This window comes from Polypterus senegalus, chromosome 3 (assembly GCF_016835505.1).
Source record: "Polypterus senegalus isolate Bchr_013 chromosome 3, ASM1683550v1, whole genome shotgun sequence".
NCBI lineage: Eukaryota > Metazoa > Chordata > Cladistia > Polypteriformes > Polypteridae > Polypterus > Polypterus senegalus.
In genome coordinates, this window is record NC_053156.1 from 73432084 (window position 1) to 73493031 (window position 60948).

A 60948-nucleotide genomic window follows, 5' to 3' on the forward strand; every position below is an offset into this window, starting at 1 on the left:
CTGCTCGAACCAACACTGACTTACTATACTCAGCCATCCAGCGGCGTCACTGTAGCATTCAAACATTCTTAGCCAATCATGCAATACTGCGTCCGTGTTTGCCACGTTATGTTCTAACTACAGAGGCAGAGTCCCATTGCATGGTTCTAACTTGTATTGTCGAGATATTGATGCGAACACCATACCATTTTTTTTACAAATTCATTGAAAATTAAAAAAACTGAAATATCACATTGACATATGAAATTCAAGCAAAGCGACTTTGGCAGTGATTGCATGCTAGAGTCGTCTTTGGTATGAAGCAAACCTGAGCCTAGAGATTTTCTGATATTCTTCTTTGCAGATACTCAGGTTGGATGGCAACTGCTGATGTGTAGGTATTTTCAGTTACGTCCAGAGATGTTTGATTAAGCTCACGTCTGAGCACTGGCTTGGCAACTCAATGACATCTCTAGAGTTGTCCCCAAGGCACTCCTGTGTTATCTTTGCTTTGTAGTTAGAGTTATTGTCCTATTGGAAGGTGAGTTGTTTCCATTGTTTTTACTTTTCTGGTCATAAACATCATGTAACTTACCTGCAATAATATCAGAAAGCAGGAGAAGCAAGCTGCTGTCAATAAGGTTCTTCCAAGTGGCTTGGTATCAACAGAAGCTGCTTCTATAGGCAGTATATCAAGTAGAAGCAGTTGCAGAGCACATGACTGCAGGTGTTTCTCTATTTTCTTCGAAAGAATAGGTATCAAATTAGTAAAAGACAAAAATATACAAGTTGAAGCAAACTGTCTTGAGGGAAATTTGAAACAGTAAACTAATCTGTTACTGAAGTTACACAGAATATTTCTTGATGTTAAGACAGAGTTTGAAAACTGGCTAATGCTTTTCAGTGAGTTTGTTAAATTTCAAAACTTTGTACAGTGCAATGTGCTGGAAATATTACAACCAAATTAAATTTTTCTACATTTCTTTGAAGAAAACCTATGCCAAATTTCATCAGAATTGTTCCAGTGGGAGACATTTTTTTAAATAAGAACTGTCAGACAGACATGCCAATAACAGAAGGTGCCTGTCACCTGGCTCTGTAAGTAGCCAAGCCTTACTAAAATAAGGCCCTTCCACCCCACCAACCTATGCAATAATCAATGTGAAAACTAGTTCCACAGCCAGGAACTTATTTTGGTGGTGATAACTCCATGAATCATAATTATGTCTTTAATTAATAAGTTGGAACTGTTATAAAATATATTACAGGGGAATATTCAAACACAAAATATAGATGCAACCACTCAAAATGAGCAAGAAATTACCATGTTGTGTTTTGGTGCTCTGTCTGCAGCACACTACAGGCAGTTGTACTATATTAACACTAGAATTACCAACACCTACGAAAAAACTCGTAAACCCGGCCCACCTTAAATCCCTTCACACCTCTCCGTCAGCATCTTTTATCTTGTAAATGTGCCAATCAAGACAAGCAGCAAGCAGCCTACTATTCTATCCCCCCACCGCTACAGAACAGGCACACAGAATATTCATATTTTAGTAATAAATGACAAAATGTAGACAAACTGTATAATGTGTGAAGCCTGAAGTCCAAAGATCAAATAAGCACAAAAGGTACAAGTATGATACAACAGCTCTCCGTGGCACAGTGGTAAGGACTGCTGACTTGTAATCAAGAGTTCCTTGTAATCAAGAGTCCTCCCGGTCCGATCCTGAATTTGATTTGCGTGTAAATTTATAGTACTTGTAAAAGTTAGGGGATTTTTTTTCACTTTTATTCTCTTGGTCATGATCATGATACAACCCCTCCCCCCACCAGAGATCTGACATTGTTAGTTTTAATTTGAAACTGGGAATAGTCCATGATGTCAAAGCCTCACTGACAAAAAACAGAGACATAGGTATATATGATATTTGGAATAATTCATTTTATGACCTGTATGGTACATTTCAGAAAACATTTTTGCATGGATGCAACATTATTCATATTATTCATTCGCATACCATCTTGGGGTTATAATCAGTGACCACATTTTTTTTTGTCCATGATCTTACCCAGTCTCCACATTTTGGTGCATGGTGGTATTTCTTTTGTATTCCAGGACATGCAGAGGAAATAATAGTACAGTGAGGTCAGTTCCACACTAAATACAATTATTAGATTCAAATGTTAATAGTTCCCACACCCCCAAGAACTGTCCTTCCTACATTTATGACGTGTACCTGTTGTAATGTACATACTTCTCTCTATGCTGTGGTTCCTATTACATTGAAAGGGCACCTGACACTGACTGAGTTTGCTTTCCTGGGTGAAGCGGCGGTCTTTGAACAGAAGCTTGTCGATGTTGCATCCTCCTTTTCTTTTTTCATCACCTTTTCTCTTAAGAAGCGATGACACAGTTCCTCTGCATGGAAAGCAAAGAACACTCTTCTTTTCTCAGTGGACCTGTGCATGCCTTGCACAGTACATGTGTGTTTATCTCCGCCAGGTCAAGCATGTTGTAGCATAAGCAACTGGCCACTCACATGCTCCTACTCGCACTGAATAAGCTCACACCTTCTGGTCCATGATGTCAACGCAGGACAAAGTAAAAAAGAAAGTCAAATATATGTGATATATTTGATGTCACATATGTGATGTATATTTTCTGAAGAAATAATTTTATGACCGGAATAATACCAATTAGAAAACATCATTGCTGTAATGCAGTATTATTTAAAAACAAACAGCTTCAGGTCGGGTGTAAATTTAAGGTGCTTGTAAAAGTTAGATTTTTTTCCAGTTTTATTCTGTCTCTTTATTCACGTTCTATCATCCCCCCACTATCCTGACCTTAACTCAGCGTCAGCATAAATTTAAGGAGTCTGACGGAAGTATGCTAGTTTTTATTTAAAAGCAGTGTGGCTGAGGGCAGTGTGGGTGCAGGAACAGCTGAGGAGATGGGCTGCCTCAGGATGTTCAAAGTGGATGTTCCACGGATTGTACTTAAGGAGCAATACCTACAGAAATATAAAAAACAGCCTGAAGTGATTGATACAAAAGAACTGTGGTGAAAAACAAAGGTATGAAAAAGAGCAAAGGCAGACTCAGGAGTATGAGCCAACATGGTGGTGAGGAGGCAGACAGTCAGTTGCACCATAAGGAAGTGAGAGGAACAGTGCTCCAGGGTGGATTATCTCCCGCTGAGCAGTCTGGGACTTTGCTGACTACTGGAAATTCCTTAGGCACCAGGGTGGATGTAGTGATCTGATGTCTTTAAGAAAGGTAGGAGACCCATGCTGAATCTGTACAGGAAGGTACTGAAGCAGAAGGTCTGGATTACGCTGTTACACTTTTGTAAATTATGTGTTACTAAGAAGTAATAAAATAATAAGTATCATAAGAAGAGATACGTTCAGAATATTTTCATCAGCATTTCAATAATCTAGCAACTACAGACTGACTGTGACACTGTTCACTTTGTTCTCATCTGTCAAGAGATGCAAAACAAATTTTCCAGGATGCATGTGCAGTTTTTCAGTCAAAATTATGTGACACAAATGTTTACTATTGCCTACTTGTTCTGCAACTTCAAAGACAGTTAGACAACAATTTTTACGAATCAAAGAACAAACTTACTCAACAAGATCACTGCCCAGTTTTGTGTATCTATTCTCAATTTGAATTAAATCATCTGAAACGTGAGTACCATTCATAACACTGTGTGTGGCTTAAACAGTCCCCTACATAAGCTTGCTGCAATATCTAAAAAACCTCAGTAAATGTTTTTGCCAATTTAACACAGAATTTCATTGAAACATGTTGCTTTTCAAGACCCTTCATATTTCATCTTACAAAAAAATCACAAAAGACACAGAAGACAAGTTCACTCTATTGCGTGTACTCCATGACTAATTGACAAGAGCAAGTATGGATATTAAAGGTCAAAGTCACCACTACATACCACCACTATCATGTGTCTGCTGTGTTGGATCATTGGTGCCCTATTTAAGAAGTTTGGTTTCTTTTTCAGCAGACCTTGTATTGATCAAGGTACCAAGTAGTGCATCACAAATGATACTTTCAATTCTGCACACAAAATTGTTTTGTAAACATTAGATAAACATAAAAAGTATTTTTTGTCTGAGCAGCCAGATAAGAAAAAGTTGTTTTTTATAACAAAATGCTGTTAGAATTGTAGCACAATATAAACAATCAACTTTAATTTCAAACATATGGTAATGCTTTATATTATATTATGTTTCTTGATGTTATTCAAGTTACAAATATTATACAGAAGTTACTTTAAAAAATAATCTGTACACCTAATGCACGATACTTTTTAATGCATTACCCCCAACGCCATGTGCCAAATGCACATACTTTAATTGAATAATTTCTAGGAAAAAAAGAAATTATAAATGATATAACATTCCAGTGCTTCCTACCTCTGCATCACTTATGTTTTTGATTGGGTTAGTGACTATAACTCTTACCTTTTCTAAAAGAAAAATACATGAAATTCTACAGTGAAAAATCACTGAATTAATTTTAAAAATAGGTAGCCCAATAACTATGATTAGACATTGTTAATGGTTATATAATGACATTTTCATGCTGAAACTTATTAAAAGAGCCAAACAGACAAACAATTCTGTTGGTGCTATAGAATTTAATATATATACAAAACAAGTTTGTGATTGGAAGAAAAGTAAAACAAATTTAGAAGATATGCCAAAATCAAAGAAAGCATTTTACTATGGAGTGTCTTTCTTCCCAGCCAGCTCTAGAAAATGAGCAGGGGCCTCATGTATAAACAGTGTGTATGCACAAAAATGTTGTCACATCGTGATGTATAAAAACTAAACTTGCCGTAAATCCACGCACATTTTCACGCTAGCTCAATCCCTGGCGTACGCAAGTTCTCCACCAGTTTTGCAAACTGGCAGCACCAAGCGTCAAAGCAGTGCTACTGTTCCCGTGTAGTTTCCCTTTCTTTTTTAGACCCACATAACTGATGCAGCTTTATCAGATACACCGAAATTAACTGCATGTCATTTAAGGCACCTGATTGTAATCAACCTGTAAATATAATTTATAATGGTGGACGGAATGGCCAAACTATTTCAAATACCATCACTGCTTTAGCGTTGTAACTCTCAGTGCACTGCTCACAGTATTTATCCCACTGTATCTGAGTGTGAATTCACAGCTCTACAGCAGCTGATCAGAAAGAGGATTATCGGTATACAGCATCAAGCACATGCTGCCTCACCCATGCGCACTGTCTATAGAACTGCTCTCATACGACAAATGCTTCAGAGCCTTTCCTGTATGGACATCGCTGTTCAGAAACAGTTTCATCCCAAGAACTCTAAACGCACTCAATCAGTCCATCAAGTGCTTCTAGTAGAACTGTTTGTAATTATAAGTACAATTAACCAAATTGTAAACTTACACTACAGTTATAATATTGCACAAACTGAGCCACGTTATAAAGCACATATTTACATATGATGATGACTGGCTTCTAAGTCGATTTAGATTTCCAAAGTATGTTTATTACATTATACAGATACAATTTTAACATCACTTAATGAATCTATATTATAAATAATTAAACATGTAAGGAGACGGTGTTGCAGCGCTAGCGTTGAGCTGGTACCCCATTCAGAGATTGTTCCTGCCTCGCGCTGTATGCTTGCTTGGATTGGTGCAGCCCTGGATGGACAGATGGATGGAATAATTAAACATGTACTACAAAGAAATTTCGGCATTCTAAGCTTACAGATGGCTTGACATCTATTACAGAGCTGATTGTGTGGCTATTAGTTACTTGGAGAAAGAAAAGTAAGGACAGGAATCGGGGTTAGTATGTTTGAGAGAGACAGTACTGCTGCAATAAATTATTTCATTGAAGGTCGCACAAGGTGCAGCAAGCATTTTGCGGGAGGCAGGAACAATCTCTGGACGGGGCGCCAGCTCGTCACTATCACTGCTCCATTGTGTCCCTATGTTCAATACACACTTTAACACTAGAATTACCAGAGCCTACGAAAAAACTCATAAATCCGTCCCACCTCCACCAGCGTCCTTTGTCATCTAAATGTGCTGATAATATCAGGCTGCAAGCAGCCGGCTATTCCATCCCCCCACCGACTTAGAATGTGCACAAACTTCTCCCAGCTCATGCCTTGATTGATTTTCTGGGAGTGAAGTGGAGTTTTAGAGTGGAAATAATAGATCGTTGTTTGGAACACATGCATTTCATGTCTGTTCCGTTTCTACAGTTCTCTGTGTAAACACATTGTTAAAACAGAAACTTTTTTATATTCTAGTAGTAGATGACAAAATGTAGGCATAAACTATATAATGTATGAAGCCTGAAGTCCAAATATCAAATAAATACTTTCACAAAAGGTACAAATCCAACACAACAATTGCGCTTTTATTCAAAAATATAACTGCAGAAACAAAAAGCCGCCTTAACATGCGACATTGACACCCATTTATTACGACTACCTCCGTGGCGCAATAGAATCAGCTGCCCACTGTTGAATCAAAAGGTTGCGAGTTCGATCCTGCACCACTCCGTTTTCAGAAGCAAACTGCTCTTAGTCTTACTATTTTAGAATAAAAACATACATTTGATTTCAGTCTGTAACAGCCGGTGTAATTTATGATACTTGTAAAGGTTAGCTTTGTTTTTTTTTTTTTCAGTCAGTTTTATCTCAGCCGCGTTCACGAGCCCAAACACACCCCACCCCCGCATCTGACACTGCTGTTTTCACATAGATGCGCTATAACAGAGGTAAACTCAGCTCCCTTCTACGTCGGAGCAAGAATGCACATACCATTGCTTGCATACTAAAGTGTCAGCAGACACTTTTCATGGCATTACACACATTTTTGAGCATGCCCTCTGCACACTACTTGTGACTTTAGGCTTTAGGAAGTAAGTAAATAAATAAAGGTAAATTGTGTCATAAAATGTTTCTGTTTTAACAATGTGTTTACACAGAGAACTGTAGAAACGGAACAGACATGAAATGCATGTGTTCCAAACAACGATCTATTATTTCCACTCTAAAACTCCACTTCACTCCCAGAAAATCAATCAAGGCATGAGCTGGGAGAAGTTTGTGCATGTTCTAAGTCAGTGGGGGGATGGAATAGCCGGCTGCTTGCAGCCTGATTTTATCAGCACATTTAGATGACAAAAGATGCTGGTGGAGAGCTGTGAACGATTTTAAGAAGCGATTTAAGGTGGGACGGATTTACAAGTTTTTTTGTAGGCTCTGGTAATTCTAGTGTTAATTCCTATCATTATGAAAATTATATCAAGTATACATCTTAGTATTTAAATTATTCAGGGAGCTGTAATATGACGAATGTCATGGATTCTGTGTCCTGTCAGAGGAAGAGAAAGCCTGTTTAAGAAACACATAGTGATTCACGCACATAGAGCACATAGAATAACACATACAAAACAAAGCATCTAACACGCTACTTTAGTTATGATGGGATTTGGGAAAGTAGTACATTAAACAATTGTAAGATTACGTTTATAATGTTCTACTTTAATGACAAAATAAACTATGTGATTAAAGTTGAAGTTTCGAGATTAAAGTTGATATTTCGAGCTTTTGTTCCCACTGTATCCCTATTTTTTTCTTTTCTCTGTACCCTAATAAGCTTCCATATGACACTCAGATGGTGGGCTACAGCACTTTGATATCTGACTATTTCTTTTTTTTCGCGCACTGTGTGACTTTGTGAGCTTGAACTTTCGAGTTTCTCCGCCACCGTCACTCGATCAACTTCTTTGTGTTGTTTATATCACTGTTTAAACCAACAAATAGAACGTTTTTCATTGCCTCCACTTGGTATTCGCTGAAATTATTCTATTTTCCCACATGCTTTTGCCAGTCTTTTCACAGAATGCTGAGCTTAAGGGCTATTTATATTGATTTGCATATTCAAAGAGGCATAATTCTGGGAGGAGAAGGGGTGGGACAGCAGGCGTGTGCACGAGTGTTACATTTAACGCCGGATTCACCGGGATTTATGTAGCAGTTGGCAGTTGGCATACATACAGATTTATACATCTGGATTTTTTTGTGCGTATGCACATTTCCGCTTTTGTCCTATTTTAGTATAGTGTGAATTCTACGCATGGAGTTATGCATGAGACCCCTGTACTTTTTGGTAATGGAATGTAATGGAGTGTCTTCACCAGGTCTACATTTGTCTGTGCACACTTCAGATGGCTAAGTCTGAAAAATACAGGGCTGAAGCCACAGCAAAATTTCATTCCTCTGCTGGCTGGTGTACCAGATTTATTGATAGATTTAGACTTTGCTTGAGACAGCAAACTAAAACTTCTTAAGTGCTGCCCAAAAACTTAAAGTTTGTATTATTTAACAACATAAACTGTATAGGTACAGATTTGGTGATATAGAAAATATAGATAAAACTCAGATGACATTTGATACGCTGTGCAATCAAAGTATGGTTTTCGCGAAGTCAAGGGGAAATTCACTGTGGTTCTTTCGCATTTAGTGAACAGAACTAAGTTATCCTCACATGAGAAAAGAACACATAGTAGGAAGTGTATATTGCGTTCACTCTAACAACAGATAATGCTAGTATTTGTGTTTGCTCTTCTCAGAATGGATCTGAGGCATTAGATCAAACATCAGATGTCTTCAGAAACATCAAGAAGCTAAAGGGTGGGACTGACAGACTCCCCCCGCCTAACACAGGAGACTCTATGAAATAATAATAACAAAAGAGTTTTTACTACAGAAATATTATAATAGGTGGGGCCCCAAGCTATGAAGTGTTACTCATGTAATAATGAAGGGATAGAAATGAAATAAATGCAGTGCATTCCTTAATACATTTGCAAATGATCCAATCACATTTGGTGTTGGAAATATTCCCCTTCTTCCTGCAAAGGAATCTGCAAGCATTCAAGGTGTGATGGCAGCAATTTCCTGTTCAATGTTTCACTGTAATTGTTCCACTGTACAAAGTTTGTTCTTGTACATTTTTCCTTTCAGTGCTCCCCAAATAAAGAAATCTGGAGGTGACAGGTCTGGGGAATGAGGTGGCCATAGCCCTTTTAAAATAACCCTATTGCCAAAAAATGATTCCGTTTGTGCCATGCTGTGAACTGAAGTGTCACAGGTTGCCCTATCTTGGTAGAAATAACCTTCACTGACCTCACAGTCATCCAGCTCATTCACAAATAAGTCGTGCCATGCCTCACTCGTTCATACATTTATCCAGGAATACTGTGATCTTTATTGCATTTGGATTGCTTCATTATTAAGTCACTAATACCTTAGAATCACCCTGTATTTACAAGACACTTCTATCTTTTTGATAGAATAAAAAGTGCAAAGCATTAGCACAGGCAGTTTGGAGAGCCTTCAGCATGACTTCAAAAAACAGAACGAGGCACTGGCTTCAATCCTGACACACCACTTTGAATTTTCTGCCTTTAAAAGGCCTATGTACAGTATTTTTTCTGATTTTCGACTACAATATTTGTTTTGACAAAATAAATGTCTCTGACTGTGCACTTTCTTCTTTGATATCACGGAGGCACTGTGGTGTACTGGTTGGCACTGCTATCACACAGTTCAGGTCACCTTTTTGGCCACAATAATCAGTCCAGTATAGTTGGTAGATGTTTCCCTACCTCTCAGGGACACTTTAAAGATGACTGAACCATTACAATCCTGTCAGATCTAGTTCAGTCTTCTCAATTGACTTCAATACATTTCAACCAGTTAGGCGAGATTTGCATAAACATGCAAACACTAACGTGATTTCTCCAAACTCGAGGTGAACCGAACACCTTGGAGTTCGCTCATCAATAGTTAGGAGAAAGTTGTTTTAACAAAACATTTTTTTTAAGAAAAGAGGCAAGAAAAATCTTAAAATGATAACATGATAATTCTGTATACAAATATACAGACAGAGAGACAGTGAGTAAGAGAGAGATTATCTTCACTCTTCACTTTAATTAAATAGGAGGTTTAGCTCTTAGAGATTTTATTTTGTTACATTTATCTATACTCATTTCTTTAAACAATACATTATTTTTTTGCATAGTATTGGCTTTTTGTTAATTTTTGTTCAAAGAAATATAGGATTTGTGGGCTCATTATTGTTGAAAATTATGCCAGCCTATTTTATTATTTCCCTCAAGGCATCTCAAGACAGTTTGAAATACTACTGAGAGACTCTGACTTAATGATTGTGATTAACCTTTGTTTACCACTGGGGCATGAGTGTACCCTAAGGTAAACCAGAAAAACAAGCTTTTACTGTCCTAAACTCTATTGGAGATCTGTTTTGTAAAACTTTAACAGGATCAATTTTTGCAGGCAATCACTGTAGCATATAAAGGAATAAAGTCATGACAAAAAACAGAAGCAGAGCTCAAGATAAGGTATGTGCTTATGATTTATTGTTATCATGCTGATTAATTTAAAATAACATCTTTCAACCTTTACTTTGAATATTGATTTATTATCTAAACTCTAAATTAGTAAAATACCAGCTTTATTTCAAGAGAATTGCTATGTAAATAACATAATTATACATTAAAAAGTCATTTTTAGCACTTTGAGCATGGGCAAGGTACTATATAAATACAAATTATTATTATTATTATCACCACATCTTAAAAATCATAAATATTTTAATTTTGACATACTTTCTACTATATTCCCATAACAAAACAGTTGCAGCTTTGTTCCGGACATAAATGCTCTTTATAAACAGTCTACCTCAAATAATAAGTTAAAGAAAACAGACCAAAATATTAAAACATTACTACATTTAGGTGTGCTAAAGCAGTGAAATCAATACAAATTTATATATAATGTAGATAGTTTAATAAAATAATGCAATTTTTAAGGCAATTTGCAAATGAGCTTTGCTTAATATATAAGTTCTTAGAACAGTATAATATATTTTGGGGCTGTATGAACAGCTGTCTTTTTTTGCAGAAATGATGAAATAATTTTAAATTATTCATAAGATCGTTCAATTTAAACCATCCCCCAGCATGTTCATTATAATTCATTGATTTAGATAAACAGAAAAAAGAAGATGGAAATAAGACAAGAAATTAATGGGACAAAAATTTGAAGGTGTAGTCCATGGTCATTACAGTTATAAAGTATATTGTACTTATTTTTGAATCTGCAACCTAAACTTGAAAAACAGTAAAATCTTTAAATTAGACTCGGTCACACTTTTTGCAATTCTTGATTCTAATGTACTTTGCCATCAGTAAGTTAGATCTAAATGACATGATGCATCTAAATGAAGAATGTATTGACTGTATCCTTTCCTCAGTTGTGTGAATGAAACTACTAATGTCCCGTGGGTTATATTATATAATGCATAACTCATCATATCTTCCGAAACAGTTTTCCTGGTGTTGGTCAGGGTTAATGTATATAATATGAAAATTAAATTGAAGTGAATGTATCTGTTTGCCTCATTATAACAATATTGCTTTCTGCTTAATTATTTCCTTGTCACTTATGTAAAAAACAAAACTTTATATTGAATGTTAAATGATTGTAAGTATATAGTGTAAGATAGCAACAGTTTTGAAATTTCACAGTAAGTTAAAGAGAATATTTAAAGCTAAAACAATTATTTGAAATATCCATTTTTATAAAAACAGCACCATAATGACCCATGGTTGTGTGGTGTTTTACGTTTTTTGTTTTGCTCTGTAAACAGCTTTTTCTTTATATTTTCCTAGACAAAGAATTTACAGCGCCAAGGCTTAAATAAAATGAATGTAAGTGGAATCCCACAAACAGTTCATTTTTGCTATCCATCTGTCAACAACTCATGCCTCAAGCAAGTTCTTCCTCTGCAAAACCACGTTGTACTGTACACAGTGCTGTGGACTACAGTGGCTGTTACTGTTTTTGGAAACCTTCTTGTCATCATCTCTATTGCCCATTTCAGACAACTTCATACGCCGACAAATTGTCTGGTCCTTTCCTTGGCTGTCACTGATTTTCTTCTTGGAGGAATTGTAATGCCACCCATTTCTGTTCAGCTAGTTGAAACGTGCTGGTATTTAGGGGACATTTACTGCAAAGTGTACCTTGGTGCAGTAATCATGCTCTGCACAGCTTCAGTTTCTCATTTATCTTTCATATCAATTGATCGCTATTTTGCAGTCTGCCATCCTTTAACATATAAAACTAATATTACTGTGCCTGTTACATTAAATCTGATCTTGTTTTGCTGGACTCTATCTGCTGTTGTTGGGTTTGGAATTATTTTTCTTGAACTAAATTTAAAGGGCATAGAAGACGTTTATCAAAAAGTTAAGTGTGCTGGAAGCTGTATTTTAATGCAAAATGAAGCATCAGGCTTGGTTTCTTCACTTTTTTCATTTTATATACCTGGTTTTGTTATGGTGTGCATTTATTTGAAAATATTTGCTGTAGCAAGGAGGCAGGCCAGGTCTATTAGAGATATAGGACATCAAAATCAGTCAGCCGAGGAAAAGAAAAAGTTAGCATCAAGGAAAAGAGAAACAAAAGCTGCAAAGACCCTTGCTATCGTTTTGGGAGTCTTTCTTATTTGCTGGACCCCATTTTTCTTATGCAATGTTATTAATCCTTTAACAAACCACAGCGCCCCACAATTTGTAATAGAAACTCTGGCATTTATTGGTTACATGAACTCAACATTTAACCCACTTGTCTATGGGTTCTTTTATAGCTGGTTCAGAAAAGCTCTTAAATTAATAGCAAATGGCAAAATCTTCCAAAATGATTCTTCAAGAACAAAATTATTCTCAGACTAAGTAATTATAATTTTATTTGTGTTTAATAGTGTCATGATATCTATTTACTATTCTGAACAAGTTTTATTGATACAAGGTATTTACTTTTTATGTGGTAGTGTAATGAAAACAAAAATATTTTGTTTGAATTTTTTAACTTTGCACCAAAATAGTTGTCAATAAACATATTAATCATCTGGCATACAACATATGTTTCAAATATGGTGTGAGTATGTGGTGCTGTTAATGAACTATTTATAGGAAATACAGGTGGAAATAAGTATATATTTCACAGTATTCTGTTAATTTCATTTCTCTCACAGGAACATTTTGTAAATGTTACAGAATACTACAGATTAATTTTGTAAAGTGTGAAACTTGTTTTTTTATAATTAAATATACTAAACAAACAGAAGTATTTTCAGTAGATTCTTATATAATGAGGAAATTACTTACTGATTTTTTAATTCACCTACTTATGGCACAGCTTGATCACGTTTCCACAGCTGGTGATTGTACATCCTCTATATATCTACACGTGTTTTTCTTCAGGTAAGCTATTTATCTCTTGCATTCCAAACATGTGGGTGTCAGGTTAATTTGATGATTAAAAATTGACCCCATCTGGTTGAATGAATATGAATGAATGAATATCTTTATTGTCATTTTAGTACCACGAAATTAGATGCTGTTCAAAGCAGCAAGAAATTATAAAATTTACAGAAACATATACATATGAAGATTTATAGAAGGGATTCTAAAAGTGGAAAAGCGAAACAAACATCATATTACACAATGAGGCAATTTTCACATTCTGCTGGTATTCATTGCCTAATTTGTTCCCATTAAAGTTTCACAGTATGTGCATCATTTAGTACAGCCACGGCCTTTGGGTAGAAATCATTTTTTAATCTATTTGTCTGTGTTTTTATTTTCTTGACGTGTCTGCCCAAAGGCAGTGCTGACGACCCTCTGGAGTGTTTTTCTCTCTGATGCTGTGCATCTGGCACACCACACACAGATGCAATAGGTCAGTATGCCCTCTATGGGGCAACAGGATAATGACATTGAGTGAAGTGGTGCTTCCTGAGGATCCTCAAGAAGTAAAGTCTCTGTTGTCCCTTCTTTACCAGCTCTGTGGTATTACTGCTCCTATTCATGTCCACGTCTAAGTGTACACCCAGAAACTGGAAGGGACTGAATATTTGTTTACTTCCTCCTAAAGTAGATGATCAGCTTCTTGGTTTTGGTGGTGATAAGAACCAGATTGTTGTCTCTGCACCACCCAGACAGCCGTTTCACTTTGTCCAGATAAGCAGAGTCATTCCTCCACGAGATGAGCCCCACCATGGTGGTTCCATCCACGAATATGATGATGCTGTTGTTGGAGTGTGTGAGGGTGCAGTCGTGGGTGTAGAGGTTTTTAGAGAATGTGGCTCAGCACACAGCCCTCTGGAGAACCAGTGCTGAGGCTGAGAGCTGAGGAAATGTGGGCGCCTACTCTTACACTCTTGGAGGAATCAGTGAGGAAGTACATAATTCAGACCAGATAGAGTGAGATAGTCCCAGATCAGTCAGTCTGGTCACCAGTCTGTGAGGGAGGAGGTATTAAATGCAGAGCTAAAGTCTACAAAGAGCAGCCTAGCGTAACTCCCCTGCTGCTCTAGGTGGGTTAGGACGGTATGGAGAGTTGTGGCTGTGGTATCCTCTGTAGACTTCTTTGCCTTGTAAGCATACTGATGTGTGTCTAACCAGGGTGGATGGCTTGAAATGATGTGAGTTCAGACCAGTTTCTTGAAGCACTTCATGATAATAGGAGTAAGTGCTACTGGATGGTAATCATTCAGGCTACTGATGGTTATAAGGATGAGTAGGCCCTGTGATATACTAGTGCCGTGTTTAGAATTGATTACAACCCAAGAATAACACCTTATCACTGTAAAATTCACATTTTTCTAATTTAACAAAAATATTATCATGCAACTCTGAAATGAATAAACAGAATATTATGTTATTTTCTTTCCATGTTCTTTTATGCGTGGACATAATTGATGGATGATTCTGAATACACTGAATATTTTACAAGTATAATTTCAGGTGAAACCCTACCTGACACAAGTTAGTGCTTCTAATTTTCATTAGTCTGACTGTATGAGGGGTATTTAAACAGAAATGGTGATAACAAGCAGTGAAATAATACTATGCACAATGAAAGTTTGTCTTGAGAAGGAAAATAAGGGGAAAATACTATTTTGTCTTTTGGAAATACAGGCTGATGCAGCCCTTCCCTACATAATGTTATCTCACTGGTTATTTATGAGTATAATGTCATCTTTTGGAGCACGGTACCCAATACACTGTATACACCATATATATATATATATATATATATATATATATATATATATATATATATATATATATATATATATATATATATATATATATATATATATATATATATATATATATATACACACACACAAGGCCATAATTATGCTTAAATAACCTTTATATGCCAGAATTGATCTAACTCTTAGCTGTTGCCTGACTGGTACTTCACCCAAAGCTCATTTTTCACTTTGTGAGTTTTGCCATGCAGCTTTTTCAGGCTTTCAGAGTCTAACATTATTATGTGATTCACCAAGCCTTCAAGCGCCAGAAAAAAAGCTTATGATGGATGTACTCTCTAATATATATAACAATATCAGGTCCCTGAGCTGCAGCTACATGTCATTCACTCTCTGCTAGAATTGTATTTGTCTACTCAAGATTAAGCCAGGTTCATTGAATGTATGTGTTATACTTCACCAAGGTTGCATTTTGTCTTCTCTCCTCTTAATATTATGTCTATGAAATCATGAAGCATTCAGTTTGGGAATGTATGGATTACATCTCTGCTCTTTGTATATGATGTTTTCATACAAGCCTACCATGATCTATCTTATGTACTGGAATAGTTTGCAGATGAGCATATTGTGGAGAAGTTCAGTTACTCCTGGGTTTTGCTCATAAGTGAGGAAAAAGGTGGACCCAAGAAATCAATGCAGCAATAGTTTTGTGAATATTACACCAGATCATGGTGATAAAGCAGGAGTTAAATCCTCTAGCAAACCTTTGACGTAGCAGCCAATTTAAATATTCATTTTCATAAACTCTGGGCAGTGACCAAAAGAATTTTTTGGGCCCATTCCTAGTCATATGGCAGGGAGCTCAGCCAACATGGAGAACCTTAGAGTAGAACCATTGCTCGATTGAGATGGGCCAGCTGAGATGGTTTGGGCATGTAGTTAGAATGTCCTGTTGGCATCACCCATAGAAGGTGTTTTAGGCCTGGCCAACTGGTAAAATGAACAAGATTCTGACCTAGGAAGTGCTGGAGAGATTGTATCTCCCAGCTGGCTTGAGATTGTCTGTGAATTCCCCAAGAGGTATTGAACTATACTGCGGAGGATAGGGTTGACTGCTCAGGCGAGTCTGGCATGTTGCTAACACAATCCTCATTAGGACAAAGCAAAATGATGCATAATAATATGAACGATAATGACTTGACTGAGGAGGGAACGCTCGTGCACGCATGCTATTGCCACTCCTCCAATGTTAACAACACTTTTCATAAAATTCGCCTTAATCCTGCACTTTTTTTACGCTTGTTTTATTTCTTTATTGTACATTTAGTTCGTGGATGAAGTTGACTTGAATTGTATGGATTTGGATTAATTTTTACGGACTTATGGATTTTACATTAACTGGGAACAAATGAATCTGTGGATCACGGGACAAGACCTACGATCATTTCTTTGTACCTGGCGATCTAGGAGCCTGGGATGATCTGTCTCCTTGATTATAGTTGCTATGCTGGTCTGCTCTCGATTCATTTTATTGTGCTTTATGACTAAGATGTGATCTGATGTTCACACCCACCTGGCTTGTGGCTCTGGGGTGTCATGCCCGTAATACCCAGAGTTATTTGTTTGCGGCTGTATGTTGGAACCTCCAAATCCTGCTGCCTCCTCCTGCTATGCTTTCTGCTGCTTTGCTATCGCTGCTCATCGCCATCACTGCATCCGCCCATCTCACCGGCTCCGCTATGCTGTGCTGCTTCTCCACTGCTATCAGATAAGTGTTGCTCAGTATCATGCTAAAATACTCTCGTGACAAACTCCTTCATATTAAACAGTTTGTCCAGAGCAAATGGTCTGACTGGAATATCCTAAAAGACACCGGTATTTTGCGGCGCCCGAAATATGTACATCACGGGTCACGTTGCCGCCCCTGCCGGGCTGCGAATAAAAAGATCACAGGCAGGATTTGCTCAGGAATATGCCGTCCTACTCATGGCTATGGAAATAGAAGTGTCAGTGTGCCAAATTTACAGTATGTGAAAATAAACTCCGGTCACGATCTCATCAGACCTGCCTCTACTGCAAAGAATCTTGGTGTCATTTTTGATTCCTCCCTTTCTTATTCCACCCACATAAATTACATTAAGAAACTTTCTTACTTTCACCTCCATAACATATAATTTGTTCGCTCCTTCCTCTCCTTTTCTAATGCTGAGAAACTTGTCCATACTTTTATCACATTCCGCATCTATTATTGTAGTTACCTATTGGCAGGTGCCCCTTCTAATCTTATATCACAGCTCCAGCTTATTCAAAATTTGGCTGCAAGAGTCCTTACTCGAACCAGCAACAGCGAGCACATCACACCCATCCTGCTTCGCCTTCACTGGCTCCCTGTGTCTTACAGAATTGAATATAAAATTCTACTAATAACCAACTAAGCCTTAAACAACCTTGCACCAAACTACATCAGTGACCTTCTCCATCACTGTGTGGCTGTCCGCCCACTAAGGTCCTCTGATCCTGGCAACCTTGTTGTACCCCACACTAATCTACACTCCATGGGTGACAAAGCTGTATAGTGCCCAGACTCTGGAATCCATCCATCCATCCATTATCCAACCCGCTATATCCTAACTACAGGGTTACGGGGGTCTGCTGCAGCCAATCCCAGCCAACACAGGAACCAACCCTGGGCAGGGCGCCAGCCCACCGCAGGGCACACACACACCCATACTAGGGACAATTTAGAATCGCCAATGCACCTAACCTACATGTCTTTGGACTGTGGTAGGAAACCGGAGTACCCAGAGGAAACCCACGCAGACACGGGGAGAATATGCAAACTCCACGCAGGAAGGACCCGGGAAGCGAACCCAGGTCTCCTAACTGTGAAGCAGCAGTGCTACCCACCGTGCCGCTCAGACTCTGGAATGACCTACCGAAATTAATTACATCAGCTGACTCCATGAATTCCTTTAAAAAACAACACAAAACTCATCTCTTCAGGAAGGCTTTTAGCTCTACCTGACTTTATTACCTTTCTCTCAGTTTATCTCTATGTCAAGATGCTCATGTAACCTGTATGTGTGTGTGTGCTAGACCATCAATTATGTTGTCTGTTAGGCTTTTTTTCTCTGAATTTACTATCTTACTCTTCTTTATTTATTTATCTGGTTTAGTACTATGCTATATACTGTATACCCTGCCGTTCTTTCTTAAACTCTGTGAAGTGCCTTGAGCATGGGAAAGGCGCTATATAAATAAAATGTATTATTATTATAAACAAGTGTAAAACAAGTGATATTATTTTAACAAGTTGCTATGTGCCTCATGCAATTTGATCTGAATAATATCCTTTGGTTTCAAATTTTTAAAAGCTTTATTCCAGTATTCAATTTTTCACTATTAAAAATCATTTTACATATGGCATACATAAGTATTAAGAGAATCAAAGAAAATTTATTCTGCCTCAACTTTGACATCCTAAAAAAACACTATTTGACTCTGTGAGAAAACTTACCACAAGAACAAGGAATTAAAGAATTATTTGACATGAATAAGAAGGAACATAATAATACTCTCAGTACATTTACATATTGCAGGCTGTTCATACTGAAAGACAAAAATAATTAACGTATGTGAGCAACACAGTCTAATTGTAGTTAATTGACCTCCTTAGGGTTAGACCTGAGTGTCCCTCTGGCTACGAAAACAGTGTTAAAAGTGTTAGTTCTGAGTGTAACTCAGGCAACTAACTGTACAGACGTGTCTTACATAAGCAGTAGATCTGAGGATTACTCTGGCTATAAAAGTACTAAAAGCGTTAGTCCCAAGCATTACTCAGGGAATTGTATAGGTGTGTTTATGTATGTGTCAAGTCGATGTCAAAAATTAACAGACCTCTCCAGCCTAAGATTTATTTAGCAGGAGAGGAGAACAATGTATAGTTAAACTATAGAAGCTAAACTAGACTAAAATAAACTAAACTAATCTATACAAAAATAAACAGCTATGTTCAGTTATTATGCTGTGTCCAAATATTCTTTGATCTGGCCTGTCACTCAGGGCTACTGAAAACTTAAGTGTGTGGTGGTGGTGAACCAGCAAAAATGTCAAAAAAGTGATTTACGATGGGGTTTAGCAAACAGAGATTTAGTAGCAGTGTGATGCAGCTGATCACAGTGCCATGTGGGAGCTGTCTGTGCCTCCCTCCCAGACAGCTTAGTAGAAGGATAAAAGGACAAGAATTAAGGTGGTGGAGGATATAAATGCACACACACATACATATATATATATATATATATATATATATATATATATATATATATATATATATATATATATATATATGTATATACAGTGGTGTGAAAAACTATTTGCCCCCTTCCTGATTTCTTATTCTTTTGCATGTTTGTCACACAAAATGTTTCTGATCATCAAACACATTTAACCATTAGTCAAATATAACACAAGTAAACACAAAATGCAGTTTTTAAATGATGGTTTTTATTATTTAGGGAGAAAAAAAAATCCAAACCTACATGGCCCTGTGTGAAAAAGTAATTGCCCCTGAACCTAATAACTGGTTGGGCCACCCTTAGCAGCAATAACTGCAATCAAGCGTTTGCGATAACTTGCAATGAGTCTTTTACAGCTCTCTGGAGGAATTTTGGCCTACTCATCTTTGCAGAATTGTTGTAATTCAGCTTTATTTGAGGGTTTTCTAGCATTACTGCCTTTTTAAGGTCATGCCATAGCATCTCAATTGGATTCAGGTCAGGACTTTGACTAGGCCACTCCAAAGTCTTCATTTTGTTTTCTTCAGCCATTCAGAGGTGGATTTGCTGGTGTGTTTTGGGTCATTGTCCTGTTGCAGCACCCAAGATCGCTTCAGCTTGAGTTGACGAACAGATGGCGGACATTCTCCTTCAGGATTTTTGGTAGACAGTAGAATTCATGGTTCCATCTATCACAGCAAGCCTTCCAGGTCCTGAAGCAGCAAAACAACCCCAGACCATCACACTACCACCACCATATTTTACTGTTGGTATGATGTTCTTTTTCTGAAATGCTGTGTTCCTTTTACACCAGATGTAACGGGACATTTGCCTTCCAAAAGTTCAACTTTGTCTCATCAGTTCACAAGGTATTTTCCCAAAAGTCTTGGCAATCATTGAGATGTTTCTTAGCAAAATTGAGACGAGCCCTAATGTTCTTTTTGCTTAACAGTGGTTTGCGTCTTGGAAATCTGCCATGCAGGCCGTTTTTGCCCAGTCTCTTTCTTACGGTGGAGTCGTGAACACTGACCTTAATTGAGGCAAGTGAGGTCTGCAGTTCTTTAGACGTTGTCCTGGAGTCTTTTGTGACCTCTCGGATGAGTCGTCTCTGCGCTCTTGGGGTAATTTTGGTCGGCCGGCCACTCCTGGGAAGGTTCACCACTGTTCCATGTTTTTGCCATTTGTGGATAATGGCTCTCACTGTGGTTCGCTGGAGTCCCAAAGCTTTAGAAATGGCTTTATAACCTTTACCAGACTGATAGATCTCAATTACTTCTGTTCTCATTTGTTCCTGAATTTCTTTGGATCTTGGCATGATGTCTAGCTTTTGAGGTGCTTTTGGTCTACTTCTCTGTGTCAGGCAGCTCCTATTTAAGTGATTTCTTGATTGAAACAGGTATGGCAGTAATCAGGCCTGGGGGTGGCTACGGAAATTGAACTCAGGTGTGATACACCACAGTTAGGTTACTTTTGAACAAGGGGGCAATTACTTTTTCACACAGAGCCATGTAGGTTTGGATTTTTTTTCTCCCTAAATAATAAAAACCATCATTTAAAAACTGCATTTTGTGTTTACTTGTGTTATATTTGACTAATGGTTAAATGTGTTTGATGATCAGAAACATTTTGTGTGACAAACATGCAAAAGAATAAGAAATCAGGAAGGGGGCAAATAGTTTTTCACACCACTGTATATATATATATATTGTGGCGGATGGCTGGGGGTCATGCCCAGCCAGGACCGAGGGCAGCTGCCCTGGTTGGCATGGGGGCCACGGGAATGGAGCTGGAAGCTCAACCCTATAGATAGATAGATAGATAGATACTTTATTAATCCCAATGGGAAATTCACATAATCCAGCAGCAGTATACTGATACCGCCAGGGGGTGCCCAGACCTCTCAGGAGCCCTGGACGTCAGCACTTCCACCATACCCGGAAGTGCTGGCAAAAGTATTACCAGGGATACCTGGGGAGTGTTTCTGGGAACTCATGCGGCACTTCTGCCACACCAGGAAGTGCCACAGAAAGCTCATCAGGAGGCACTTGGAGCACATCTAGGTGGGAATAAAAGGGGCCACCTCCCTCCAGTCATCAGGTGGGTAGTATACTGGTTAGAGCTGCTGACTCCAATTCAGAAGGTTCTGGGTTCGAGTCTTAATGTCTCCCAAAATAAACGCTTTGAGTAGTGAGCTGTTCTTATTGTTAATATTATACAATAAAAGCATACATTTGATTTGTGTTTGTAACAGCCGCTGTAAATGTATAGTACTTGTCAAAGTTAGTGTCTCTTTTTTAGTTTTACTAGTTTTACTTTATTTACTTATCTTCCTACAGCATAAAGTCACAAGTATACTACAGAGCTTCCTCTGTTTGATCGTCAAGGGCATGCTCACAAATTACACGTGTAATGCCACGAAAAATACCTGTTGACATTTTAGTATGCAAGCAATGGTACGAGAATACAGTTAGAATTTTTTTGGGCACATACACCACGCTAGTGTTTAAATCTGGATGGTGTAACTTTGGCGAGCTCTGAAGGCCGTGCTGTTTCTTTGAAGGACAGGTGATTGGCAGGATGACGCCGGACTTTCACCTTTACACCTGCTGCAGCTGCGTTGTTTTTATATGTGAGTGTTACAGTCACAAATCAAATGTATGCTTTTATTATATAATATTAACAATAAGAACAGCTCACTACTCAAAATGTTTATTTTGTGAGATGTTAAGACTCGAACCCAGAACCTTCTGAAATGGAGCCAGCAGCTCTAACCAGTATACTACCTGAGAAGTCAGGGCAACATGCAACACTAATCTGATTTCTTTTTCTTTGGTTATAGTCTTGGAAAAAAGCATATTTGTTACGTTATACTTGTATCTTTTGTGAAAGTGTTTCTTTGATATTTGGAATTCAGGCTTCACACATTATACACTTCATGTCTACATTTTGCCAATTATTACTAAAACATGAAAAACGTTTCTGTTTTAATGATGTGTTTACTTTGCATAGATCGTTGTAGATACGGATCACACATGAAATGCAAGTGTTCCAAATAACGATATGGTATTTATAAAAGGTGTCATTTTGTTTGACTTCTCACTCTGTACAACTCTAAGCAACTGACAAGCAGGTAAACAGACTTGAGCTGAGAAAACTGTGCAGGGTGGGGGATGTGATAGCAGACTGTTTGCTGTTTGCTGCTTATCAACCCAATTAAAGGACAAAAGACGCAGACGGAGAGGTACGAATCGTTTTAGGGTGGGACGGATCTACGAGTTTTTTCGTAGGCTCTGGTAATTCTAGTGTTAAAGGCCAGTATAGGAAATGACTTTAAAGGGCTGGAGCCCGGAAATTACATCAGAGGGGCCGGAACCGGAAGGGTCTTCATCCATAGTTTTTGGACTCGGAATGTAACGTCAACAGGGACAAGCCGAATTTCCCATGAACGGTCTGCAGAAAAGTGAGAAAAACAGTCAGTGCACGTGTGTGACAATATACATATATATATATATATATATATATATATATATATATATATATATATATATATATATATATATATATATATATATATATATATAAACAAAATACCGTGCTTTGCAGCAGAGAAGTAGTGTGTTAAAGAAGTAATGAAAAAGAAAAGGATACATTTTAATAATAGCGTGACATGATTGACAATGTAATTGTGTTGTTGGCATATATATATATATATATATATATATATATATATATATATATATATATACTGTATATACACACATATAAACATATATATACACACACACATATATATACATATACATATCTACATATATACTGTATATACACATATATATATATACAAATCTACATATATATATATATATATAGGGGTGGGATTCGATTAAAAAAATTAATGTAATTAATTAGAGGCTGTGTAATAATTAATCTTGATTAATCGTATGTAATCACACATGAAAATTTGCCCCAAATCGCAAATGTTTTTTTTTAATTTGAAAGGGTTTCAGTGGGCGACAGAATCAAATAATAGACATGAACATGAATATTGTAAACTCAAGCTCTTTTAATTTCTGAAAAAAAAATGCTTTTAAACTGCATTTCAATTCAAAATAGAAACAAAAATATCATCCCTGGCTAAAATTGGCCAGACTTAAAAATAAAGTGGTATTTTAAGTACTTTAAGTACATTTTTAGAATGGTATTGTCTTTAAATAATAATAACAAAAATTTCAACATAAAGTGCAGTTTTCTTCTTAAAAAAATAAGGCAGAAAAATAAAAGGTAATTTGACCAGCTTCACCTTTAAACTCTGAGTAACCTTAGCCAAAATTATTTTGTACATTAGGCTAAAACAGTGTGATAATTGAACATTTTGTAATTATATGTAATTAGAATTACTAACAGTCATGGAAGTCCAATGATCCCCAGTAAGAGCCACAAGGTCCGCTTTCTGTATTGCATCTAATTTTGGTTGCTTTTCAGTATGCACAAAACCATGCTTTTATCAAGTCTTCCGTCGGGTAGTCTTTTGAAATGAAATTTTTCTCTGATCAGTCCTAGGAACGCGCTTTATTCCGACTCTAACATTTTTGTAGCTCTGATGTGTGCATCAATGTAATCGATATACCAGGAAATCATGCATTGACAAAAGTTCCCCTTTGCTTGGAATTGAAAGTGTGATTAAATGCGTTATTTTTTTTTTAACGCGTTATGGAGTACATGCATCGAAGCTTCTCAGCTGTGCTTGTGCTAAGAAAAAGAAACTATTTAAAAATAACGTAACATGATTGGTAATGTAATAGTTTTGTGACCGTTAAGAGTGTTGCTGTCATGAAGGATTTGATTAGAATTTCTTTCAATCAGGTTCATATTTGGACAGTTTGCACAAAACCACGCTTCTATCAAGGCTTCCGTCGGGTAGTCTTTGGAAATTCATTTTGCCAGCGATCAGTCCTAGGAACTCGCTTTATTCTGACTCTAACATTTTTGTAGCTCTGATGTGTGCATCAATGTAATCGATGTACCAGGAAATCGTGCACTGACAAAAGTTCCCCTTTGCTTGGAATGCAAAGTGTGATTAAATGCGTTATTTTTTTAACATGTTATGGAGTACATGCATCAAAGCTTCTCAGCTGTGCTTGTGCTAAGAAAAGGAAACATTTTAAAAATAACCTAACATGATTGTCAAAGTAATAGTTTTATGACCATCATGAGTGTTGCTGTCATCAAGGATTTGATTATCATTGTTTCTTGCAATTTGGTTCGTATTTAGAATCCATCCATCCATCCAAGAAAAATGAAAAACATTATTTGTACAAAATCTTAATTTATTTATCCATTCCTAAATAATTAAATGGGCAGGCTATTTTGTATCAGTGCAATATGCTGCTTGTTAAAACGGATGACTCCCGCTCTCACGTGCAAGTCTGCGTGGATATTATGAACTATCGTATCTGTTCAAGTTCTATTTAAATTTTAAATTGAAGGAATTTTTATATAGTCGACAGAAATGTCTTTGGTAGGAAAGTAAGTTAAATGTAGGCATCATTGCATAAATTTTTCTTCACCATAGAAATGTGAAGAGTAAATTCGCCTTACATTCCAACCAAAGATATTTGTGTCGACTAAATAGAACTTGAAAAGATATATTTTTTCGAATGTGATCGCGCAATTCAGATAGAGTTGACGCGCACTACATCGAGCCCGCGTGCTATTGTGGTTTCGCCTGCGTGCCTCAATAAGTGACCCTCCCCTCGCTCTTACTTTTTTACCGTTCATCTAATGAATACACTGAGTATGGCTTTACCAAAATAATCATTGATGGCGAATAAAGTATCCATTATTCATAAAGCTTCAATTGGTGATCTGTCTTTCTGCGTTAACCGCATATTTTTTCATACGTCTGAAACCAAGGAGATGCGAGGGTAAAATGAATCGGGAAGCGCTGATATATATGTATGTGTGTGTATATATATGTATGTATATATACAGTAATTCCTCCTCAATCGCGGGGGTTGCGTTCCAGAACCCCCCGCGATAGATGAAAATCCGCGAAATAGAAACCATATGTTTGTTTAGTTATTTTTATATATTTTAAGCCCTTATAAACTCTCTCACACTGTTAACATTATTAGAGCCCTCTAGACATGAAATAACACCCTTTAGTCAAAAGTTTAAACTGTGCTCCATGACAAGACAGAGATGACAGTTCTTTCTCACAATTAAAAGAATGCAAATATATCTTCTCTTCAAAGGAGTGTCCGCATCAGGAGCAGAGATTTCAGAGAGAGAGAGAGAGAGCGCTCGCAAAGAAAAGCAAACAATCAAAAAATCAATACGTGTGCTTTTAAGTATGCCGAAGCACCGCAATAAATTTTTTAGAGGAGTGTCAGTATCTTCTAAGCAAACAGCCTCTGTGCAAAAGCCCCTCTGCTCACACCCCCTCCGTCAGGCGCAGAGAACGTCAGAGAGAGAGAGCGCAAGATTAAAGCAAACAATCAAAAAATCAATACCTGTGCTTTCGTGCTTTTAAGTATACCGAAGCACCGCGATAAAGCGGCATTTCTTAGAGGAGCGTCCGTATCCACTAGGCAAACAGCCTCTGTGCAAACAGCCCCTCTGCTCACACCCCCTCCATCAGGCGCAGAGAATGTCAGAGAGGGTGAGAGAGAGGCAGAGACAAGCAAACAATCAAGCGCTGCGCGGGAAGCTTATCTTATAGCATTGAGGAGTTTTAGTTAATATGTCATACATGCTCTGATTGTGTAGCTTCTAAGCCATCCGCCAATAGCGTCCCTTGTATGAAATCAACTGGACAAACAAACTGAGGAAGCATGTACCATAAATTAAAAGACCCATTGTCCGCAGAAATCCGCGAACCAGAGAAAAATCTGTGATATATACTTAGATATGCTTACATTTAAAATCCGCGATAGCGTGGATCCGCGAAAGTCGAAGCGCGATATAGCGAGGGATTACTGTATATTGAAATAGTTTTACTGTGAAATAATGCAAAGAGTACGCGACACATGTTTCATCCTAATTTTGGGGTCATCAGGCGTACATACTCAGTGCACCCCGTCTCGGGAATCAAACCTCGGACGTCGGCGCTAGAGGCGAAGCCTCTTCCATTGCGCCACGGCGTGTGATTGGTCTATTTGAGAGTATGTAGATCGGGGTATATATATATATATATATATATATATATATATATATATATATATATATATATATATATATATAAATATAAGTATATATATATAAATATAAGTATATATATATACTGTATATATATACTCACGCTTCGCTGCGGAGAAATAGAGAAGTTATGAAAAAGAAAAGGGAACATTTTAAAAATAACATAACATGATTGTCAATATACACTTACCTAAAGGATTATTAGGAACACCATACTTTGACCCCCTTTCGCTTCCAGAACTGTCTTAATTCTACATGGCATTGATTCAACAAGGTGCTGAAAGCATTCTTTAGAAATCTTGGCCCATATTGATAGGATAGCATCTTGTAGTTGATGGAGATTTGTGGGATGCACATCCAGAGCTTGAAGCTCCCGTTCCACCACATCCCAAAGATGCTCTATTGGGTTGAGATCTGGTGAGTGTGGGGGCCATTTTAGTACAATGAACTCATTGTCATGTTCAAGAAACCAATTTGAAATGATTCGAGCTTTGTGACATGGTGCATTATCCTGCTGGAAGTAGCCATCAGAGGATGGGTACATGGTGGTCATGAAGGGATGGACATGGTCAGAAACAATGCTCAGGTAGCCCGTGGTATTTAAACGATGCCCAATTGGCACTAAGGGGCCTAAAGTGTGGCAAGGAAACATCCCCCACACCATTACACCACCACCACCAGCCTGCACAGTGGTAACAAGGCAACCCATGTTCTCATTCTGTTTACACCAACTTCTGACTCTACCATTTGAATGTCTCAACAGAAATCGAGACTCATCAGACCAGGCAACATTTTTCCAGTCTTCAACTGTCCAATTTTGGTGAGCTCGTGCAAATTGTAGCCTCTTTTTCCTATTTGTAGTGGAGATGAGTGGTACCCATTGGGGTCTTCTGCTGTTGTAGCCCATCCGCCTCAAGGTTGTGCGTGTTGTGGCTTCACAAATGTTTTGCTGCATACCTTGGTTGTAACGAGTGGTTATTTCAGTCACTCAGAAGTTGTTCTTCTATCAGCTTGAATCAGTCGGCCCATTCTCCTCTGACCTCTAGCATCAACAAGGCATTTTCGCCCACAGGACTGCCGCATACTGGATGTTTTCCCTTTTCACACCATTCTTTGTAAACCCTAGAAATGGTTGTGCGTGAAAATCCCAGTAACTGAGCAGATTGTGAAATACTCAGACCGGCCCGTCTGGTACCAACAACAATGCCACGCTCAAAATTGCTTAAATCACCTTTCTTTCCCATTCTGACATTCAGTTCAGAAGATTGTCTTGATCAGGACCACACCCCTAAATGCATTGAAGCAACTGCCATGTGATTGGTTGATTAGATAATTGCATTAATGAGAAATTGAACAGGTGTTCCTAATTTTCCTTTAGGTGAGTGTACAGTAATTGTTTTGTGAGTGTTCTGAGTGTTGCTGTCATCAAGGATTTGATTATCATTATTTGTTTCAATCAGGTTTGTATTTGTAGGATGTGTTGTGTTCAAGTTACATTCCGTGTTTGTCATTCGTTGTAAAGATAACAGGTTTCATTCATCAATTCATTTCTTACTGCATCAATAAACAGCTCATCTTCCTCTTTATCTGTGACGTGACACACTGCATGCACTGGTTTTTTTTTACACTGTCTTCCTTTAGCGGGACATTGACTTTTTCCACCGTGTGCTTTGTTTCCGCAGTAGTCGCACTTATGAATATGCTTGTATGTGTCAGACGCTTCATATTTTTTTGCTGCCTTCTCAATTGTGTAATTCGGTTTTTGTTCAGCGCTTTTTGGAACTGTTGCTTTTTGTCTGTGCACTGCGTCAGTTCACGTGAGCCGCTTGGTGTACATGCATCGAAGGTTCCCAGCTGTGCTGGTTCCATCTTGTGCGATGTCCACGGTTGTATTTAATGTTAGCTAAGACCCGGCACTTAAAAGTTTCTCTTTCAGTTTCACTGAGTTTGTGCCAAACACCACCCTGACCATCTCATCTTCGTCTGCATAAGCACAGTCCTTCATCCGTGAATATTTAGCGACAGTGTTTCTATTGGATTGCCGCTGATGGACGGCCTTATATGAGCAGGCACTAAATTAGATACGCCTTCCACGGCCATTGAGCAGACGTCTAGTAGTAATAGTATATGCAAGAAAAAATAGGTTCCAGTTATGACCATTACGCGTAGAATTTCGAAATGAAACCTGCCCAGCTTTTGTAAGTAAGCTGTAAGGAATGAGCCTGCCAAATTTCAGCCTTCTACCTACACGGGAAGTTGGAGAATTAGTGATGAGTCAGTGAGTCAGTGAGGGCTTTGCCTTTTATTAGTATAGATATATATATATTTTATTAGTATAGATATATATATATATATATATATATATATATATATAGATAGATATATATATATATATATATATAGGATATATATATATATATATATATATAGGAACAGAAAAAGGAACAGAGAGAACACGTTAAGGGTTGGAGAACCATCCCCGTATAATCTCCGAAGCCAAGGAGATCAGCAAAGGTCTGATAATGAGGTTTAAAATATTAACCAAAACACAAGGTACATGTTGGTCAACCATGCAAAAAAGAGTTTCATTATATTTGATACATGTGACAATAAATATGAAATGGTCTCATTTAACATTGTTACATTACACTTTATAAAAGCTTTAGATTTTTGAAAGCATCAAAGGCATAATAAAAATGTACTGAGAAAACTGAACAATGAACATGAGGTAGAACAAAGGAGAAGGAGCATGTGCTGATAGCATGTTGCTGCACTGACCACAAGATGAACTACCTGAATTGACACCTCAGCACTACCCTGGAACACTTGTTTTTTTTACGGTGGCTGAAGTGCCAATACTGCCACCAATCGCCAAGTTTTCCAAGATGGAGATTAACATCATACCCAGGACAGAGCAATTACAGAGTGAAGGCTCTGAGGCTAGGGATCTGTGCCAGCAATCAAAAGGTTGCCAGTTTGAATCCCGTAAATGTCAGAAGTGACTCAACTATATTGGGCCATTGAGCAAGGGACAAAGGGCAATAGGACAAAGTCACAATGAAATAGAATGAAGTGCTACAATACAAAGGCAAATTTTATACTTCATTCTGTAGCTGAGGATTTGTTGTTAAGTGAGTAAAAGTAATTTTCATTTTCCTAAGTGGAAGAATATATGCTCAATTTAAATTGTATTTATATGAATATATATGTCTATTTATGGTTTATTTTCAGGTCTGTTAACATTAAATCCTATCACTAGCAAAATATACTTTGTTGTGTAACAATAAGTATTGAACTGGGTTTTATATATGTTACAGTTTCATACTACTGCATATTATTTTCTTTAAGTTTTAACCAAATCTGTGTCTTTATAGATAATTGTTAATTATATTATACCTATAAAATATTTCCACATTAGTTTTATGTGAAAGTGATACGAGTTATGTCTCATTTTTGTTAAAGGAGCATCTTGGATTTTAAAGGCAGTTGCTAATAAGACAATTAATGATTTCTGTAAGCAATAAATCTGCTAAGTTTGCTAACTAAGGGTTAACCCAAAGGTCACGAGACATTGCTTAACTCTTGTTTGGTATTAACTAAGAAGTTTTGGATTGATTTATAATGTAGCTAATAGATGGGTTGAATTTTCAAGCTCTATAGACTGCACGATAACATGCAGTGAATACACTTGACTTGAGCATTCACAGTTTTCATACTGTTTAGCATTCATTTGCTCAGAGGTTGATGTGCTTGCTGCTTACTGAGCTGCTCTCTTTTTCTCCACTCTAGCGGCCCGCTTCTTTTCTTCTTTGTCGGCATCTTTTTGTGTTAAAACTGATTAAGTCAGTGTTTGTGTTGCAATAACACAATTTCCTTAATTTTTAACTTAAGCTAGCACTTAAGTCTTCAATCTGCCTCAAGAATGATTTAAGATATTTAAGGTAGGGGAAGTGACGGCGAAGGCGGTAGGGATGAGAACGGCGCCCACACACATGCGCAGCACGGCCACCCTTCTGGCCGCTGCTGAGAGTTAATTCTACAATAAAATAAAAATAAAAAGAGGAATAACCTTGAAGGTCAATCATCACCCTGAAAGCGGATAGTAGACGTCACATAGTATATGTGTACCAAATTTCAGGTCAATAGGTCAAATGGTTTGCTAGCTACAGGTGATTTAAAATCCTGGACAGACATACAGACAGCCACAGTAGCATATTATAAATAAAGATTACGCCAAAATATTAAGCATGTAGGTAAGTATGGTTTAAGGCGTGTGATGAGTTGTATGAGAGGTTAGACATTAAGGAGGGAGAAAAGGATGAAAGATGGAAACATACAAGTGAGGAGGGTATGTTGAGAAGATGGAAAGAGTACTTTGAGAAACTGATGAATGAAGAGAATGAGAGAGAGAGAGAGGGTTGGATAATGTGGAGATATTGAATCAGGAAGCGCAACGGATTAGCGAGGAGGAAGTAAGGACAGCTATGAAGAGGATGAAGAATGGAAAGGTCATTGCTCCAGATGACATACCTGTGGAAGCATGAAGGTGTTTAGGAGAGATGGCAGTGGAGTTTTTAACCAGATTGTTTAATAGAATTTTGGAAAGTGAGAGGATGCCTAAGGAGTAGAGAAGTGTGCTGGTGCCGATATTTAAGAATAAGGGGGATCTGCAGAGCTATAGTAATCTACAAGGGGATACACAGCATGAAGTTATAAGAAAGAGTTGGAAGCTAGGTTAAGAAGGGAGGAGATGATTAGTGAGCAGCAGTATGGTTTCATGCCAAGAAAGAGCACAACAGATGTGATGCTTGCTCTGAGGGTGTTGATGGAGAAGTATACAGAAGGAGCTGCATTGTGTCTTTGTGACCTGCAGAAAGCATATGACAGGGTGCCTCAAGAGTAGTTGTAGTATTGTATGAGGAAGACATGAGTGGCAGAGAAGTATGTGAGAGTGGTACAGGATATGTACTAGGGAAATGTGACAGTGGTGAGGTCTGCTGTAGGAGTAACAGATGCATTCAATGTGGAGATGGAATTACATCAGGGATCAGCTCTGAGGCCTTTCTTATTTGCATCAGTGATGGACAGGTTGACAGATGAGGAGTCCCCTTGGACTATAATGTTTGCTGATGACATTGTGATGTGTAGTAAGAGTAGGGAGCAGGTTGAGGGGACCCTGGAGAGGTGGAGATATGCTCCAGAGAGGAGAGGAATGAAGGTCAGTAGGAACAAATCAGAATACATGTGTGTGAATGAGAGGAAGGTCAGTGGAATTGTGAGGATGCAGGGAGTAGAGTGGACAAAGGTGGATGATTTTAAATACTTGGGGTCAACAGTACAGAGTAATGGAGATTGTGGAAGAGAGGTGAAAAAGAGAGTGCAGGCAGGGTGGAAAGGGTGGAGAAGAGTGTCAGGAGTAATTTGTGACAGACGGTTATCTGCAAAAGTGAAAGAGAAGATCTACAGGATGGTGGTGAGACTTGTTATATGGTTTGGAGACAGTGGTACTGACCAAAAAGCAGGAGGCAGAGCTAGAGGTGGCAGAGTTAAAGATGCTAAGATTTGCATTGGGAGAGACGAGGATGGACAGGATTAGAAACAGGTACATTAGAGGGTCGGCTGAGGTTGGACGGTTGGGAGACAAAGTCAGAGAGATGAGATTGCATTGGTTTGGACATGTGCAGAGGAGAGATGATGAGTATATTGGGAAAAGGTTGTTAAAGATAGAACTGCCAGGCAAGAAGGAAGGAGGAAGGCCTAAGAGAAGGTTTATGGATGTAGTGAGAAAGGACATGCAGGTGATGGGTGTGACAGAACAAGATGTAGAGGACAGGAATATATGGAATAAGATGATCTGCTGTGGCAACCCCTAACGGGAGCAGCAGAAAGAAGAACATGAGTTAAGTATGGTTTAATACAAAATGTTTAGGTTTAGTTTCATCACTCTTCACTTTTTATGTATCTGGATTTGTCATGATTTGTATTTATCTAAATATATTTAGTGTAAAATAAAGACAAGCCAGGTTTATTACAGATACAGTGCAGCAGAACCAGTCAGGCAAGTAAAAGTGAAATGCAGCATCAAGGAGTAGAAAAAGAAAATCTGTAAAAACATTAGCCATTGTTATGGGGGTGTTTCTTTTAGGCTGGGCTCTTTGTGCAACATAATTAGTTCTGTTCTTAACCAGGTAGCTCCTGAGATTATAATAACAGCTCCAGCCTTCTTTGGTTACATGAACTCCACATTTAATCCACTTGTCTATGGTTTCTTTTATAGCTGGTTTAGAAAAGCTCTTAAATTAATAGCAAATGGAAAAATCTTTCAGAATGATTCTTCCAGAACAAAACTATATAATTAATAAATATTTTCTTAATTAATGTATATTAAGCATGCCTTGAAAATACATTTATTCAAAATTGTAAACACACCAAAATAATACGTAGATTTGTAAACCAATATTAAACTTTTCATTCTTTTCCTATTATCTTGTGAAGATCTAATGTACTGTATATGCGGGCACTTTTGCATCCTATGTCAGCATAAAATCAGCTCTTTGTTTATGCCTGCTTCTTTTGTGTAACACACAGAATAATAAAAGGTATTTGCATAATGCACGGTAGCTCCTCTATCAGGTGGCTCTCATGGATTTCTCTCTGTGAGGCTTTGTTCATGGTTTTGTTAAGGATACTTTACCATTGTTGTAGCCTCTCTACCAAAGATTAGTGGCTTAGTATCAAAGCCATTGTACACTTTACAATTTAATATGAAATACTTTTGGTTTTCACTGACTCAGTTGTTCTTGCAACTCTATGGTTTATAAATGTAATTTGAGAGATTGCATATTCTTATTGTGATAATAGTAATAATAATAATAATTTATTTTATTTGCCATATACAATTTCCTATATTAGAAATTTGTTATTTTTCACATACTTCAGCTTATTCTCCAGAGACACACAAAGTTTGGGGTCAGAGCACAGCGTCAGCTATTTGTACAATGCCCCTGAAGCAGTTGCAGGTTAAGGGCCTTGTTCAAAGGCCAAATAGAGTAACCGACACAGCCGAAGTGAAAGTCATTGTATTGTGCTGTGTGAAACTCCAAAGGTACCACCATGCATCCCTGCTCTTTGATCACTGAATGTCACTGTAACACACTGCTTGAAAGTCTAGGGGGACAAACCACCCACCACTCAATGCTAGAACCTCTGAGGGGGACTGACCCCCCAACAAATGAGAGTAGATTTCAGGGCTGGAAGCTCTTGCTACCCACTCTGCAGTAGTAAAAAAACAAAGATTACTAACTACTACTACTACAGTAATCCCTCCTCGATCGCGGGGGTTGCGTTCCAGACCCCCCCGCGATAGGTGAAAATCCGCGAAGTAGAAACCATATGTTTGTATGGTTATTTTTATATATTTTAAGCCCTTATAAACTCTCCCACACTGTTAACATTATTAGAGCCCTCTAGACATGAAATAACACCCTTTAGTCAAACGTTTAAACTGTGCTCCATTACAAGACAGAGATGACAGTTCTTTCTCACAATTAAAAGAAAGCAAATATATCTTATCTTTAAAGGAGCGCCGAGCAGAAAAAGTCAGAGAGAGCGCTCGCTAAGAAAAGCAAACAATCAAAAAATCAATACATGCTTTTAAGTATACAGAAGCATCGCGATAAAGTGGCATTTTGTAGAAGAGCGTCCATGTCCTCTGTGCAAACAGCCCCTCTGCTCACACCCCCTCCATCAGGCAGAGAGAGTGAGAAAGATAGAGAGAAGCAAACAAGCGCCACGCGGGAAGCATATCTTATAGCTTTGAGGAGTTTTAGTTAATATGTAATACATGCTCTGATTGGGTAGCTTTTAAGCCAACCGCCAATAGCATCCCTTGTATGAAATCAACTGGGCAATCAAACTGAGGAAGCATGTAACCTAAATTAAAAGACCCATTGTCCATGAAAGCGGCGAACCAGCGAAAAATCCATGATATATATTTAGATATGCTTACATTTAAAATCCGCGATAGAATGAAACCGCGAAAGTCAAAGCGCGATATAGCGAGGGATTACTGTACTTGCTAACTAATACAGACTTATGAAGTATTACTGTGCCCACTGATCTGTTCCCTGTAACATGACATAACTTGACATACAACAATTGTTTTTTTAGCCTAAAAAATGCACACATTTTTTTAGTGTTGAAATATTAAATATATGTACAGTGTTTGTTTTTGTAGCTGGCTTTATGGAGGTCTGATGAAAGGGAAATTTGGGTCTACAAATCCCCCAGTGTATATTATTTATCCACTCATTTTCCAAATCCAGTTCATCCTGAGCAGAGTCATGGAGCCTATTCCAGGAAGCACTGGGTTCAAGGCTGGATCAATCTGTTTCAATTATTTTTTGTATTCATATCACATTTCCACAAGATGTTAATTGGCAATTCCATATTGGTTCCTATATGTCTACAGTATGCGTGGATGAGCATGGGACCTGTTACAAATTTGTTATTCCTGATTTTCACCCGATGTTGCTGGAATGGGCTCTTTCCCTATACCCCTGAACTAGATTAAGTGTGCATATATGTTTGTATAGATAGATAGATAGATAGATTGCTGTAACTAAGTGTGATGTATTAAAAGTGAGTTAAATAAAAATAAAATGTATTCAATTGTTAAATTTCTGTTTCTGAAATTCTCTGCTAGATTTCCTTTACTATCATCATGCCAAGACAGTTTATGTGCTGATACATAAACTTCTGTTGTTGTTGTTATACATTTTTATAGTTTTCTTTAAAAGTATTCAATTAGATGGCACTATAATTTTGTTTTCCTGGTTGAAAGAACTTATGATACTCACATTAGTTAAAGCATTATACACAATAAAAATGCAATGATTCTAGGACAGAATGCATTTCCTGTATTTTTTACTATTTAATTATTTTGATACACTGGAGTCAAATAAATGTATCATAACCTCATGTTCATTGAGTTTTCATCACTCTCTTAATAAATACATTTCCTAGGAAACAATTTATATTTAATAAACTTTGAACGGCTGTTTTCAGCTAAAAATAAATACATCTCTATGGAAATGTTGTTATGGTCCACTGAGGGACTTTTACATTAAAAAATTTAACGGTCAATCAGTAATTCAAATCCAGTAACGCCATGTGTTTTTGTGAACTGGACAGGAAGGAATCACCCTAATCTCCAGTGTTTCACTAACTACCTAGGCTGAATGTCTTTGCCCATCAAGTGAGAATGAAACGGGTGGTGAAGCCCGACTCTGGAGACACAGTTGGGTCTGATGGCATTGGCTAAAGGGTGCTGAAGATATGTAACAAATCAGGACTGTGGGACATTTCAATGTCTTTTTTTGTCAACCCAAAGTTAGTGCCCAAGCTATTAAACATTCTTGGATACTACTACTGCCTAAAAGTGGACACTCTGGTTCAATTAAGTATTACAGATCACTAGTTTTCAGTTCTCACATCATGAAAACCTTAGAGAGGCTTTGAACCACCCGTTTCAACTTACATTGATCCACTCTAGTTTTCCTACAACTCATATATAGAGGAACCTTCTCTCCGCTGGATGAACTCAGCACTACAGTCAAGATGACATTATTTGATTTTGGTAAGGCCTTTCACACTTTTTAGCCACTCTAATTTGAAAAAAATCTTAAAGTAATGCTGACAGGTATCCCTATAGACAGATGAGTTTGTGATTAGTGATAGTTTAAACAGCTTTATTCCTGTTGTTCACATTTCCAAGGAGATCTGCAGTATTTTTGTTAAAAATGTGACAGGTTGCATATTTTCCACACAAAGACACATCAAAATGCACGATCTATACATTACTACCCATTTTTTGTGCAGAGGAAAACTCATGTTTTAACTACATAAAAAGTTGCCACTGCCAACCCCAGCTCTCTCCCGCCATTACCTAGGAACTGTCGTGGCGAAAAATTAATCACCAGAAGGCTTTTTACCTGAAAATAAATGCTATTAGGACACGGGATAGACAGACAGAGTTTTAAAGCTTTATTGCAATAAATCAACACAAAAAATAACAAGGACTCAACCCAATACGGCCAAATTGAGCTGAGCCCTGAACATTGCCATAATCGAAGTTTTTATAACAATTTCTTATCATTTTAACCTTGTTCAATGAGCTCAGTCTGCACCTGGCCATACCGTCTATTGTTTATTCCAGTTTCTGTTTTTCTTATTCTTGATTGGTTCTTCAACTGGGAAGATGTCCTCTATTCCATATTTGGTCTTTCATGGTGTCACTTCCTCCTCTAGCCTTTCAAGCTATACTATAATAGTGGCCTAAAGCTAAACTTTAATTAAAAAGCAATATTGTATATGCTTTCATTTAATCATTGCTTGCCATACTCGATTTGTCTTAATTTCTACACTAAAGCTAATTTCTAATATATTCTTCTACTATTTTTTTCCCTTTTTCAAGCCTAAATTTACTAAGATTTTCTCTTCCTGCATTACAGTGTGACCTTGCTTACAGCAATAGCCTTTTGTTGCCTTTCTGCTGATTCATCAACCCAGCTGGTTTCGCTACGTGCCTTCCAGAGCCAACTTCTCTGTGTTATCGCTTCCTAGCCTTGAACACAGGTGTTCTCAACCTTTTTATTCTGTGTTAAACTGGTTTCTGTGTGTCAATTTTCTGTTCTTTTCTTACTCTGGAAATTTTGCTGTAGGCTTAAAAAATAATGCAATATAACTGATTTTTTAGTTAACTATTTGCTTGACCTGTCTTATTTGTTTAACATTCTAATTTATGCTTAATCTAATATTTTAGAAGCTTTTGATTACTTTTTATGGCTCGTTATGTTAAATTTGCTATTCTTTATGCTAATATAAAACATTTTCCTTCTACAGAACCACATATCCAAACTGAGGATATGCACATTTTATTGATTTTTTTATTTCTTCACTAGATGCATGCAGAATTGAGGCAGACAGGGAGCAAGCATATTTCCTTTTGTGCTGTTAAAAAGAAATATTTTCAAAAGAAACACTGCCTTGGCAGTTTTTTTTTTAAATGTACTGGATCATAGACATTATGACAGTGATGCTGTATGCCGACTTGATTGATATTGAACATTGACAGTCAGAAGTGCTGAAGAAAGAGTTTGCATCACTCATTCAAAGAATCAAGCACAGGACTCTAGCAACTAAAGTCTTCATCTCTGGACCCCTGTCAGTGATAAGAAGATCCAACAAGGGTGGTATTTATCCCTTAATGACTGGCTGATATCCTTCCAAAAAGGGCACTATATCAGCTTCATTGACAACTGGGACCTATTCTGAGAGAGACACTGTCCTGATACAAACAATATGGACTGCATCAAATTAGATTCTGCACCTAGATGCTCTTCACGATTGCTGTAAAGGTAATACAAAGTTTGTGACCAAAGCAATAAACAGAATGATACTCAGGATATTGTAGCAAAATGTTACAGTGCTTATAAAATGTATTCACACCACTGAGGTTTTACACATTTTATTGTTATACAACATTGAATCACATCAACTATTTGCGGAGTTGGTCGCTTGATCAGTTAATCACTGATCAGTTATTTTGTGTTTTATATTTATAACTAACTTAGAGTACTTTGCTGAGATCTGTTTTCACTTTGACATTAAAAAAGGGTTTTTTTTTTGATGATCAGTGCTATCAAATTAAATCACTGTGATTATAACATCTGTGATTCAATGTTTTATATTACAATGTGAACATTTTCAAGAAAATGATTACTTTTTATAGCCACTGCAATGTGTAGCAGTGCTACCATTAGTTAGAACTGTGTCTCCCAGCAGTCCTTGCAGGGGCTGTTGGGGTCAAAGGTGGCCAGAGGGGTTTAAAAGGAGGGCAGGGGTCGAAGAGATAAAAGAGGATAAAAAAAGTTTGTTTTGTTTGTTTGGGGCTTGTATTTATCTGTTGAACTGCCTGCCGTTTTCTGCCATACATCTTCGTGTCCTGGATTGTATTGTTTTTTGGGGTCTGGAATCATTTGTCTACCTGTCTACTGTTTACTGACGACGGTGTCTGGATTCATTGGCTTTCACGGAAGAAGGAGCGCTCCTGAACCTATCTATCATCTACCTATTCATCTATCTTCATACTTCAGCAATTACCGGTAGGACTGTGTTTTTCCATTTCCCTCTCTTCATACAAATCGCTGGACTTAACTTCACCGCTTTCATCCATGGACTCTACTACGTGTTTATCTGTTAAATGTAATATCGCCGAAGGGATCAGGGGTGATATTATTGTTTTCATTTAGTTAATTTAATTCCATTATACTTTTTTATCGTTTAAATTCCCAGCATGATTTTCTTTGTTGTCTGTGTAGTGTGTGTGTGTCGTTCCAAGGCTGAGGTTGTCCCTGGTAATCCTCGAGTAAAATAAATAAATCACCATCACACACGACGGTGTGAATCTTAGCGGTTTCTGACCGCTACAAATGTATGAGTTCAAGTTAGCAAGGCTTAGGTTGCGAATGCCAATAATTGAATAAACAATGTGGAAGAAAAACAACAGGCTTAATAATTTGACTTAGAAAATCAGTATTTTATTTATAATTCTGCATGCAGGATTGAGACCCTGGACAGAATTCTGACTTAGCACCAAAGTGTGTATCTTCTCATTAGAGTATCTTTCCTTTTATATGTTTTACCATCACACAATGCCACGGTGGCACTATCACGCAATGCCACATTGGTGCGATTCTATCAAAATCCATTACACATCAAACAGAAGGTTTGCCACATCTACTAAATTCCCCTTTCTCATATTACATGTCTGTGCAGTTCTTTACCAACTGCCATCTCAAAGGTAAGTTTGCCTGTGCTGTTCTTGCTTTTGCAAAGTCAGCGGATAACAAGTACATTCTATACTGGATTAGCAATTTTAAGATTAATATTAATTTATGCTAAAATTAAGGTTAATGCTGCAGTACTTTAACACTCCCTTCTTGGATGAATCACAGTTCCTCATTAGAAGTTGGAAAAGAAGGGTCAGAGTGTGTAGGAATTAATATGTGTGAAAACAGCTACAAGAACAAAGGAAGACTGTTCGGTCTTTTAGAATCCACAGAAAGGAATGGTTTTATGCAATTTGTTGCAGAAAAGATAGATTTAATATTAGAGGAAGTGTTGGGTACATATGTGCAACACTGACTACAGCACATGTTCCTTTGAAAAAGTAATTTCAAACTTAATTGAATGCATTAAATTTGTTACATAAACCAAGAAAGCAACAGATGTAAAATATTCCTATATATTCTCTAAAATATGTTTATATGTGCTTAAAGGAAGTTGTCAAATTGAAAAGCTTTCAAAAACTTAAAGTGAAAGTACTTTTTTTTCTGAATTCCACATCTAGTATTGTTATTCAAAAGAGTATCTCTGTTCTGTGATGCCATGTTTTACAACTCTATTATAATATTTTATCATTTGCCACCTTTAGATGTTGCAGCATTAGGTGCCCTTCATTTGGAAATCCTAATCATTAGACTCAGGGGGCAATTTAGTGATATGGTGTGAGGTTTAGACTGATTGTTCTGTGACTAAGGTAATTTGTTTACCATCAGGAGTAAGCCCCAGAGTCAATACAATTTGTAGTATTTTTTTTTTTTTACATAAACTGATTGGACACCATGTTTGCGACAAAGCTTTGAAGAGCAGATAAAGAGGAAAAGTGAACCAAATGACAGTAAAAGAGGGAGTATTTTCAGGTAAGCAAGGTACTTGTGAATTTCGCCTTGGGGATTAATAAAGTTAATAAAATCTATCTATCTATCTATCTATCTATCTATCTATCTATCTATCTATCTATCTATCTACTTACTTTTTAACTGTGATATAGGACAATATTATTAAAGTAATGAAACCATTAAATGAACCATTTGTATTCTTTTTAATGAATGGTTGTGAATTTTGGTTATGCTTTATTTTTAACAGGAGTCTTACATTTACACTGGTGTAACATCTACTTTTTCAGTTAAAAATGAAATTGACTTTTAAATTTTTCATATAAGTACATTAGTCTGCAAAGATTTTTTTTTTTTGGTTTACGTTAAAAAGTTTAGCTTTATAAATTTGAATTTGGTGAATCAAAGTCTGGGAACAGAATTACTCTGTCCCACCCAGTTTTTGACAGATAAAGGTATAAAATGAAAAAATACTATTTAAAAGGAAAAAGTAATATATTTTTTAAATTACTTGTGCATATAATTGTTTTAAGTAAATGTATTATTAACAAAATTAATCAGTAGTTTTTTTTTCCTTATAATTCTCTCAAGCTGTTTTATGGTGGAATGACCATTAGATGTCTGCTAACACAGACTCACTGTATTTTCCACTATAATGTATTTCCATTTGAGCAATGTCCCGGTGGAACACCTGTCCATATTCATTATGTAATCAGGGAAAACATCCAAATGAGAATGTAGCAAAATAGTCCTAGATAGGAAGAAAAATGCGCCTCAACTAGTTCCTTGAAGTTTTCCACATTTGTATTCTCAAGAAAATGTGGTCCGTTTTGTTTGTTTTTTCAAGGAAAGTTGTGGATTCTTCTACCGTTTGCTTACCTGTTACCTGGTCAAGAAAATGGATGGATCAGTACAACCCTGCATATTTCATTTAAAAACATATTTCTGTCTTCTGGCTATTCTGAAAGAAGAAGATGAAGGGAAACAAATGCTGACTGGGAGAAAGAAATATACAGCACCCTTGACTTTGGGTTGTTTCTATATCAATTATTGTTAAGAACAAGGAAGAATGTCATTTTTCAGCTCAAATATACATCAAAAAATTCTTACTATGAAAATATTTATGCCATAAAGTATACATACTGTAACTTACTTAAAAAATGATCAACTACACATCACACAAATTAGTGCAGATAAATTAAAAAAGCCTTAAAAGCTTTGAAAAATTCAGTTTAGTTGTAAAGTTGAGTATATAATGAAAATGATGCAATGTGCATATTTTATTGACACAGTAAAAGCATTAGACAAATGCAATAACAAACAATTTACATCCACCTTAATTAAAGGACAAGGGGCTGTGAATTTCTAAGTCCATCTATTTGCTATGTTGCTGTTATATGCAATTTGGTATGGGAATCCTAAAAGGAATGCTAATGTTTATGATGCATCATTTGTTAAAATGAAAACTACAGTACATTTTATTACTATATGCATTACAAAATACATTCCAATACATAGTCCAAGGTAAACTTAGATTTCAACCTATCTTGCACAGGTAGCAGAGTTAGTTACATTAATAAACCAGTACAACAAAAATGATTAATAATTAGTTCAACAAATACAATTTATACGTTTCTTTAATAGAATTATCACAATTTACAATCATGCATGTATGAGGGACAGTTATATAAAAATAACTTTTCTGAGGTATCCATACAGCTGTTTATTATTATTATTATTTTTTTTATTTGATTATTATTTATTAAATTATGTCAAACTTTAACATTAGTTTCTGTGTAACGATTACTCTTTTCAGAAAACAAACTCGGATCACAAATGATATCAAGATGAATTTCAACCTAACCAAAATTCCGCAAGCTACCTACTACTGTTATCCATCTGTAAAGAATTCATGTCGCAGGCAAGTTCTTCCTCTCCAAAATCACATCCTGCTCTACACAGTACTCTGGGCAACGGTGATCTTCACTGTTTTAGGAAACTTGTTGGTCATCATCACCATTGCACATTTTAAGCAGCTTCATACACCAACCAATTCTCTTGTTCTGTCTTTGGCAGTCACTGATTTACTTCTAGGGGGATTTGTGATGCCACCCAGAACAGTTCAGCTTGTTGAAACTTGTTGGTATTTAGGAGATGCCTTCTGCAAATGTTATCTCAGCACAGTTATTATGCTCTGCACCGCTTCTGTATTACATCTTTCTTTTATATCAATTGATCGCTATTTTGCAATATGCTATCCCTTACAATATCAAGTTAAGATTACTGTCTCTGTAACTGTAAACCTGATCTTGTTTTCATGGATTCTGTCAGCTGTACTTGGATATGGAATTGTATACCTAGAATTAAATTTAAAAGGAATTGAAGAATTTTATTACCAAAACGTTAAGTGTGCAGGAAGCTGTGTTTTAATGCAAAATGAAGCATCAGGTTTAGCTTCATCACTCTTCACTTTTTATTTACCTGGATTTGTCATGATTTGTATTTATCTGAAAATATTCAGTGTAGCACGAAGACAAGCCAGGTCTATTACAGATACAGTGCAGCAGAACCAGTCAACTGAGGAAAAACGAAATGTAGCATCAAGGACAAGAGAAAGAAAAGCTGCAAAAACATTAGCCATTGTTATGGGGGTGTTTATTTTATGTTGGGCTCCTTTCTTTTTGTGCAACATCATTAATCCTGTTTTAAATGACCCAGCTCCTGAGATTCTCATAAGAGCTCTTGCCTTCTTTGGTTACATGAACTCAACATTTAATCCACTTGTCTATGGTTTCTTTTATAGCTGGTTTAGAAAAGCTCTTAAGTTAATAGTAAATGGAAAGATCTTTCAGAATGATTCTTCCAGAATAAAACTGTATAATGATTAAATATGTCCTTACTTATTTGAACAGTAGAAGCATGCATTTAAAATAGAATTAACTGCCCTGTCCAGGTTTGATTAGTACTTCATTTGTCACACTGCCTGCACATTCCCTAGCTCCCCTCCACATTTTTCTAGAAAAACAGGTTCATTAAATGAAGAATAACATATTTTCAAAAATGAGGTTTATATTAACACTATTTTATACAACATAGCTTTTGTTTTGCTTAAAAGTTCTTATGATAATTGTACATTCACTGACCAAAAGTCTCTTTACAAAGTGAAAATTTCTTTTATTTCTGAAAATTTTCAAAGGTAATGGGATATCACAATTATCCCATTCTGAAATTTACCTTTCTTTCAATTTATACTCAAAATGAAGCCATTTTAAAAGTGTACTAGAGTTGCCCAGCTAAACAATAACATTTTAAAAAATGATTGTAAAGAAAAAATGTAATAAATTTCACCAGCTTCATGAGCCTTTAAAATTAGTCCAATAATAAACACTGCACTTCTGCAAAATGGCTGCAATTCCATTTAACCACACATATTCATCTAGACTATTTATCATATCTTCAATGCTTTATTAATTATATTTTATTATTAGTTTAATACAATTTTTTGATATTTGCCTGACAACCTAGGGAAGTATGCTAGTCTGTAAAAACAGTTAACATCTGAAAACACATTTACTTTTTTAAATAGTTCTAATTTACAAATGTATACAAAACTTATCAGTCTTTCCTAGTTGCCTCATCAGCACTTTTACCTTCTATGTCAGAGTATAATAAGCTCTTTGGTTATGTCTGCTTCATTTGTGTAACACATGGAAAAGAGAAAGGTAGAAGCATACAGTTTGGTGTCTTCTCTGTCAGATTGCACTCATATCTCTCTGTAAAGTTTTGTTTATGATTCTGTTCAAGGTCCTTTACCATTTTTGTAACCTCTCCACAATAAACTAGAAACTTAGGATCAAAGCCATTATCTGATATATGGATTAGCTGTTTTCAGTTGACTACATTGTTTTTGCATTCTGTACTTTAAAATATAATAGGAAATGTTTTGTTTTCCACTAACTTGTCCTTGTATTCTATAGTATGAAAATGCGATTGAATAGATTGTATTTTTCTCATTGTGATGTTTCTCTAAAAAGAAAACATGCTTCTTTCTTCTAGGAATGAAAATTAAGAAAAATTTCAAAACACAAAAAAAGTTTGAAAGTAACAATCTGGTATACAAATCTCCCAGGTGGTGCAAACTTGTCATGAAAATACATAAGTAAAAATCACAACTACAATAAAAAATTGTACTACTATTCTACTTTAGGGCACCACACCATATGCTAGCCTTTACAGAAGCACTCTCTCTTTTTTTCTTTTTACAATGATTTTTTAAAAATAATTATTAATGTTAAGATTTACTGTAGCCTCTGCCTTGTTACTATAAATTTGCTGTTGTGGTAGCTGCTCCTCTTCTTTTCAATGGCTTGCCTTATTATATTAGGTCTGCACTAACATTGGCCACTTTTAAAGCATCATTAAAAATGTATCTATTCTCACTAGCATTTGACCTTGCAAGAGGTTGACATGTTTGTATATTTTGGCTCATGTACATTCCTGATTATAAATATGTATGCACAAGTGTGTATATTTTGAGTTTATCTTTTGTTTGCAGTTTTTGTGATGTGTATATATTTCTTTTTAATTGCTTCTTTTAGCCTTCCTTGTAAAGCAGTTTGGGCTGTTGTAAAAGTGCTTTAAAAATAAAATTAGATGGGATTTGACTTTTGCATAAGTTTTATAAACTGTTGGATCTAATAGAGAGTTACAGCTACTGTAGTTCTGATATGGGACATTTTGTTACTGCAGAGAACTAGCTTAAATTGCTTATTTCAGGTTCTACTTTAATGCTGGATGAGTTTCATAAGGAGGGGGACTGTTGATTTATGTAAATAAGCAATGGTGAAAAAGTGAGCTAATTATAATTAAAACTAAATCTGTGATCTAGACGTTGAAATACAGACTGAATGTATCCACATCACTGCCCAAGGAAATAAGAATCATCTTGGCTGACGCAGTAGCAGAAATTATTCACTCTGTACTAACATCCTAATGATGAGTCATTCTGAATGCTTGTGAGTTCAAAGAATGAAACAAATATCTATCAGCTTATTTGTGAACACTATGAGATGGACCTGTTCTACAGTATTCATGCTTTTTTAATATAAACCTGGCCTTATCATCCTGACACCTACAAACCCATGACTGACAGCAGTAACTCTCTGTAGAGTTTCTGTAAAATTGTAATTTACCTTTGGGGATAAATGAAGTAAAATCTAATCTAATCTAAAGTTATTTCCTGGTCTGATGTTGCTTGGGAAAAACAATGTCTTGGGTTATGAATATGAATGTATAGAAGCTGACAATTTCATGGATAAGTAAAACTTTAAAGCCTATAACTAATGCCATGAAAGTTTGATTCAGATATGACCAATACAGTCTACTGTAAAATACATTCTTCTGCCTATGTTTTTCAATTTACAGCATGTTTGTATGAGCACTTATAACCATATATTAAATTAATGGATAGTCAATATGTTGCTCGATCTATTTATTAATTACTATGATTTCAAAAAGAAATACCCATTGCTCCCCAAGTGAATTTGAAATTATAATATTTCTGTTAGCCTTGGTGACATAGGTGATGATGAGTGGAAACCAGTTTAAACATACATCCAAGGCATATCCAGGAGGGAAGGTTCATACCTGAATAGGATGCCTCATCTCTTTGTTCTTGATCAGAGTTTCAGTATAAAAAATTGAAATCTCCAATACTGCTAGTGGAAGCAGAAATAACTCACTATCATGTTTCAACTTCCTACAGAGGGTCTTGAATTGTGTAATCTTTTCATGGGTCTTTGTAGGAAGAGTGCTGGTCTGAAAATGCTTCTTGGAGGGCTTAAATGACACCAGAAGTGCTCTGACAAGTAATCTTTTAAGGTTCTTCTCGGTAAGACAAGAGTTGAGAGAAGAACAGAGATAAGAATTTGTCTGCTTATGGCGATCCTAATATATTGACAAAGAAGAAGGCTAAGAGGTAGGAAGGAACACACTAAGTGCTGAAGTTCACTAGTTTGGGTGTCTGTGTTTGTAATGCTCTGAAAAGGGCATAGTCTTAGTTAAATTTTTCCCTTTACTGTTTTGGTGTCCTTTCTATTTTTATCCTCCTTTGTGTGATTTTGAGTATTGAATTATTCTTCTATCTCTATACTGGACTGTGCTGGTGTTTTTCTAGGTATGGAGTTTGCTCCAGTATTCGAAAACTATGTATGGGCCAGTTTGTTTCATATTTTAGTTTGCATGTTCTCACAAATGTCTGTGGATTTTTCCACCAGTACTGGAATTTTCATCCAACATATCACAAACATTTATATTAGTTTAATGGATTATTACAATTATTCCCAGTATGAGTCTGTGTGTGTGTGCGTTTTGATGAACTGGTATTCTGTCCAGGTTTAATTTTTCTGTGTGGACTGTGATTTGGTTTTATCAAAGCGTAATATGTTCAAGTTTATTGAAGAAGTTTATTGGGGGACACTTTGTTCACCCTCATGAGCAGGTCTGGAAAGGGAATGGATCAGTAAGAGTTTATGAATGTACTGATGAGTTTCCCCTGAACAAAGGTCACAAAACAACAGAGACAGCAGAAAATCCCAAAATTGAAGTAAAAAGGATTTTTGGTATGCAAGGTAAGTCACCAATTGTTGCTCTACCAAAATTCGATCTATTAAATGGGATGGCAGCAGACTACTTGACACCCTGTTGCTTGTTGTTTGCAAGCATGTATCCCCCTTACAGCTAGATCTAATACACTGAACTTGGCCCTGTACTTTGATACATGGATGACAAATACTTAACTTTTACCAATAAAACGCCCAAGTTCTTTCTCTCGAATGCCATGACCTCTCTGTGAGCACAAACACTACAAAGCTCAGATGTAGCAGAGGCAGCTCTTAAATTACATAGTGTCAGTTTTAGGAGAAATTCTACTAAGCAAAACAGCATTCAGTTGGCTTTACTTGTAGAGGGAATTAGAAATTTGTTGTGCTCAGTGATTTCTCGAGACCAAATTGCTGATGCACACTGGATTGTTTCACAGTTCATATAGCAGAGAGCACATGACTTACAATGTCTCAGAAGTGAATTAGGGTACATTGTGGGAATATTCTTCTTTCATGTATGAAAAGTATTAACTAAGGGAAGTGAAAATTTCAAATGCACTACCTCATGAGAGCAATTGGAAAATTTTGAAATTGTACAATCCAGAAAGTTAGTTGGGGATTTGTTGTTAAACCTGCACAGAATTTTATTGACAGCAAAGAAATAGTGAGAGCATGTTTTACATTAATTTAAAAGAGCATGAATAAGATCAACATAAACAAGTCAACATTACAAGACTAGATTGCAAAAATTGACCAAAACAAATGAAAACGTATCCTTATAAGTAAACAACCATCAAACCAATTCAAGTGTCAACACTAGTTAACCTAACCTTAACTACAAAAGAACCAACCATCAAAAAAAAAGCATTAGCAATTAAGAAAGTTTTCACATTCATTGTCAATCAGGTTTGACAGCCTGCAAACAGATTAAAATGTAACATTAAAAATATGGTTTGAAAACACAGCACAGGTCCATTTAATTTTCTATGAAAAAAGAAAAAAGTGAATGAAGGAATATGATCAAAATAAACAAAATAAGAGACTTATATCAAAATTAATTTAGATAAAATTAAATTCAGGAAGATGATAACTGGCCTTATATTTTGACTATTTTTTAGTCAGACAAACAGTTCAATAAACATTTTACCATGCTGCTATTGTTCTTCCCATAACAAGCAAACATAGTGTTTTTCTTCAGAGGATTGCATATCCACCTGGGTGTCAAACCAGTCCCAAGCCCAGATAAATACAGAGTGTTAATGTCAGGAAGGACATCCAGCTGTAAAACCATAATGATGTAATTAATCTAATCAGCTTTGGAAAATGTTAGGGTGTACCCCGTAGACTACATGCAGGTGAGTATGTAAGGTGAGTAAGAACTCCTGGGTCAAGGGCGGGTCCAGCTAAAGAAGTTAGTCCAGAAGAAGCCGAAGAATAAGAAAGAGGATGGTAAAGAAAAGAAAAAGCAAGAGTGGGGTTAATGACTGGGAAATGAAGGGAGTTGGCAGATTTGATGGAAAGAAGGAAAGTGGGAGTGTTATATGTGAGGGAAACTAGATGGAAGAGGAATAAAGCAAGAAAATTGGGAGGAGGCTTTAACTTATTGTACAGTAGAGCAAACGAGCAAGGGAGTAGATATAGAACTATCCCAAAAGATATAAGATAGTCTTCTCAGTCTGAATAGCAGGAGTGATAGGGTGATGAGTGTCAAGATGGGCCTAGCTGAGACTTTAGATAATGTCATTTGTGCATATGCTCAAGAGGAGAAAGACTTTTTTGGACACAAATGGATGAAAAGCTTATTGCTGTACAAGAGATAGAAAAGGTGATTGTTGGAGGTGATGCAAATGGGCAAATGGAAAAGAACAGAGACATGATAGAGAGGGTATATGGAGGATGGGGAGTAGGGGAGAGAAATGGCGAAGGGGAGAGGATAGTAGATTATGCCATGGGATCTAATTTGGTAATAGTTAACACATTTTTGGAAAGGAAGTATTTTTCGAAAGCTTGTGACTTGTGAAGGGGTATTGGGTAGGGAAACAGAAAGGATCTCACCTGAGGACAAAGAGACATGATGGTGAAACAAAGAGGTGCAGGATATGATAAAGGATAGGAAGAAGGAAAACAAGACATTTTACCAATTAGGAAAGGTGGAAGACAGAGAAATGTATAGGAAAAAGTTAGCCTACAGGATGAGATATTGAAAAGAATGGAAACATTTAAATATCAGTGTACACAAGTAAAAAATATGATCTCAGTGTGCCTTAGCATTAGTATAGCATAGTAATGCTCCAAAATAATTATTTTATTATTATGTCATTACTATAATTATTATGCATATGTGGGTCTGTCTCTGGCTTTTTAATTAATGGTCTGATAACTGACACTACAGGAACTGTGCCATTTAGTAAGGAACTGTTGATAAGGCTAACAATTGGTGCTACCAGAACATTTATTAAGCTTTCTGCTAGTTTAGTTGATACTGGGTCTAAGGGACAAGTAGTAGGTTTAATTTAATTTTATAAACTAAATTTGTGAATTCTTGTTCTGTTACCAAATTAAAATTAGTAAAGTGATATGTGGGCAGCACGGTGGCGCAGTGGTAGCGCTGCTGCCTCACAGTTAGGAGACCCGGGTTCGCTTCCCGGGTCCTCCCTGCGTGGAGTTTGCATGTTCTCCCAAAGTCTGCATGGGTTTCCTCCGGGTGCTCCGGTTTCCTCCCACAGTCCAAAGACATGCTGGTTAGGTGGATTGGCGATTCTAAATTGGCCCTAGTGTGTGCTTGGTGTGTGGGTGTGTTTGTGTGTGTGTCCTGTGGTGGGTTAGCACCCTACCCAGGATTGGTTCCTGCCTTGTGCCCTGTGTTGGCTGGGATTGGCTCCAGCAGACCCCTGTGACCCTGTGTTCGGATTCAGCGGGTTAGAAAATGGATGGATGGATGGATATGCACAAGAAGAGACAGGGTTTGCTAATTGAGTATTGGGTATGCAAGGTAAGACTTTCAATGTAATAGGAACCAAGGCATAGAGAGAAGTGTGTACATTGCAACAGGTACACATGTTGTAAATGTAGGAAAGACAATCATTGCGTGTGTGAAATGTTAGCATTTGAATTTGATGATTGCATATAGCGCTGAACTGACCTTTCTGTACTATTCTTTCCTCTGCATGTCCTGGAGTACAAAAGAAACAGCACCATACACCAACATGGAGGCTGGCAAGATCGGGAAAAAAAAAACATGTGGTCACTGATTACCACCGCAAGATGTTATGTGAATGAATATGAATAATATGAATAATGTTGCATCCGTGCCACAATGTTTTCCGAAATGTACTATACAGGTCATAAAATGAATAATTCCAAATATCATATACAGTAATCCCTCGCTATATCGCGCTTTGACTTTCGCGGATTTTAAATGTAAGCACATCTAAATATATATCACAGATTTTTCGCTGGTTCGCGGATTTCTGCAGACAGTGGGTCTTTTAATTTATGCTACACGCTTCCTCAGTTTGTTTGCCCTGTTGATTTCATACAAGGGACGGTTATTGGCGGATGGCTTAGAAGCTACCCAATCAGAGCATGTATTACATATTAACTAAAACTCCTCAATGCTATAAGATATGCATCCCGCGCGGAGCTTGATTGTTTGCTTGTCTCTGCCTCTCTCTCACCCTCTCTGACATTCTCTGTGCCTGACGGAGGGGCTGTGAGCAGAGGTGCTGTTTGCTTAAAAGATACTGACGCTCCTCTAAAAAATGCCGCTTTATTGCGGTGCTCGGCATATTTAAAAGCACACATATTGATTTTTTTTTTTTTTTTTTTTTATTAGTTTTATTACAATCAATACATAGCAATCACGTTTTTACAAAAAAAAAAAAAGAATTATACTAAGAACAGATCGATCCCCACCCTTGAGAGAGAGAGCAAGCCAAAAGGTGTAAAATTTAAGGCTTTTAAAAATACCTAAATCAACAAATTCTGTGCTTTATAAAATCATTTCAAAAATATTACTGATTAGATCCTGCCATGTTTTGAAAAAAGTCTGCACAGATCCTCTAACTGAGTATTTGATTTTTTCCAATTTTAAATAATATAACACATCAGTTTCCCACTGACTTAAAAGAGGAGAGTTTGTGTTCTTCCAGTTTATCAGAATAAGTCTGCGTGCCAAAAGTGTAGTGAATGCAATCACAATTTGTTTGTCTTTCTCCACTTTAAGACCCTCTGGAAGAACCCCAAACACAGCTGTTAATGGGTTAGGAGGGATTGTGAGTCCAAGACTGTCTGAGAGGTAATTAAAAATTTTTGTCCAGAATAATGTTAATTTGGAACAGGCCCAGAACATGTGACCCAGTGAGGCAGGAGCTAATTTGCAGCGTTCACAGGTTGATTGATTTTTTGATTGTTGCTTTAATCTCGCTCTCTCTCTCTCTGACGTTCTCTGCGCCTGACGGAGGAGATGTGAGCAGAGGGGCTGTTTGCACAGAGGCTGTTTGCATAGAAGATACTAACGCTCCTCTAAAAATGCCGCGGCAAACTTAAAAGCACAAGTATTGATTTTTTGATTGTTTGCTTTTCTTTGCGAGTGCTCTCTCTCTCTCTCCCTCTGAAATTCTCTGCTCCTGAAGAGAAGAAGATCTATTTGCATTCTTTTAATTGTGAGAAAGAACTGTCATCTCTGTCTTGTCATGGAGGACAGTTTAAACTTTTGACTAAAGGTTGTTATTTCATGTCTAGAGGGCTCTAATAATGTTAACAGTGTGGGAGAGTTTATAAGGGCTTAAAATATATAAAAATAACTACACAAACATATGGTTTCTACTTCGCGGATTTTCGTCTATCGCGGGGGGTTCTGGAACGCAACCCCCGCGATCGAGGAGGGATTACTGTATACCCATGTCTCTGTTTTGTTTTTTTTTTTTGACATCATGGACCATAAAGTGCATACTAATTCAGCGTGAGCAGGAACACTCGATAAAACTGAATAAAAAGAAATTAAGTGACAGTGAGATACGAAGAAGACAGATTCACTGGCGTTTGTGTGTCAGCTTTTATCCCTCCAGATCAGAGAATGTCCAGTTCCATTGCCTCAAAACACCACTCACATCTATGGGTATTCCCAGTTTCAAATAAAAGCTAACAGCGGGGACTCTTGATTACAAGTCAGCAGATCTTACCACTACACCACGGAAGCTAGTGTCTTATCTTTGAACCATTTGTGAAAGTGTTTATTTGATCTTTGGACTTCAGCCTTTATACATTATATAGTTTATGGCAAAATTTTGTCATTTACTGCTAAAATATGATTTCAGTTTTAAAAATGTGTTTACACAGATTATTGTAGAAATGGAACACACATGAAATGCATGTGTTCCAAATAACGATTTATTATTCCACTCTAAAACTCCAGCACTTCACTTCCAGATAATCAAGGTATGAGTTGGGAGAACTTTGTGCACGTTCTGTGGCAGTGGGAGGATGTAATAGTAGGCTGTTTGCTGCTTGTCTTTATTGGCACATTTACAGGACAAAAGACGGAGGCGGAGAGGTGCTATGGGATTTAAGGTGGGCCGGATCTAAGAGTTTTTTCGTAGGCTCTGGTAATTCTAGTGTTAAAACTGTGCATCAGGTACAGTGATCAGGAGCACAAGAGAACGGTAGAGAACCATTCCGTCTCCCTTTCTCTTTACCCTCCGCTCAACTGATTTCAAGTATAAATTCAATTGATCTACAGACAATCTCAGATTACTTCTCCATTGTAAGCTACGTTTTCAAAGGAGATAATAAAAAAATAGAAAGTTGTTAAGCTAGTGAGGAATATAAAAAGCTTTCCTTGTGTTTTAAGGTACATGAACATTACAAAAATGAACCCCTGCCCGGGGTTTGTTTCCTGTCTTGCATCCTGTGTTGGCTGGGATTGGCTCCAGACCCCCGTGACCTTGTAGTTAGGATATAGCGGGTTGGATAATGGATGGATGGAAGAAGTTGTACACTGTGAACTTGAACCCGGACACAGGCAGACAGACATCGTTGGTTCCACCACACACTTGTTTATTTATAATTATTTTACAAATAGTGCTCACGTGCACCCCCAGTGCCTCTCGCACCGTTCCCCCAACTGTCCAGGCCTCACAAGTCCAATGCCTTTCTCCTGGCCGCCTCCCGTCCTCTCTCCAGCTCCGTCCTCTTCCACCCGACTCTCACTTCTGACTGGAGGGAGGCGGCCCCTTAAATGGGAACCCGGATGGGCTCCAGCTGCTTCCCGGCAATCAGTCCTAGCCACACCCTAGTACCGACTGCGCACCCGGAAGCCATCCGGGTGTCCCCTGTCGTCTTCCCCCCAGCACTTCCTGGTGTGGCGGAAGTGCTGGGCTCCAGGTTTCCTCAGGCACCTGGGCGCCCAATACAACCAGGGCGATCGTCCCCTGGAGCCCGGCCGGGGACCACACGGGATATTCCGGCACCGGGGCGCTGCCTGGCGGTGGCCACGGGTCCCTACAGGGCTGGGCTTCCAAGCCCTGTACCCGAGGCCCCCAACATAACCAGGACGGATGCCCCCTTGCGGTCTGGAGGAGGCACAAGCCCTTCTCTGGTCCTCCTGGGCGTTCCGGCCAGGCTCCAGCCCCGGCCGGGGACCACAACACTAATGGTCACAAGTTTTAGAACACCTCAGCTTTTCCAGTTTTTCTTCAAATTGAAGCACTTGAAATGCAATGAATTAACTAAAATGGTGACAAGGTAAGCAATAAACAGCCAGAGGTTTAAATTTAAAGTTTAGGTTAGCAAAAACTGAAAAAAAAGGAAATATCAGAATATTACAAAGGGGCCTTCTTCAGGGAACAATTAATAAGTTACAACCTACAGATGTTCTGCTTCAATTAAAGTAAATTAAGCCTTGCAAGTACAAGTTGAAGCAAGCAATTTGCACAGTTTCCCAACTTCTGTTGATTACTTAAAATCCCTCTGTCTTAAAGTAGAGTTAGAACAGACTGTGTTACTATATCATTTGAAGTTCTACTTGGACAATATTCCAGTGATAATGGCCAGAAAACAGCTATAGTGATCCCTACTCGATAGCGGGGGTTGCGTTCCGGAACCCCCTGCCAAAGGTGAAAATCCGCGAAGTAAAAACCATACATTTATATTGTTATTTTTATATTGTCACGCTTGGGTCACAGATTTGCACAGAAACACAGGAGGTTGAAGAGACAGGGACTTTAATGCACTGCAAATAAACATTTGTCTCTTTTTTAAAAGTTTAAACTGTGCTCCATGACAAGACAAAGAAGACAGTTCTGTCTCACAATTAAAAGAATGCAAACATATCTTCCTCTTCAAAGTTATGCTTGCCAGAATCAGAGAATGTCAGAGAGAGAAAAGCAAACAATCAGAAATCAATAGGTGCTTTTAAGTATGCAAAGCACTGCCCAATAAAGCAACTGCAAGGAAGGGAGCAATGTGAAGGTAGTCTTTCAGTATCTTTTAGTGGAGCGTCCATATCCTCTAGGCCAGTGAGTGAACAGCCCTCTGTCAGGAGCTGAGAATGTCAGAGAGAGAGAGAGAGAGAGAAAAGCAAACAATCAAAAATCAATAGGTGCCATTTGGGGTTTTAAGTATGCGAAGCACCGCGTGGGAAGCATATCGTATATCATTGAAGAGTTTTATTTAATACGTAATACATGCTCTGATTGGGTAGCTTCTCAGCCATCCGCCAATAACGTCCCTTGTATGAAATCAACTGGACAAACTAACTGAGTAAGCATGTACCATAAATTAAAAGACCCATTGTCCGTAGAAATCCTCGAACCAGCGAAAAATCCATGATGTATATTTAGATATGCTTACATATAAAATCTGCGATGGAGTGAAGCCACGTAAGTCAAAGCGCGATATAGCGAGGGATCACTGTATTAACAAATGAAACAAGACAGACCATTATTACCCTTAAAAATGTAGGCCTTTCATTTATAGAAATTGAAAAAAACAAAGTGTCAGTGAATACAGTGTCTAAAACAATCCAAAAGCAATAGGAAACGAAAGAAATTCTTATATGAAGTGTTCTGGCAAAGGCAAAGTCACAGCCCAATCATAAGGCAAGTTTCTGAGGGTTATGAGCTTGCGTGATATGTGCCTTAAAGCACAACAGCTTAACAGTGCTCAAAAAAACCAAGTCTTGGTATCTACTGTGAAGAGGAAACTCTGTCCAGTCTGCAGTAATCCACAGGTGGTATTTCTAAGTCACCTGTTTTGTCCTTTAAGAAATGCCTTACTTACTGCCACTTGTAACACAAAGTCTCCCTTTCACAATTGTTGGTCATTCATTGCATTTCAACTGATTAAATTTGACTGGAAAAACTGAGGTGTTCTAAAACTATTTGCTGGTAGTGCAGGTGCACCTCTGGTATTTCCATATGGGCCTGAGATGATTCATTGTTATGGTGGAGAAAGTGGAGATAGTGCATCGAAACAGAGATACCAGTTGGAAAACACAGACATGATTTACTAATAAGGCCAAAGAAAACTAATCTTTTTCAGGACACTTGGGCCGTTAATTGTGGGAGACAAGTTGCTTTGGATTTTTTACCAGTGGCTAGTGTACAGTTCTACACAATGGTCTGCTATGAGAGATAAAGGATATATGAATAGATTTATGGAGAAGATCAATTGGATTGCAGGAGTGACCTTAAACTGGAAGCAGTGACAGAAAATAATGTAATGGCAAAATGATGGGATATCATGACTGCTGGTATCCATATTCTCCATAACACAGTATCCTGGAGCAGCTTTAATCACTGGCTCATTTTGCCATCATGAACTAAGAAGTGCTAATAAGACTTTTTCTGCCTATAACCATTTGACAATATAATGTCTCTGCCTGGCATGCCTGTATTTACCATAATTAGTTACTACATAAGAGACTCTGAAATGCCAACAATACTTTTACTGACACTATACATTAATTATTTTTGTATGCTTTTGAACAATATATAACATATGTACAAAGTGTCTATTGTCTCCAAAGTACAATGTCTCTGACTTCTAAAATATATTGGCTTTTTACTGTTTTACATTATGTCTGCATCGACATTCTATTCCATGTTGTTGCTCAAAGATATGATATTTCTACTTGGTGCAATATAATTCTGTCTATCCATCTGTTAAATTTGGATATGCGCCTAAGAATTCCTTTCGCTTTGGATTTTAACTTGTGTTGTAAACACAAAAGAACAAAAGCTTATTAAACATGCTTTGTATGCAAAATGCCAGTATTTTGCAAAAATATCTACTGTATGTTGTACCATTCTGAGTAATAATATTAAACAGATTTAAGCATTTAATAATTTAATCACAATTTAAATGCTTTAAATAAATACCTTTAAAGATAAAACTGCATGCAATGAAGATAAAAAATTGGAACAGTTCAATTTAATTCAGTTTAATTGAAAATTGAAAGTACACCTTATGAGAAGGATTTAGGACTTGTAATACACTCTACACAATCAACTTCAGAATATTACGTTATATAGCATGATGTGTAGAGTACAAGTCCAAGGAAGTTCTGCTCAAGCTTTATAACACACTGGTGAGGATTCATCTAGTCCTTGGTATCCAGACTACAAAAAGAACATAGCTGCCCTAAAAAAAGTCCAGAGAGGGGCGACTAGACTCATTCCAGGGCTACTGAGGATGAATTATAAAGAAAGATTAAAAGAGCTGAGCCTTTTTCAGTTTAAGGAAAAGATGATTAAGAGGAGACATGATTGAAGTTTTTAAAGTAATTAAAGGAATTAGTACACTGGACTGAGACTGTTATTTTAAAATGGGTATATCAAGAACACAGGGACATAGTTCTAAAGTTGTTAAGGGTAAATTTTACAAAAACTTTTACATTTATTTGCTTGGCAGATTATTTTATCCGAAGGAACTTACAAAAGAGGTAAATATATATTCGAGTAACATTAGGCTGAATGGCCCATTCTTGTGTAGAATGTTCTAATATTCTATTTTCACAAAGTTCAATTAGATTTAAAACCTCAGTGTGCTGTACATACATTACAAATAAATTATGGTTAAAACATAAAACAAAAAAAAAATACTGAAACATAAAGAAAGCATAGAAAGAAATATATACAGTACCTACATATATTTAACAAGATGGTAGAAGTGCACAGCAAAGAAACAGTTTCTCCAAGTTTCACTGCTTCTGCAAAGACCCCAGAGAAAAGAATTAGAAACTTTCAACTGCAGAAAATAAAGTACATTTAAAGTGGGTTCGAGAGTCTTCTACCACATTGGCTTGTTTTGCTAAATCTGAGCTGTCCACACCACACCATATTCTAAACCTGGTTGCATTTTACTCCTGGTGTCAACTGTGTAGCAGATTGCCAGCAGCATTGCCAGGGTCAGAGAACCTTTTGAAGTTGACCTCCACTTTCTCAGCCTGTTCAGTCTAATCAACTCAGTACTACTGCAATCTTTACTAACCTCTGAGACATTCAAATTAGTGGCTACTCTTTTGTACAGAACCTGTAACTTTTGACTATTAAAAACAAGACTCTTTCCCTGCTTCCCTGGTACCAGTCTTATGGATATTACAACAAAGGCCTTGTCAATTTTATGAAGAGTAGTGGCGCATAGACATTAGGAGTTTGTGGCTGTATTTCGTCTAGTACAACATCCAATAATTCTAGTGAAAACTGCTGAAGAAAAAGTTTACATCATTCATTCAAGGTGCATTCAAGGCCACTAAACTCAATGACGAGAAGGTCCAGCAAGGCTGCATCTATCCCTTAACAACTATCCATTGACGAGAGGCACAATACCAGCTTCATTGACAGCTGAAACCTTTTCTGAGAGAGATACAGAGACTACGCTGATACAAATGGAATTAATTGCATCGCAGCAGATTCAACAGCAGGGTGCTCTCCACAAACATTGTAAAGTTAATCTAATGTTCATGACTACCTAACATTATTCAGAATGAAAACCAGAACTTTGAAGTAAAATTTAAGAAATACCTCGCTCATAAGAAGTATTCACCGCCATGGAAGTTTTCACATTTTACTGTTACACGACACTGAATCACTTGCCTAATATTTGAGCCTCAATTAATCACTGATCATTTTTTTAGGGTTTTACATTTGTCATAATTTCTGACCACTTTGCAGAGGTCTACTTTCACTTTGACATTAAAGAGTCATTTTTTGAGAATTAGTGTGTCACAAAAGGCAAATTAAATCCACTGTGACTCAATGTTGTAGAATAATAAAATTTGAAAACTTCCAAGGAAGTAAATACTTTTGATAGCCATTACATGTTATGAGTTGAAGTTAGTACGTATTAGGTTGAAAATATCAATGATTAAATGAGCTACTTGGGAAAAGTGGTCTGAAAAATAATTCAGTGCATTAAATATTATTAAAAAATCAATAAAGCATGTTAATTTTATATGTGCCTAAAGCATGTTGGTAAAATAAATAGCTTTCAAAAAATTAAGTGCTTCCCTTTTTATTTTCTGATTTCAACAAATATTAATATTCAGAAAAGTGTCTTTGCTACATGAGTCTGTGATGCCATGTTTTATAACTCTGTTGCAATATTTTAGCATTTATCACCTTTAGACGCTGCACTATTAGGTGTCCTTCAATAAGAGAGCCCAATCATTAGGCTCAGGGGGCAATTAAATGATATGCTTTGAGATTGAGACTGGTTGGCTCTGATGAAGCTAATCTGTCTACCAATAAGAGTAAGCCCTAGAGAAAATTAATTAATAATGATTTTGGTTTTTTTTCATATTCAGAAAAACTAAACAACAGCACAAAAATGATGAATTGGACACCATGTTTGTTCTGAACCTTTGAAGACCATATAAAGAGAGATGCAAACCAAATAGCAAAAAAACAGGAATGTTTTGAGGTGAGCAACTTGCAAGGTACTGTTTTACTATGATAAAACAAGATTATTTAGGTAAACTTCAATCATAAGCTAGCACACTATTATTGAGAACCTTCACTTTTAAAAAGAAAATTACAAATTAAATCATCTATTTGTAGCTTTTATTTGTGAATGGTTGTGAATTTTGGTTATGCTATATTTTATCAGAAGTCTTACATTTACACTAGTAGAACAGCTATAGTTATTAAACTTTCCATTTAACCAGGTCATTTCTTCATTTTGGTTTATATTATGTAAAAAATGGGAAAATACTAATTTATTTTTCAGTTAAAAGAATTGATTCCAATGAATTATTTATATTACACAAGTATTTTCTATATGCATAATACAGTGAGAAGGTCATATCAAATTGGAGGAGTACAAATTTTAAAATCTTTTAGAGCTTTGAGAATTTTTACTTGCAATAGTTTATTTGTAAAGTTGTGCATTTATTGCTATTTTTAGGAAACATCTACTCGGATGCCAAATTATTTCAAGATGAATTTCAACCTAAGCAAGACTTCACAAGCTATCTACTACTGTTATCCATCTGTAAACAATTCGTGTCGCAGGCAAGTTCTTTCTCTGCAAAATCACATCCTGCTCTACACAGTACTCTGGGCAACGGTGATCTTCACTGTTTCTGGAAACTTATTGGTCATCATCACCATCTCACATTTTAAGCAGCTTCATACACCAACCAATTGCCTTGTTTTGTCTTTGGCAGTCACCGATTTACTTCTGGGGGGATTTGTGATGCCACCCTTAACTGTTCAACTTGTTGAAAGTTGCTGGTATCTGGGAGATGCATTCTGCAAACTGTATCTCAGCACAGTAATCATGCTGTGCACAGCTTCTGTAATACATCTTTCTTTAATATCAATTGATCGTTATTTTGCAATATGCTATCCTTTACGGTATCAAGCTAAGATTACTGTGTCTGTAACTGTAAACTTGATCTTGTTTTCATGGATTCTCTCCGCTGTACTTGGATATGGAATTATATACCTAGAATTGAACCTAAAAGGCATTGAAGAATTTTATTACCAAAATGTTAAATGTGTCGGGAGCTGTGTTTTAATGCAAAATGAGGTATCAGGTTTAATTTCATCACTCTTTACTTTTTATTTACCTGGATTTACTATGATTTGTATTTATCTGAAAATATTCAGTGTAGCACGAAGACAAGCCAGGTCTATTACAGATACAGTGCAGCAGAACCAGTCAGCCGAAGAAAAGCGAAATGCAGCATCAAGGACAAGAGAAAGAAAAGCTGCAAAAACATTAGCCATTGTTATGGGGGTGTTTCTTTTATGCTGGTCTCCTTTCTTTGTGTGCAACATCATTAATCCAGTTTTAAATCACCCAGCTCCTGATATTCTTATAACAGCTCTTGCATTCTTTGGTGACATGAACTCAACATTTAATCCACTTGTCTATGGTTTCTTTTACAGCTGGTTCAGAAAAGCTGTTAAATTAATAGCAAATGGAAAGATCTTTCAGCGTGACTCTTCCAGAACAAAACTGTATAACGATTAAATATTTTAATTATACAAACAGTATAAACATGCATTTAAAATATAATTTTTCTAAATTCTAGACACAACAAAATAATGGTAATGAGATTTGTGTACTGATTTTTTTTTTAAAACCTTGTCATTAAATTCTATGTTAAAAAATAATAGCCCTTCTCTGGACTGATCATCATGCTGCCTGCATAGTCCCTGGCACTCCTTAACCTTCTTCTGGACAAGCAAGGATAAGGTATTTTAATAAATGAGTTTTAAATTAACAATTTTTTTATACGACATATCGTTTGTTTTGGTTAAAAGCTTAGAATAGTTGTACATCCAAAGAAAGAAATTCTGTTTGCAATGTGAAGGGTCTATTTCATTACATAAAATTTTGAAGGGTTATGGAATGTCACAGTTAATAAAAAAGTCTAAAGTGCAAAATAAAATTCACATGTAACAAATTAATTTGTGACACATGGTATACAATTGTTGCACCAATAAACCAAAAAAT

The 60948-nt window shown here is 36.9% G+C and overlaps 3 protein-coding genes across 3 annotated transcripts; all 3 read left to right on the forward strand.

The window, feature by feature from the left end:
* The first annotated feature begins 11809 nt into the window (after nt 1-11809).
* On the forward strand, nt 11810-12841 carry LOC120526505 (trace amine-associated receptor 1-like). The gene has a single exon (XM_039749670.1). The coding sequence runs from the start codon at nt 11810-11812 to the stop codon at nt 12839-12841; it is 1032 nt and encodes a 343-aa protein (XP_039605604.1).
* Nucleotides 12842-39379: 26538 nt separating this feature from the next.
* Nucleotides 39380-43269, forward strand: LOC120526506 (trace amine-associated receptor 1-like). Its single transcript, XM_039749671.1, has 3 exons — nt 39380-39504; nt 42198-42544; nt 42617-43269. Exons 1-3 carry the CDS (start codon nt 39380-39382, stop codon nt 43267-43269), a joined length of 1125 nt encoding a protein of 374 aa, XP_039605605.1.
* Nucleotides 43270-48769: 5500 nt separating this feature from the next.
* Nucleotides 48770-60462, forward strand: LOC120526507 (trace amine-associated receptor 1-like). The gene is made up of 2 exons (XM_039749672.1): nt 48770-48946; nt 59389-60462. Exons 1-2 carry the CDS (start codon nt 48770-48772, stop codon nt 60460-60462), a joined length of 1251 nt encoding a protein of 416 aa, XP_039605606.1.
* The last annotated feature ends 486 nt before the right edge of the window (nt 60463-60948 follow it).

What these genes read in the sequence shown, in the direction of transcription:
- LOC120526505 (XM_039749670.1), top strand. Translation starts at nt 11,810, where the DNA reads ATGAATGTAAGTGGAATCCCACAAACAGTTCATTTTTGCTATCCATCT.
- LOC120526506 (XM_039749671.1), top strand. Translation starts at nt 39,380, where the DNA reads ATGCCACATTGGTGCGATTCTATCAAAATCCATTACACATCAAACAGA. An exon ending in TACCAACTGCCATCTCAAAG is followed by an intron (nt 39,505 to 42,197) that starts GTAAGTTTGCCT and finishes TACTCTTTTCAG; the next exon opens with AAAACAAACTCGGATCACAA. An exon ending in GTATTTAGGAGATGCCTTCT is followed by an intron (nt 42,545 to 42,616) that starts GCAAATGTTATC and finishes TTATATCAATTG; the next exon opens with ATCGCTATTTTGCAATATGC.
- LOC120526507 (XM_039749672.1), top strand. Translation starts at nt 48,770, where the DNA reads ATGGATGAAAAGCTTATTGCTGTACAAGAGATAGAAAAGGTGATTGTT. An exon ending in ATGCCATGGGATCTAATTTG is followed by an intron (nt 48,947 to 59,388) that starts GTAATAGTTAAC and finishes TGCTATTTTTAG; the next exon opens with GAAACATCTACTCGGATGCC.